The sequence below is a fragment of the Rhipicephalus sanguineus genome, chromosome 6, assembly GCF_013339695.2.
Source record: "Rhipicephalus sanguineus isolate Rsan-2018 chromosome 6, BIME_Rsan_1.4, whole genome shotgun sequence".
Taxonomy (NCBI): Eukaryota; Metazoa; Arthropoda; class Arachnida; order Ixodida; family Ixodidae; genus Rhipicephalus; species Rhipicephalus sanguineus.
The window spans coordinates 35,229,557-35,301,645 of NC_051181.1; the positions used below are offsets into that span (position 1 = coordinate 35,229,557).

The window sequence follows — 72,089 nt, forward strand, 5'->3', positions numbered from 1 at the left end:
ATTTCCTGCTAAAGGGGACCATGAGGCGACGCGAAGCCGGAGCACTTGCACGATCGCGTTCCGTTGGCGTTCGCTGGGCATGCTACCGACCTCGCGTCGTGGAACGCGAAGAGGAACACTACGCGCGTCGTGTCTTCCCTCTAGCCTGGCCGTTAATTCTCACAGGGCGAGTGGGGAACGCGGTCGACAGGGGGGGGGGGAGGTGATTCTTAAAAGGAAGAAGGAAATGAAAATGGAAATTGGGTGTGGAGTGCACGATAACTGTCTCTCAAGTGAGGACACCTCAACCGATACACTCACGGGGGATTAGGGATTAAAGGGACAGTGAGAGTGAAAAGAGTATGGTAAAAGAAGAAAAAGAAAGGTATGAGTGGAAAAAAAAAAACCAGTGAGGGGGTGGGGGGGGCAGGAGAACGGGCGTCCGAGTCACCGTGGTGAGCGGCTAGAAAATTCGTTCGACTAGGCCGGCATCCTCGAGAAAAACGAGTAGGGCCGCAAGAGCTGATCGGCGACGGTGCACGTGGCCGGTGGGATGGAGCAAGTCCTGTAGGGTCGCACACGGCAGTCCGACGAGGCGGTACTTCATGACGAGCCGCTTCCGCGCAGTGTTGAGAGAAGGACAGTAAAACAATAGGTGGCACAGGGTTTCGATCGCGCCGCAATCGGTGCAGTTCGGTGCAGCGGCGCCGCGAAGACGATGCCTGCGTTCCGCGGGCCACACAGAACCGGTCCTCAGGGCAAGAAGAAGCGCGCGCTCGCGGCAAGTGAAACCAGTGGCTGGGATGGGAGGAGGGGGGTGTCCGGAGGCGACCCGTGCGTCAGGATGCTCGCGCACTAGCTCCCGGCGAAGGTTGTTGCGTGCCGAGTCGAACGAGCTGGCGTAATCCGTCAGCGAAGTCTCGGCGGAGTGTGCTCGTTTTGCGAGTTCGTCTGCAGCCTCGTTGCCCGCGATGCCGACGTGTGAAGGGAGCCACTGAAGGACCACATCACAGCCTCGTTCCTGGAGGACCAGCAGGCTGAGAGCGGCACGCTGAGCAAGAAGGGGGCCTCATTCCTCCCTCGCGAGCTGGCGGAGGGCAGGTTTCGAGTGGCAGAAGATTGCTGCGCTCGTGACGGCCGGCGAATTGCGCAGGAGGTCTGCAGCCAGCTGGAGCCCGACTAGCTCAGCTGTTGTTGAGGATGCACAGTATCGCAAGCGGCACTGTCGTTCCGAGCTGAGCTGAGGGGCTATGCAGGCGGCCGCGGCTGAGCGATCCTGCAGGACGGACCCATCGGTGAACACCTGCGTCCTCCCGGCCAGGTCCTCATACATCCGCGCCGCGGCCTCTTGAGCAATGGCACTGATGGGGGTGTGGCGTTTGGATCGAATGCCCGGCAGGTGCAAGTTCACTCGAAGGGGCACTCGACGGTGAGGGGGTGGCCAGCGCGAAAGGCGTGCGGGGTCGTCAGCCACAACACCGTCGTACACGTCGATAAGTTGGCCGACACGTGAGTTTGGCACAGCACGAGAGGAGGGGACCTGCATCAGGCGCTCGGTGGAGACGCTGCAAGTGGCACAATGCGCGCAGGTCCGCCGTGAGCGACGCAGGCCACGCACGAGCCTCCGCGAGGGTCTCGGCCACACGAGAGCCACGAGGCATTCCGTGACACATGCGGATGACTCGGCGGTGGTCCTGGTCGATCAGTCGCCACTGTGGCGCCTGGAGTTTGCAGATCGGCAGTGCGTAGTGGATGGCAGACAGAGCCATCGCCTCGTAGATGGTGCAGGCGAAGGCAGCGGGGCAGCCGTTGCCGCCTGCGAGTAGTTGGCGCACGGCCGATTCCTCGCGACGCGTCGTCTGTCGTACACGTCGCACCGCCGGGAACCATCGGAGGCGATTGTCTATCGTCAGGCCGAGGTAGCGGACGTTGCTACTCCAAACTATTGGTGCACCATCCAGCTGAAGGCACGGAAGACGTCGTCGGGCTTCAGCACGAGGGTGGACGACGAGGGCCTCGGTTTTCGGCGCCGAGATCGTGAGGCCGATGTTTCTCACGAAGGCGGCCACACATTGGAGGGCCTCTTGCATGCAAGCGCGCACCACCGAGCACTTTCGGGTCGGTCCACGCACATACAATGCGACGTCATCAGCGTACACCACTGCGCGAACAGGGAACACAGCCGTTTCTGGTAGGCACTTGACGAGCGGCGCGAGTACCAGATTAAACAAAAACGGGCGCGCGAGAGAGAGGCAGCATAGGAGAGGAGAGAGAGGGGGAGGGGACGCGCATGCGCTGGCCCTAATCGCGGCGCTGCGCAGGAGAGAATTTCGGCATGTCGAGCCCACATTTCGGAGGAGCCAACAGAGGCAAGCGCTGGACTGAACACGCGCAGCGCTCTACCACTTGAAGGAGAGGAGACCAGAGGAGGAGAGTAGCGTATGCTCTGTGAGAGCAGAAGCGAGAATGCAGGAGGGGGGAAGCGCAAGCAGGTGCTGGGAGAGAAGTGGAGAGAGTAACGCACAGCTGTTGGAGAGAGGGAAGGAGGAGAGTCACGCATGCATAGTGTGAGTGCGGACCACAACGCTGCATGCGGATGACCATGCCGCGTTACATACCCCCGAGCAAGAGATACTTCGCATCTAAAAGGTAAATGCAGAGAGTAGAGGGAAGCGGGATTGTATGATCAAGCACCGGGAAAAATTTGCCAATTGCAGTCGAGGCGTTGTGTATTGTATCCCTTTAACATGTGAACGCATATACATCGGCCAGACTGGGAGGTGTGTGAACCAAAGACTTAGGGAACACCAATACAATGTAGAAAAAGCTGTATCTGGTCATCTTGGAATTCACTGTCAGAGGTGTGGTTGTGCCCAAATGTTTCAAAATACCCGTATTCTCGATAGGGCCCGCAGCAGAACCACGTGGATAATAGTTGAAGCCTACGAAATCGACAAAAGGAAAGAAAAATGTGCGAGTGTGCCTTCTTTAGCTTTGTCAGCTAAAGAAAAGATGTATCTGGAATCATTGCTTTGAACGTTGGCGGGTGCAGATTGTTGTCATTAGTGATGACACGTGCAGGCTTTGTGCTGTATCTTTACATGTTGTTCTCTCGGTTTTATCCATCCACTGTTATTGTATAAAAGGCATGTGTGATAGCAAATAAAACCATAAGTTGCAAGTTAGCGCAGTGTGTGTGCGTCCCTGTCGTGGTGCACTGTGCCATACGAATTATGATTCCCAACCAACTAGCCCGGCAATGTGCCTTAGCAAACCCTTTGGACCACTTGGATGGCCTTAGGACAGTCCACATCGCCACATACATTGACATATCTCCTCAGCACATTCAGCAGTGACAGTTCTGACAGTTATGTGTGATAACTTTGACACTTCAAGCATTGCATTGTGAAGGGATTCGGTGTGTCATAGAGCAGTCCGCCTCCTCCACAATCCACTTTTTTCTGAAAGGTGATGTTATAAAGGATCCAAGGAGGTCCATTTCAGCTTGTTGGAATGGAGCTTTTGGTGTATCTATTGGCTGGAGAAGTTCTTACAAATAGGGTTTTGTGCCTTTGAGAACAAGTCTTCATGTAATGCCGCACATACGCTTATTTACTAACATTGGGGAGTAGCAGCTCAGACAAATTCTGACAAACATGCTGCTCGCATCCAGGTGTCCAGAAGGCACGACAAGTGAAAGGTTTTGCGTGTTGTGCTGTAAAAGAAAAGACGCTTTCCGTGAACAAAACAAGCAGAGCAGTCCGGAGAAACTGCGCAGGACTTTTAAATGTTGACTGCCTTCAGGTGCTCTATGAGCAGCAGCTGATGCAGGTTGTCTCGTTCAGTGATTAGAGACCTGCAAGTGGCACAGACTTGGTGTCGTGCATGCGTTCGGTGTGAAGCATTCGTGTGCTTCCTTCAGGAAGGTACAGCTATTGCTTTTGGTAATGTTGATGTGATTGGATTTAAGGCCGCTTTTGCATCATGCATTTGTAACACTTTATGCCTCGTGATCTGATGCTTGTCCAGAGTGAACCGTGTGCAGCTAAACACATTTCACTAAATGAAAAGGCTTTGAAACAGGGCACAAAGGTAGGACAATAGTTGACAACAAAATTGGATTTGTGTTTTACAGGGGCCACCAATGAGCATTTTCCACACAGCTGTGTGAACGTAATGTAGGATGGTTGAAAGCTTGCTGCTATGTACAAGGAAGAGTTTTATACATTAAATAATGTGTGTAGTGCTTGCTTGGACATGAGTTCAGATGATCCAGATTGACGAGGACAAGATTAACGAAGATTTTGCTAAACTCTATGATTGTCACAAATTATTTGCATATTCTTTCAGGAAAAGCATTTGGTAGATCACATGGCAACAGTCAGTTGTGTAATCTCAAAAAATGTAGAATGTGTGACCAAACTTTCACGTGAAGGTAATGCGTTTGATCAGGAATGTAGCCAGAAATTTTTTTCTATGGTGGTCCGACCCCCCTTTATGTATGCTTGGGCATGTGTTTGTATGTGTGCCTGTTACACTTGCAAAATGTAAAAAACATCGGGGGGGGGGGGGGTGTTTGAATCCCCCGAACCACCCCCCTGGCTATGCCTCTGCCTTTGATCCTTACATGCTGCTCCAAGTGGGAACTCAGTGTGGTGCACTGTACTTTTATACACAGGATGTGTGGGGATTTGGGACATGGATGATACTAGTTTGACTGCTCTCATAGCTGGTGCATTGTCTGCACTGCACAGGTCTGGTCAAAGGAGTTTGCCAGCTGCTACGCTCGGACAAGCAGGATGTGGTGGAGCTCAGCAGTGCACTGTACCAGCTAATAATATCTGGTTTTTACCAGGATGACACCACCCTTGAAACGGTCCTCGAAACACTGTCTGGTTCTTTTGGCAAGACCAGGTACTGCTGAGGCCTTTTTCTTTCTTTTTTGCTTCTTGTTGGCAGTGTTTCTTCTTGAAAACCCTTCAGCTTGGAGAATTAAGACTCTGAAAATAAGTGTACTCCATGAAAACTAGTATTTATGGTGACTTTAAGAGTGCACCATTTGAGCATATTAATCTCAACATTTTCACTGTGCAGCAGTATAACAGTATATGGTTGTCATTACAGTCACATGTCAACAGTCAGCAATGTCAAATAACTTGTACAACGGGGCACTGCATCAGCATAGAAGAGCTGGTGGGTCGTTGGCTCATGCAGAGACAATTGTTTCTGCTTTTGAGAACTGGGCTTTAAGTGTGTGCCCAGAGGAAACCATAGAAAGACGTCGCTATTGGAGTACCTTGACTCACTGATCTTGTGCAGCAAACTATTTTTGAACCCCTTAGTATAGTTCAAGGCGCTGCCTCGAACTACGCCTAACCAAGTATCACAGACACTGCATTGGTGTGTTATAGTATTTTATCTTGAAGGCCATTGCTCTTGATGAGGAACTCGCAATAGTATGTAAGGTAGGCGATTTTTTCCTCATGCCTCTCTGTTGTAAAGTGCATGCCAACCATATGGTGGTTGTTTTAGGCACAGTGCTCTGTAGACTGTTTCTTCATGCAAACGAAGTGTCAAATGTTCAAAAGTTAGTTTCCTCGTCTAAAAAAAAAGTTACACGCCATTCGCACCACAGAATGGCCTTGATATACTGATCGCAAGGCTAAGCCTGAATGCTTGTGTAGCCCTGCAGCCAGAAGCGCTGCCTTTCACACGTGTTGACGCACTTGTCATATATTTTGACTACAAAATCGAAGTACTGTGTTGGCAAGCCAGTGTGTGCTGGAACTGCCCCATGTGAAAACGTGCACCGTAAGCCACAAACATTCGAGGAACCTGACCCCGTGTGTCTGCTACAAAATTCCATTTAAACAGTTAATATTGTCACCCTTTAGCAACAATTGTACACTATTAGGCAGGCAAGTGGCTCTTGGTTTTCAGAATTTCTGATTTGATTGCTGTGCACATGTTGCAGGCTGTGTTCGTGAGCATAATTTAAAAGTGCTCAGTGCGTGCCACCGCCGTGGGCCCGCAAATCACACAAATTTTAAGGCACACATACAATGAGTTTGAAGGCCACTGCTATGTGAGTCTCCTGCTGCTCCCAGACTCTCAGTGGGTGGATGCAGCGGGCAATGTTTTTGTTAAACCCAAAATGCAATACCAGTTTCCTTCTGCAAATCAATAAATTGGAACTCCAACACCAAAAACAAACACGTGTTTCTGAAATTATTGTTCTAAAAGGGACCTCAGGCTGGTGTTCTCGCAAGGTGCTTTCACAAGGTGTGTGATGAACCAACGAAGGTGAGAGCCCGTACTGTGGATCTGCTCAGGAAGCTTTCGCTTGATAGATTAGCAAATGGTGTTAAGCAAAACAAAGGTCTGTTGATGGAAGTGTTTTTCACTGCAGAAACACACAAGCCTGAAATCCCTTTTAGAACAATAGTTTCAGACAGGAACACTTGGTTGTTTCTGGTTCAGGGTTGCTTCAGCAACACTTAAATTCTTTGCATGTGAATGATTTCGTTTTCCATTTCTTGTTCTACTTATGTTGTTGTTATTTTTGTACCAAGAGAATTCTGTGGGTTGTGGTGCTTTCAGTATCGATGTCGAGGATTGGTATTATTCCATGTCACAAGACGCTTTGATGCAGAGCATAAGAGAATGTATTTGTGAAGAAAATGATGAGGTGGCTTTCATGACTAGGTATGGTGTTTCAGTGGAAAGTTTCTTAGAATGGTGAACCTTTTTGTGGTTTTGCGGGGAGGAAGTGTGGTAACTGACGCCACCAGGGGGCGCTATGTACAGTGATTCCACTCCTGCACCAACTGCGCCAAAGTGCGCCAAATTGTATTTACTGCGCCATCCTGATAATATCGACGAAAATTGCACCAAACTGCGCCAAAGTCTCGGGTTTGGGGTCGTCTATCACCGGCAATCGCACGGCCGGCGCGTCAGAACATGTGCAGCTTGATCTTGGGGCTGCCAAAGTCGCAACCATGGACCAAGAATTATTCCGCTGAATAAATAGCGCTCGCGCGTGCGTCCCGAATAAGCCACGATGCCATGCACGGTGCCGACGCAGCTTCTGTTCTGCAAGTCGGCTCGACAGCAAAACGCGCTCTCCGCAGAAACTCGTGACGTCTAGGCCTCTCGGTAGCGAGAAAGTGCGACGGCGATTCATCGGCGGGCATCGTCTGTTCTAGAAACGCTGCTGATAGCTCGTTTCAAGCGTCGCACGGCACGTAAGGAAAGCAATGTTCAGTAATAACTACATGTGTGCTGCTAAAATGTCTGTCACTTCTGTTTACGGACATCGCGGAATGTAATCTGGGATCGCTAGCAGTATATATATATGGAACAATATCGAATTTTCCTTGATTCACGTTGATGGAAGAGCACGCGAATGGTGGAAACGCGTTCACCCTTTTCTTCAGATATACTTTATCCATGGATCTTCATTCGGAAGAGCTTTTTCGTAATTGCTTATACCAGCACGTCCGAGTTTAATCACTCTACGATAAATACCCCCTAAAAGGCCCTGCCCTTTCGAGCTCATGTGCTAGGCTTCCAATTCGAATTTTTTGCTTGCTTTTTAAAAATGTCATCTCATTAATAAAAGCATATATCCTGGTCGGAGCAGCCGCAAATACGCAGCTGTCAGTAGCGGGCCCGTCGCTGACGGCCCACAGTGAAGCGGCTACCCTATGTTACACGTCCGCCCCTCGCTTTCGGGAGTCAATAGCTGACGGGTAAAAAAACTCAGTTTCGCTTAAGGGCGAAGCAATGAATGCGATACCAACAAATTGTATTGTTAAACGAAGTAAGGCTAGCAGCTAACTCTTTTCGATTCGATCTCGCGTAACTCAACAAAACACTGGTTTAAGGGAATATGGCCGCTCCAGGAACCGAAGCGTTTTCTTGCTCTGAGTTCTCTAAACACGAAGTAAGCGTTGAGAGCACAGCAAGTTTACGAGCCGTCTCCTCTGATGTCTTGAGCCCTCCCCCCCCCCCCACTCCCCTGGCGTCCTTTCATGCTCCTTACGAAAGACGGGCGGGGCGTTTCCTCTCTGATGAGCAATCGACGGCAGGCCCGCACACGGGAAGATGTTATCTCATGCACTGTCCGTGTGACGGAGACAGACAGCCACCTAGCTTAATCTCCGCTTCAGCCGCGTTCGTCGCCAGCGCTCGTGGGCTTTTACCCGCGGCTAGAATGCGCGTGGTGATGTTATTAATTTGGTCTTTATACAGAAAATTACGGCAATGGCGACGGCAAAAATCCGCGGAGAGCGTCCATATAATTGTTATCACAATAAACGTTTAAAAATAGTTGAGGAGCCATTTCACTCTGTGAAGTGGATGATAAGCGAAGCTGTTTCGCGCATGGCAAGGAGGTGACATGGCGGAGGACAGTTTGGTATGTAAGGCCAGGTTATTAACGTTGAATACGCAATATTAATGCGAAAGCATCAGATGCTTTATCAAACACGAAAATTGACCGTCCGCGGCGTCAGTCGATTGATGCAAAAAATAATCATGTGGTGGCGTCATCATCACGTCATAGACCGTCAAAACGTGTGACGTCATCATGGCGTCATATATCGTGATGTCACGTGATGACGCCATCACGACATCGTCGCTTTACACTGCTTCCTTAATCGGTGCGCCGATCATGGAGCTAGCGCAAAACCAGGTGAGGTGGAGAAAGCTTGCAGAGAAGGAGGGGGAGGATCAACCCGTCGATCGAGAAGAAAAAGAATTTGGCTTTAGCCTTGGAGTTTTCTTAGGGGAATTCATTAGGGACAGTGTGGCTCTTTGGCATTGAGGCATTATGTACATCACGGCGTTTGTGTACAATGTCTGCTGATAACCACATAGATGTATTTAGAGTGTTATTTCATAAAGTGCAATTTTATTGATCTGGTATTCTGTTTATTTGCTAGTGTCGAAAATAATCGCCGAAGAGGTTAATTCAGAACACTCAACTGCATGAGCCCTTATTTTTTCATTAGCGAGTGAAGTATGGAGTTCTCCGGAGATGATTTTTTCCATGAGATTTGCAATGAATCGAAATATTTCTAGCCTTCATAAGAGCCCCATAGTAATATTCCGGTGCTTGAATGTTATTGCAATATGCTTCTGTAGTGCACTCCAGGATGTAAAATTTGCTGCTCGAGAGTGCTCCCAGATGCAAAATTATCTGCTCCAAAGAGCTCCAAGATGAAAATTTTGCTGCTCCAAAGTGCTCCAAAACGGAAATTTTGCTGCTCCAAAAATTGCTCCAAATCAGAAGTCCTCGGTAGCATCACTGTATGTATAATAAAAAGCAGAGCACATGACCCATGGGGTCAGTGTGCCTACGCCCCTCACAGCGGCTACTGTGTTTTCACTACTGCGCGCTATGACCGCGGGTCCGGTCACCACACTTTTACCTCCACTCTATAGTTGTTTCCTGGTAAGGGTGTGTTAATGCACAACGGTCTGGTGTTTGTGTAGGTTCACAAGTGGTGCCTGCCTTAAGTCAAATTTTTTTGGCTAAGGTGAACAGAGCCATTGACAGTTGGCTGTGTGGTTTAGCTCACAGAACCATGAGGTATGTGGATGACATCCTGATTTTCGTTCAGGCAATAAATTTCGATCACAAGGTAGTTGATGTGCCTAAGGTGTTTAGAGAGCAAGGCCAGGGCTCGAGGATTTCATTTGAGACACCTAAAGATCAAAAGATCCACATTCTAGACTTGCAGGTTGCGCTGGGCGGGTTTGCATGTGTGCTGGCAGTACATGCCTCGTTCGGTAAAAGTCGTTCTCAGCTTCAGTTCCTGTCATTCAAGACTCGTTAAGCATGCATCGCTTTTTCCTGCATTTTCTCGGCAGCAGCGACATCTTGCCAACATTTAATCACACGGAGTGTTGCAAAGCTGGATATCCAGAAGCTGTTACAACTGCTAGCCACAAGTGCCAAAAGGCTGTCAAGGCAGGAGCAGCGCATGCCATAACGGAACAGGTGGAAAACTGTAACCAGACTGCGGTTATTCCCTACATTCATGGGCTTTCTCATCGTGTAAAATGGTGGCATCACACCTTGACGCTGATGTCGTTTTCACAAAGAAATACAAGTTGGGCACGATTTGTTGAGTTCTACAGAGGCACTCGTACGAGAAGGGAAACAAAAACTGGCTCAGTGTGCCATTAGACACGGCATTTGTTTTGTCCCTCGCACTTGTAAAGTAGTATATTGCATGCCTTTTTCTTCTGGGCAAAAGTACATTGGGGCAGACTGGCCACTGCTTCAGCATCAGACTCCGAGAACATCTCAGCAGTCTGAAAGGATCACCGTATTCTCATCTTGCCTTACATTGTCAGCTATGTGGTTGGGAAACCCTTTTGAAAAATGCATCAGTGTTGTACTGGAACCGCAATAAGTTGATGAGAGAAGTAGAGGGTTTCTACATTCAAAAGAACAGCCCCACATGTGTCAGTCAGCTTTCCTTGAGCCTTGACCCCTGTGAATCAGCTTTTCTTGCAGATAACTTCCCACCTTTTGCATTCTCATGAACCTGAGCATGCGTGACATAATCTCAAGCTTTCAGCGTTTAGCATTTTTTAACTTCATCACATCTTATTCTTCAATTTTTGTTTTGGGGGCCAGTTGAGGTGTTCTTGCACGTTGATGTACTTTTTGGGATGTGAGTTGATTGATAAATAGGTGTGAATTTCTGAGGACAGAGTTTAGCTTGAAGTTAGCACTCATCCAGTCCTTTTGATCCTTCTTGTGTCATTGTTTTATTGCACTCCTTGTTCAAGGATGCTATATATGTTTACTGAACTGACCCACTTGCTGTCCACTTAGTCTTAGTTCACCACACAACATCAAAATTTGTTGTATGCCACATAAACAAAGCAGCTTCATCCTGAAATCGCATGAGAGCAAGGTGACAACCTGAATTACAGCACCTCAGTTTCTGGTAGCCATGTTTTTTGTTTTGTGATATTACACGCACCTGTGTCCGAGGAATCTAGCAAGAAGTGTTATGGTGATGCCAAATTTGGTTGCCGCAATGCATTGGTTAAACAGAAGTCTTGTAAGTTAGCTTTATCACAGAACAACCTCATAAATTTATGGAGCTTGGAATAATGTAGGAAGTAACTGTAAACAGCTCCAAACAAATTGGTTGGCTCCTCGGTTAGCAGTTCTTTCATTGAAAAAAGTAAAAAAAAAGAGATACATTTTTATATGTGCTAAAAGTGCCTGTTGGTTCTGATTGCTTTCACTTAGAATTTGTCTTATTTGTCAGAAAGTTGAGCATATCTCCTTTTGAGCTTGCCATCGTGGAAAGGGAGATTTGTGATATCTTGAAACAAGCAGCGACATCTTTTTCGTTGATCGAGATCACTTGCAAGGTGCCGACCTTGTCAGTGACATCTGTTTTCTGAATGATCGCATTCGCTTGCAAGCTACTTAGCTTTCTGCGTTTAGTCTATCACTTCTATGGTTAGCGATGCTTGTCACTCGACACGCGGCAATAACAAAAACGCCACATCAGGTGCTGAAGCATGGCACACACCTCACATCAGGCGCAAGCTCTCCTGCTGCCCTGAAGGGGAGGAGAGCATTGAGGTGCATCTTTGCACCCTCTCAGCTGCCAAAATAGCCTATTTTGCTTTGGCTGCAGCTTTCTGTCCTGCAGCTTATGATTTTAAAAGTGTGTTCGCAAAAACCACATGAAACTCCATCGTATGACCACAGGCACCAGCAGAAGTTTCAGTTTATTGCCTCGGTCTTCCTCTGCGGCAGCAGTGAAACTTCGTTAATGGAAGTTGCATTTAAACACACCTTGTTATAATGAGGTTAAAAATATATGGTGTTCTATGGACACGAAGTTATAGAAAGTTAAATACTTTTTTGTATTGTAAACTTCGTTATATTGAAGTTTACTATATTGGAGGTTTAACTGTATTGAGGTTCGTTATACAGAACATCTCACCATCAATGGCACATGCATCGTGTTATGCTGTTAGCCCATTTTGCAATGCAGGGATACTGGCACAGCCAGCCAAGTGGTTCTGCAGCTGTCCATCTTGGTGGAAGTGGGCCGTCGGCTCGGGGGCAGGAGGCATCGACTGCTCTGTGACCTGGGGCAGCCCCTGGTGCGCACCCTGCTGCGCCTTTGCACTTGGAATTCTCTGCAGATCAAGGCAAGGCTTGTGAACATTACTAGTACAGCTAAACATTATTATTGTGGAGTTGTTGTAATAGACAATTTACTTTAGTTATGTCAAGACATTGTTATACAGTTGAACCCATTTATAACGAACTCGAAAGTGTCGCGAAAAGTGGTCGTTATATCAGTAGTTCGTTGTATATAGACTCGCCCTTAAAAACGTGCACTTAGCGGCCAAGCCGTTTTTTTTTTTATTTGCACTTCTATTAAAGGGCTAACAACCCCTTCGGTGACAAGCTAAGCCTTTTCGCGTCGTGAAGCGAAGCCCGCTGCGTGCTTACGAGTGAATTAACCGCCTTTGCAATGAGCTGACACCATTTCACCGAAGCGTGGTACCGCGACGTGGAGCCGATCATCCCTAGCTAGTTGCGTGCAGCACGTCGCCTACTCGGCTTGCGGAGTCACTGCCGGGCCGCTTGCTGTATGCTGTATGCGCGCGTTTGTACGTTCTTAGTGCTTGCTTCACTCTTGATCGCGCACGTGTGCGGCGACTGGCCTTTTCGTTCAACGCGGCGAAAACAAGCATTTTGCAAGCAACGCGCACTCGACGTCTCCGCGATGCTCTCGCGGCCCTGCACGACGATGCGCGGCGCACTTGGTTTGTCACCTAGTCAAACACACAGTATACGCTCGCTGTCAGTGCATCGACGTTTCTCGGTGCCTGCGCCGCTCAACAACAGCGAGCTACTTTCGTTTCTACAAAGCGACGCGCACTTTAAAGCGGTCTTGCACGACGCGGCGAACTTGTGAACGGCAGCATGGCGCGCTCGTACCGCCGTCAATCCGCAGTGTACGGCGTACGCCACACGCGCGCAGCCGAGCAGATATCTACAGATGACTGTGATAAGGTTGCCGGCTATAAGTCATAATGGCACGTTCATCGACGGCCGCCACCTCGCCTTCGCTCTTTTCTGGTGCTTATCCGCGAAAGCATCGCCACAATCGCGCGGAAGTCGTAATCACCGATCGACCGGTCTCTGCCGTTACCGAAAAGACGGACGACCTTTTGCGGCACATTGTGGCGTCGACGAGTTTAGGGACGCAGTGAACCTTTTTGCGATGGAAAGTTATCGCGGTTATCCCTTCTTGCATTTATGCCTTCTTGCGTTCCAAGGCATTGTTCGGTTCATCGCAGGCGGTCGTAGCTGCAGAGAACGGCGTCAGGAAAGGTTACCGTGCGAAAGCTGACCGCAAGGCTTCATGCTGCCTACTATATTTTTTTTTTCCTCACTGCCATTCTGCCACTGAAGAAACGCCTGGAAAGTGAGCGACCTCGCTCGCAGCGTCCGAAATCTGCATGCGGTGCTCGCCGATCTGGGATATCTTAGTCGCGAGCACCGTGGTCGCAAGTAAACTGGAGCGGGGCACGCGCGAGCGCGCGCCCCTGTCACGCTTTAGAAGGAATGTTTTAACTTTTTTTCGCTTCGTATGCGCCATATTTTTACCGCGACCGTGTCTGAAGTGTTTGTTGTAAAAGTAGGAGGCTTTGAAAAATGTTCGCTATATGTGGACGCAGCTTCAATGGTTAGCATAAGAAAATCATAAGCGCACCCAAATATGGTCGTTATAACCGATAGATCGTTATATGTGGGATCGTTATAAGTGGGTTCGACTATATTGAAATTCAATGTGATATGCAAAATAAGTTCGTCAGTGCGTTTATTTTTGCATGAAAAGTTCGACTAAAATGTTCAAATGGTATGTCGACGAAAAAAAAACACACACACAAAAAAAAGAGGAGGAGAATATTGTACAGTAAAACCTTATTTCACCTTCGTTCTTCCAAACATGCAGCGCCGTACTTTCTCCTGGTGGCGAAGTTTGGCAAAAGAGTGTGCCGGGCAGCAAACTACCATTAAAATGGGAAGGCATCGTGTGGAATTGCATCTTTTTCAAAACTTTCCGCCTGTCTTTCGCGGTGATCGCTTGGGACGTGTTAACGTGTATGCTGTTGAACTTTCGGCAAGCATATCACAAGGATTACAGTCTTCAGCCTACGACAGGAGCTGCAAAAAGGTGGCCGACGAGTATGCTATCACAAAGATCATGCTTCACTGCCATGTGAACTCGAAAACAAGCATAGCTCTCAAATTCAGCACGATGATCACAGACCAAAATAATTGAGTTGCCTTTTTCTCTTTAAATAGTAAGAGAGTTAACTATTATTGAAACAGGGCATAAGTTCAGGAAAGATGGAAGCCTGAAGAGGTGTTCACTGTTCAAGAATTTTTCATCTTTTTTTTTTTTTTGAGAATCAAATTTTTTCGCAAGATACACTCCAAAAATCTGTATTTTTTTATTGCTGAATTAAATTCTTCAGATGATTCTATTTTAGCAACAGGTTGTCTAAAATATTTTTGCGTCACCGTAAAGTGACAAAAAAATTGTTTGTGTTGTTACATGCACGTGGTTTATTAGTGAGTAACATCAAGCAAAATCCTAAAAAAAAGCACACATGATTTTTTATAGATAAAAATTCGGCGTTGTATTAAACATAGCTCACAGACATACAAAAATAAACACACCGGAGTACTTTTCCGGTAAAAAATGTTCGTGCTCTAACAGTAAAAATTGTCGCGCACGCTTTCGAGATGTCACTCCTTCATCGTCATCAGAGTCTGAACTCGTAAGTAAATCCTCGTCTGACGAACTGACATCTAATGAATCAGATTCTGATTCGGCACTCGGGGAATAGTCCACGTCGGAAGAATCGCTGCTCGACTCACTAGCAGCAGAGAAACCGGCGCGCACTTCCATAGCATAAGTGAACTGCCTGAGTGAGTGCGCGAAAGAAAACTGTATGGTTGTGCGCCCGTCCAGAAGGCAAAACGAGTGAAAAAGCTATAATAATATATAAGACGGAGTTTTGTATAGGGGAGCGCAGATTTGGTTAGAAAGAAAGACAACATGACAGAAAGGAGGCTCACTTGCAACTGAGTTTATTCTAAAAAAACTTCTCACCAAGAAAGCTTATGCGCAAGCGCATTCACAACAGCCACTGTCATACACAAAAATTCCCGAATCACTGACACATGCGGTAACAATCTAAGAACACTTACCGCATGTGTCAGTGATTCGGGAATTTTTGTGTATGACAGTGGCTGTTGTGAATGCGCTTGCGCATAAGCTTTCTTTGTGAGAAGTTCTTTTAGAATAAACTCAGTTGCAAGTGAGCGTCCTTTCTGTCGTGTTGTCTTTCTTTCTAACCAAATTTGCGCTCCCCTATGCAAGACATGTTTAACCAACTAGCCCAACAATTGACCATTTTGAAGACGGAGTTAGTTTTTCCGAGTTTCCAAAACAGGAAACGCAACCACGGCGGCATCGTTTGTGTAATTTAACGCTGCACGGAAACAGATGTAGTCACCCCCCCGAGTAGCAATAAACGAGAGAGTCACAAGCAGCCACCCTTTGAGAGATTAGAAACCAGACTGCCGTCAGCTTTGCAGGTGCGAGAAGCGATAACCACCCGAAGGACAAAACCAAAGCCAGCCGCACCGTGCGCGCGCGCTCGGATGTGCAAGCAAAAGACGGCGCCCCGCTTTGGAAAGAAAAAAAAAAAGACGATAACAACGGAGATACATCGGCGCATGAAGAAAATTCCACGTATTTCTAAAGGGTGGCACATGCCAAGCGAGAGATATCGAAAAAGGCACATGTTTTAAACATACAGGCAATGCCGTACATGTACGGCGTAAACCCTCAAAGGGTTATAATGTTACATTGAATTACTCAAATCATAATAGGTAGATTTGATGTAAATTTTGTTTTTTCAAATGTTTGTGCATTTGCATGGAGTTAAGTATTGCCTTCGAGATTAGCATTCAGAAACTGGTTGGGGTTGTTTGCAAGAAAGTTCATAAATGCTTCATGATGCTTGCATCTGTCACGACAGCTATTAAAATACATGATGATAGCAGACGATAGCAAAACTGCCGCACTTTCATCCGGGCTCTTCGGCTGGCTGTTGATAGGGGGGTCACATGACTTTGGATGGAAGTCCATTGGATAACTGTGACTTGTTCTCTAATCCTAGCAATCATATGCTCACTGGTGATCCAACTGCACATTACTACAACTCTGATTGTCTGCACCTTGCAGTCCCCACGCAAGTGCAACCTATGCGAACTGCTCCAAAGTTTTCGGTCTTTGCTTGCTTACACAGCAATGGATCTGTTTTGATCTGGAATGTTTATCTTGGGCTGGTACCAAGCACACCAACAGCTTTTCCAGATTTCCATGGAACCCCCTCCTATTCCCAATTGCTGTGCTTTTTCTCTTTAAAGCTTCAAAGCATACAGTCTGGATTGGTCTAACCAATGTATCACCACCACGTCTGCGTGTGGCCTCCGTTGTTACAGTTCAGTATGCTCTCTTCAGACTGGAGGGTCATTGTTCTTGATTAGACTAACTTTTATTTTTTTTTTCAAGCCACTATGCACATCAATTGTAATGTAGCATGGGACAGCCATATGGCTACCACTTTAGGCATGGTGTATTGTAAACAGTGCCTTCGCACAACTGATGTGCCAGACATGCAAACAGTTATTTCGTTTTCGTAAATGAGAATGTTGTATTATTGCGATAGCAATTATATGGACAGTCTCGACGGGTTTTTGCCATTGCCGTCGGCGTCATGTCCCGTATAAAGTCCAAGCTGAAAAGATCCCCCCACGCATCGTATGTTCTACCGCGGGTAAAAGCGTGCGAGCGGGAGCGATGTACGTGGCCGAAGCAGAGATCAAGCAAGCCGGCCCATTTCCATTGCTCGGAGGGTGCATGCGATAACATTACCCCGCTCGGGAGGCCCAGCATCGAAGCAGACAAGAAACGCCCCGCCATTTTGAGCGAGCATGAAAAGATGCGAGAGGGGGGTTGTCGCTCAAGCAGCAACTTTGAACTTTGATTCTAAGGCGCGCGATAACGGATGGATCTATTCACTTTTTATTCATTGGCAGTAGATTTGGAGACAGTGGATTGTTGGTTGCACAAGGTGGCTGGAAACCCCTGCCTCTTGATGACCTCTCTGGCCCACTCAATGGTTATGGGAAAATTTAAACATTGCTTTCTGGTATGGGAGCTTGCATGTTGTCATTTTCATGGTGCCGATTAGGGAACTTGCATAGATAGTGCCATGCCCCCTTCATGTCTTATTTTGATGTATTTGGGTTTGACCAGCAAGGACGGTTAGCAACGCTCGGCGCTGATCGTGCCGTAGTGTTCGAGAAGCTTCGCGATTGTAGTAGATCATTTTGTCAAGATTGCCTGCAGGACGCGAATAGTCTAGATTATTCCGGAGCTTGCGTGACCACCAGCGATAAGACTGGAAAGTCGATGCGTGATGTATAAAAGACGGCGTGTCCAAGCCATGAGCAGTTGATCGACGGTCGACGCTCTGTTTGCCGCTATCAGTGTATTGCTGTAGTTCAACTCTCAGTTTCCCGGCCACAAGTTCGGCCAAATAAAGTTTCATCTCGGACGTGCTGACTGCTGCCTTCGTTGACGTCACGACCACGTGACATCTGGTGATCTACTACAATCGCGAAGCTTCCCGAACACTACAGCACGGTCAGCGCCGAGCGTTGCTAACCGTCCTTGCTGGTCAAACCCGAATACATCAAAATAAGACATGAAGGGGGCGTGGCAATAGTGGTGGCAGATATCTCTCTAGGTAATATTGCATAAAACTCTGTGGCCAAGAAGGTAGAACAGAGAATCAAGAATCGGCTCAGGGAATCACAGTCCACAGAGTGTGGATGGTTACTGTTTTATCGCATAATATTGTGGGATGCTCCCTGCAGTATTAAGTTGGTAACTGTAATTGATGTGTGCAGAATGAAAGACTTCCTTTTGCACTTGCATCTGTCACTTGGTGGCTTTTATATTTACGGGTGAAAACTTGCCAACGATGTGGCTGTTTGCGGACCTGACCTTGGAAGCCACTGCCAACAAGCACATCTGGTGAGAGGAGTGAACAGCTTTAGGTCATGCCTTTCCTAGGCTTAGTTTGGAGCCAGGGTAGATAAATAGATGACGCCTGCGTGGCACCTATATCAAGCCGCTCACAACGGCTGTAATGTGTGCAGGTGCTGGCCCTGGAGTTCCTTGCTCTGCAGCTGAGCCTGCACAGGAGCGACACAGACCAGGGCGTGTGGCAGTGCCTTCTCGGAGATTGGCACGAGCTGCTGATGCAGCAGCTGCAGGAGCGGGCCATCTCTGGGCTCAACCAGTGAGTGCTCGTACAATGATTTGTCGAGTGGTCTCTCAAAGAATGTTCTCTCAGGCAGGAGGAGCGCATAAGGAGCGCCCAGGTGTGGCTGGCTGCTGAGATACTGCACCAGCTGGAGGCGTGGGGCACCGCGGTTGCTGCATTGTTGGCCACCAAGCCCGGCTGCCGAGAAGTGATGTCCAGGTGGGTGGACATTGTTTGGGAAGAATTGATGACAACACATTATGGCAGATGACACTGAAGCCAGAAAAATCTGCATGTATGTCCATAATGAGAAAAAAAAAAATAAACGTAAACTTCGTGACAAAAGCTGCAAAATTCATGACACTGCAATAAAGGCAACTGAGCATGAACATTCAATAGGAGCACATAGATATGGTATGCAATAAAGCAAGTACAGTGAAACCTCGTTAAATACGCACCTTTCGGGAATGCAGTATAATATGGTAGTAAGAAATGACAGTACGCAGTAACCACCAAGTACAAAATTGTAGGCCTGTGCAAATACATAGTAAATTTTAGGTTCGAAGTGAATCTGAAGCGAATAGTGATTTGGTCGAATAATTTCAAATCGAATTCGAGTAGTATATATCACATATTATAAAGAAAAATGAGCATATTTATCATGACCCAACTAACCTGCACAATATTTTTTAAAATTGAAATAAGGCATGTGCAAATGTAATTCTTTTTGGTTCAAAGGGAAGTGGTAGCAACTTTGAACAGTAGCAGGATTTGACTTTCAGTAGAATGCAAGTGATAACCTGTAAAATACATTACGTCTTAAAATTTGCTATAATTAGAGCATATAAGTTGGTATAACAAGCTTTTAAACTTAGAAAGTGATGAATCGATGTGAAGGTAATTTGTTCATTTTACCTTGAAGTGGGGCTTCGCGGAAGTGCGGATTTCGCCGAGATAAGTGTTTTCATGGCATAGCACTCCTGTGCTGCAGTGAAACCACCTTTACAGGGGGTTACAAGCGGTTTATATGTCTATTCGTTCATTTCGAATACTTCGGAATTTTGTGTAATTTAAATTCATTACGAAGCGAATTGCAATGCTGTAATATTCACTTGAATATTCTAACTGCTCGAATATTCGCCCAAGCCTACAAATTTGCATCTCCTGAAGTGCACCATATCACTGCCAGTGAAGAAATAAATGCGGTGCCACAGCAAATATTGCCTAAAGTACCCACCACAAATCCGTTTCTTTCTTTTTGCCAAAGGGCAAAAAAGGTTCTGTTACTCTCGTTTCATCGTCCAACAGAGCGCGTGTTGGCGGCGCCAAGGAGAACTTCAAAACTATTACAGGGTCGGGCATATGCAGCCACTGACATAGCGACAGAACGGGCAGTATTGGCTTTTAGTGATACATGTGTATGCGGCTGTGCAGTGATTTGCTACTATCGTAAAATGCCGAGCAAGCGCCCCCGCCCGAGCAAGCGCTCCCCTCCCTTTTTTGGGAGATTTGAAATAAGCGCCAGTGATCGAGCAAGCGCCCCTCCCCCAAGCCCACCTCCCCTGCGGCCACTTTTTTTTCAAGACGAGCATCGCTTGTGTAATCAGAACCACAAGAATGAGTACACTGAATGCGTATCTAATGTTGTTTATGAAATTCCGTTGTCATGTGGCCGGTCATATATTGGTCATCGTTCACCGGGTGGGGCATATCTAATGCATCAGGTGGTTCGGAGGATGGTGCGCTGCACGCCAGGCTCTCCGGTGTCAGCCATGTACCACCACAGGTCTCTGCAGGCCGAGTGCGCGGACACAACTTTTGCGTCCGACTTTGAGGAGTCGTTTGATGAGTTTGATAGTGATGAGGGGGAATAAAACAGTAAATAAATAAAGCATTTCATTTGAAACATGGATAGGCATCTTGGAGCGGCTCTCCCGCCGCCATCTTGAATTTTGGTCCGGGACTGAGCAAGCGCCCCCCTCCCAAATCTGGTCACATTATCCTTCACCTTATGGGGGCACTTCCTCGGCATTTTACGGTTGGTGAAAAGTGACACAGTTTCATTGAAATGCACATGGAGCTGATCGTCCCCTGGCTAGTTGCGTGCAGCGGGTCGCCTACTCAGCTCATGCCATCACTGCCGGGCCGCTTGCTGTACTGTGTGCGCACATTTTCCATGGGAGTGTTCTTCGTACCCACTCTGCTCCAGACCATGCACAGATGTGGCAATTAGCTTGTTGGGTTAACGTGGCGATGAGCTTCCTGCAGGCGATGCGCACTCTGCGATGCTCCAGTGGTCCTGGCAGTGGACAGAGGCGCATTTGTGTTGTCGCCTAATAAAAGTGTGCAGTATGGTTACAACAGTTCCACGCTTGCTGTACTGTATGCGTCGTTGCGTTTAATGTGGTAGTGTCAATGCAGTGAGGTTTCTCTGCGCTGGCGACCCACAACGCTCAACTAGGCAACAGTGAGCTGCTTTTGTTTCTACAAAGTGGGGCACACTTGGAACATGGTCACACACAATGAGGCAGCAGCAATTGGCAGCCCAGCGTGTTCAGCGCCTATTAAAAGCGTGCAGTAGGCTTAAAGTTGTGCTATGCCATACGCGTGCCCGAGCAGATAGTTGAAGATGCTTATTGTGATAAGGTTGTCGGCAATAAGTCATACTAGCACATTCGTCTGTGGCCGCCTTCCCTCGCCTTTGTTCTTTCCCGATGCTTACCTGCAGAGGCTTCGTCAAAGTCGCACGAAGTCAGAATCATTGATTCTGACTTCGCACTTCTCGAAAAGACAGAAAACCTTGTGCGGCACATCGGTGTGTTGGCAAGTTCAGTGGCACAGTCAACTTCTATGGCACAAAAAGTTATTGCAATACGCAGGATATGCACTAAGCAGTAGGCGTAGGACAAACCACTATGGCTTAAGCAGTCAGTGAATGCGTTAGGCTCTATGAGACTCGATTGAAGCTCGTTGCAACTATGTTGTAAACATTAGTACGTTTAAAGCGGGTATGTATTAATGAGGTTTGACTGTGGAGTATAGGAAGGCCTCAGACAACCTGTAAAGTGATACTTGCGAAAAAAAAAAAAATCTTGCCATATAGGTTTTCAATAAGACCTGCTATGAATATGCTAATGTAGTGTCACAGTGGCGCAGATATGGTGGTCTCCGAGACTCTGCCCAGCCATATCAGCATCCCTTGGTTGCCTCAGTAAAAGAATATTAATGAGAACTAACAGACAATAATGCCAAAGAAAGTATAGGAGGTGTTATTTGTAGTAATTAGGATATAAATGTGCAGAAAGTAAAGTGGACGAAAAGGTAACTTGCCACCAGCTGGGACCGAACCTGTGACCTTCAAATAACACGTCCGATGCTCTACCACTGAGCTACGGCAGCGGTCATCCTCTTGTCCACTTTATGGGCTATATATGTGCATTTAAACCTAGGAGTGTTAGTCATCGTTGATCGCAGCCATGGCAGCGAGTGTGGAACACTCTTTTTCTGCCTGTTGGCGTCACGTAGCACGTGATCATTTTACGAGCCGGCAGCTAAAGAAAAAACTCACCTTCTTTCCTTCATTCATAGCGAGGGTTTCATTCTGGCAGACTTGATGCCTTCAGGTAGTATGCGAGGGATTATTGGTATGCTGCCGGCTCGTAAAAAGATAACGTGTTACGTGACGTCAACAGGCAGAAAAAGAGTGTTCCACACTCGCTGCCATGGCTGCAATCGGTGCTGACTAACACTTGTAGGTTTAAATGCACATACCGTATTTACTCACGTAATGAACCCACTCGCATAATGAACCCACCCCCCACTTTGGTCCTCGGAAAAAAAAAAGGTTTTTTTATTGTGTGTTTATGCTGATTTGATTTTGGTTTGATTGATAATGTCGTTGAAGACCGAAACAACGTTAAATCACGCCATTATATCTCAAAATGATGACGCCACAAAAGTAAAAAACATCGCTTAACAACAAGTTGCAAGCAGCACGAACGCAGACAAGAGTCAAAATTTGAAAGCCGCGCCTTTTTTGCGGCCGAGTGCCATCTGTCGAACGCACAAGAAACCTTATTGCTTATAGCGCCACGCAGGCACAGCGGCATGCAAACAAAGCAGCAACCATGCATTCGCAACGTGGTTCTGTCAGTAAGCCTGATCGCGGTGATCCCCGGTGGCCTGACGTCCGTGTTGCAGCCCCTTGACGTTTCCATTAATAAGCCTTTTAAAGACAACGTGCGGCGGCTGTACACAGAGTGGATGGCCGACGGAAACCACGACCCGACTCCTGCCGGTTAAATATGGAGGCCGTCCATTGAGATGCTGTGCCGCTGGATTCTGGAGGCGCAGAGCCAGATTCCGAGCGATATGATAGTCCGGAGCTTCAAGAATACTGGGATATCCAATAGCCTGGACAGTACAGAAGACAATGCGCTGTGGTCTGGCGATGACGAGGCGGCAGCAGCAAGCGACATAAGCGAGGAAGACACTGACGGCGATGGAAGCGAGTAGGAGCACCAGAAAGTGGCCCGGTTGGCGTCATCAATACAGCTTTTTTTTTTCGCGTACATTGCGTGCAAACACTTACTTTTTTAGACTGAGGTATAATTGTCGAATTTCTGAACACCGTCATGCGAAATTTCAACTTTCATACCTACCACAATTTTTTTTCCCGCGTAATGAACCCTCCCTCAAAATTTGCATCAACATTTCTGAAAAAAAAAGTGGGTTCATTACGCGAGTGTATACGGTATATAGCCCATGAAGTGGACGAGAGGATGAACGCCGCCGTAGTTCAGTGGTAGAGCATCAGACGCGTTATTCGAAGGTCGCAGGTTCGGTCCCTGCCGGCGGCAAGTTATCTTTTCGTCCACTTTACTTTCCTCACATTTATATCCTAATTACTACAAATAACACCCCCTATACTTTCCTCGGCATTATTGTCTGTTAGTTCCCATTAATATTGTGTCTAACAAAGAAAAATGAGCCCTTAAAAGTCACCTTCTTTCCTTCAGTAAAAGAAGTCATTCTCGTTGCCACATGCAAACAGCAGGTCACCATCACACTTCTTATCACAGTTATCTCTCTGATAATGGACGCAGCACCGCGCACATCCTACAAGGGGTGTTAAAATGAAAAGGTACAAAACGTCATAACAACATAACCGTTAACATAGATGCCTATGCTTCTATGGGAGAATGTAGCCAAACATATAGGGTTGCGATTGCACTCTCCGCCGTGGATTAGAGCATGCGGGGACACCCGCACGCGCAGGAGAGAGCAGAGGCTCTCATAAAGAGCGCCGTCCAATTGACGCGGCAGTGCGTATGAGGATGTGATGGCGTTCACTTTTGCAAACTTCGACGATTGAGGGGCAGCGAGGTGTTATCCCATTTCTGACAGCGGAAGGTGTTAAACTGGCCACCATGCATTGCCGTATAGGGAAGGTATACGGGGAAGACTGCATGTCCAACAAGTCCACGAGAAAATGAGAAGCGCTTCAACTTGGACGACGAACTCAAGGACGCTGTCGAGCACTTGGTTTCGTCACGACCACAGGAATTCTGGGAACAAGGAATCCTTCGGCACGTTCATCAAAGGGATTGTTGTGCTCAGGCCTATGGTGTATGTTTTCAATAAAGTCTTAATTTATACGCAGAGTGTCGTTTCGTACCTTTTCATTTGAACACCCCTTGTATGGGATTGCAATGTGCATGGAGGAAGCCACTTAGCCGCTGCTTGTGCACCATGGAAAGGAGACGCGACGTGGGGCTTGTGTTTGGTTTTCTTTCATGTGATAGAACGTGTAAGCACAACTTCACTAGAACGTAGAAAGGAACAGACACGTTTTCTCTGACCTTGTGAAGTCATGCTTATCCATTCAACTATGCATTCTAACCAACTAGTCCACCAACGTGTATTAGTGAAGTCTTTTCTTGTGTTGTCTTTTCAAATTAATGATGTTGTTATGATATGCCCCAATTATCCAGTCATGGCATTCTGCGGAGAGCAGAAAGGCTGTATCCTGTCTCCTTTTTGAAACAGCACAAAAGACGAAAGACACAGAAGAAGACTTACCAACATGAGCGCTGTTCTGTTCTTTTTCTTCACTTTCTGCCGCTTGTGGGAGCTCTCCAGAGTTCTGCCGCACGACCTCTGTTTTTTAGCACAGCAATTCTCGCATAAGAAAGATAGCTGAAGCATTCGCTATCTGCAAAAATGGCGACATGTGTGTTAGCACACCGTCCATTGCGTTGCTTGAATGCGAGTCAACTTACTTGGTTAATACCTAATGATGCTGCAAGCCTGTAGTCTTTTTGTCGTGTGCATAGGTCGAGCGCGTATGTTCTGTTCTTTTTCATCTCTTTCTCAGCGTTCGTGTTGTCAAGTCTTCTTCTGTGTCTTTCATCTTTTGCGCTGTTTTAAAATGTACCCAAACCAACTAGCCCAACTCTCCCCTTTTGCTCCTGTCTCCTTTCTTGTGTTTTCTTTTTGCTGTAGAAGAGTCATGCCACCCTTCTTGGTGGCATTAGCCTCACTGGACAGGTAATCGAGTCAAAATGCTCCTACAGTGATGCTCTCAGTAGTGGCTGCTGCAGTGGCCACTAGGGAATGCTATGAAATTCCGTTTGCGCAGGCTGGAGATCGTCGCATGCTACTTGTGGAAGTACCCGGAAAGCGCCAGTCACGCGTGCCTTCAAAAGCTGCTGGAATTTCTCACCCAGTGCTACTCGTCCTGTAAGCTGTGAGTGACTTTGCTTGAGAAGGTTGGAGATTGAGCCTTTGGCAAAGAGAGATACTATAAAGAATTTGTGAAATTTAAAGCAGGGTGCTTAGTTTGCCTCATAATGCAGCATAGGTGCTATGTGCTGACTCTCGGCATTCCAGATTATAACATTTAGTTTGTGTGTGTGTGTGCCTTCAATTGCGACTGTGCTCTACGAGCCCATCATTTATACAGTGTCCAGTCTGCCCTGCACAGGACTTGTCAGAGATGTGAAGCAATTGCTACACTGCACATCACGATGCATCACTATTGGGGTCAGTCAAAAATATTATCTGTCACTTTTTCGACGGTAATTGGTGGAAAGGGGAATCGAGCGGTTTAATGGCAACGGCAGTTCCATTCTGATGCTGCATCTGGCAAAAAAAAAAAGAACGATCAATCTTTGCGTGAGTGATTTGTGGACCTCTGGTGGCTTCGTTAAACACCACATGCAATGCAAGATTTCACTTCTCAATTATTAAATTGTGTGAGTTAATGGGGGAAGACAAAATCATGTTGGTTGCATTCGTTCTGGCCATCCGGGGAACCATAAAATGTCCTTACAGAAACCCCTGGTATCGCAGAACCCAGTTTGAGATCCCTTGATGTAACACCGATTATGCAGGTTGGTGTGCTGCAACATGTATGTCTGCCACTATTTCAGAGGTGCTTTCATTTTTATCAATAACAAGAATAGGGATGGGCAAATATTCGAGTGCTTCGAATATTCAGGTGAATATTTCAGTATTCGAATTAATTCACTTCGACACGAATGTATATTATTAGAAATTTCGAAGTATTCGAAATGAACGAATAGATGTATATTAGACCGCATGTGACCCGCCTGATAAGGTGATTTCACTGCGGCGCGGGGCTGCTATGCCGTGAAACCACCTGTCCACTATCCAGGGAAAATCTGCACTGCAGCGAAGCCACACGTCAAGGTCAAATGTACATATCACCTGCACCTCGATTAACTATTTTTTTTTAGTTTAAAACCGTGTTATGCAGGCTCGCATGGGCTAAGTATAGCAAATTTTAAAACGTAACATATATTAAAGCTTATAACTTGCACCCTATTACTATTCAAATCCTTCCGCTATTTTAATTACCTTCCACTTTGAAACAAAAAAAAGGACATTCGCACACACCTAGTTACAATTATTAAAAATATTGTGCAAAATGCTCATTTTTCTTTATAATATGTGATATATACTATTTGAACTATTCGATTCGAAATTATTCGACAAAATCACTATTTGCTTCGAACCTTAAATTTACTGTTTGCCCATCCCTAAACAAGAATACTCTTCTTAAATTGACAGTCAAAAGCTGCAAATGTTTTGGAATGCCAGTTGCGTGTCCATAGCATCCATGCTACATCAGCAGAAGCACCCCGTTTTGCAGCTGTCTCTCCCTGCCGTGTTGTTTCAGTTGTGTATTCGCGGACTCGTGTGCAGGCTGGACGTGAAACGTTGTGTCCTTCTCTGCTACTATGGGGTGGCCCATGCAATTGGGCCTGGCCAGAGACCGTGGCCCCTGTGGAATGCAGTCTGGGAGCAGACAGTCAAGTAAGTGCCTACAGACTTGTATTGGAACGCGTCTATACAACAAGGGGCGTGTCTGCAGGACCGTCTTCCTGAACCAGTGTGTGGAGGAGGGCCACTTGGTGCTGCAGGAGCTTCTGCGGAAGCAGCTGGCATCCTGCTCTGACCTGGCATCCCTGTTTTGCCCAGGTACAGTCAGTACGGTGGAGCTTATTAACATATTGCCGCAAAGACTGCTTTCAATATGCTTTCCAACAAGAGGACCAGCGAGCCGCTATGTAAGCGTCTACAATGTCTCGCGCCTGCGCGCGCTTCTTGTGGCACCGCGGCGCTCCTCGTGCACGGGCTCGAGACAGTGCGGCTGATCTGCGAGGCGACGAAGAAGTGTGTTCGGGAAGAGACACTTGTGTGGAACGCTTTAGCGGACTCTCATTTATTTCACCTACTTGTCTGGGCACAAGTTCGCCCATAATAAAACCAGTGTTTGTGTGACCCCTCTTGCAATACGTTACATTCTGGTGGAGGTGCGGGGTATGATTGGAAGTCCCCTTGGCGCAAGAGAACGGAGCCCTGATCCTCAACGATTGGAATCTGGCGAACTGACTCCAGTACACCAGCGTTCAAGCCGCCGCCTCGAGGAGACCCGCCTGAATTCGGACCGCTCCCCACTGCTCCAGCAACACAGGCAGCGTTCGCCGTCAACTCCAGAGCGATGGCCAGCCCGGTGGCATCATCTGAACTCATCGTGTCCCCACCGTGCATGCCTGAACCCTTCCACGGCGATGCGTTCGAAGATGTAGAAGACTGGTTGGAGCATTTCGAGCGGGTCGCAAAGATCAACGGCTGGGACGAGGCAAGGAAACTGGGCCGCGTGTACTTCGCGTTGGAAGATGCGGCGAGGGTATGGTTTGAGAATCACGAAGCAGGTGATAGCAACATGGGAAGATTTTCGACGACACTTGCTCGCTGCGTATGCCAGCACCGATCGCCGAGAGAAGGCAGAAAACGCTCTCCAATCCAGGAACCAGCGCACGAACGAGAGCGTCAGCATGTATATCGAAGACATGTCCCGGCTCTTCAAACGCGCCGATGCGAACATGACGGAAGAGAAGAAACTGCGCCACCTGATGCGTGGAGTCAAGCAGGACTTGTTTGCAGGGTTGGTGCGCAACCCCCCACGCACCGTTGCCGAGTTCCGTGCTGAAGCCACGACCATAGAGAGGGCGCTACAGCAGCGTGCCCGTCACTACAACCGTGATGCCAGTAATGCACCAGTGGACGTCCTTTCGGTGAGCCAAGGCAGCAACAGTGAAGCGCTGAGGGAACTGGTGCGATCCATCGTAAAGGAAGAGCTTCAGAAGCTTCTGCAGCCACAAGTCACGCCCACAGTTTCTACCCTCGCCACCGTCATTCGTGATGAAGTTCGGCACGCACTTCTTCAACCGGAACCTGAGGCGCAACCTATCCGGCTCGAACAACCGCTGCAGGAACGTCGTGTACCAACGTACGCGGACGCTCTACGCCAACCCGCCGTGCACAATGCTTCGTTCGCAGCCCCCAGTAGCCACCCATCGGCTTCGCACGGCTCGCCCTTTCTAGGAGAACTGAGGCCACGAAAAAGCGACGTGTGGCGCACACCTGACAGGACGCCGCTCTGTTTTCATTGCGGAGAAGCTGGACATCTTTACCGAATGTGCCCATATCGAAGAGTCGGTCTGCGTGGGTTTTCTGTAAATGCGCCTTGCCCGCGTAATGGTGAAAGACCCATTGAAATACAAGATTACCTGTCGAGGCATCAATTCCCAACGGCTAGTTTTCAGCACCAGCCAAGGTCACCAGCACCTACTCGGTATCGATCGCCAAGCCCCCGGCGTTCAAGTTCCCCATCTTCAAGTTCACCAAGGCGTCGTTCAATGAGCCCGCGGCAGGAAAACTAAAGCCAGCGACCTGGGGAGGCAAGGCCGCTGATGTTCGACAAAGCGAAGATCCTCCGTCAAGGCCCCAACGCAGCAGCGACGAGCAGAAAACGACGCCCACGATAAGTAAAGAAAAATTTCTTCAGACTTGCGCGTTACGGTGGACGGGCGTGAATTGAGCGTTTTGGTAGATACTGGTGCCGATTATTCAGTCATAAGCTATGCGTTCGCAAGGGATCTAAAGAAAGTTTTGACGCCACGGAGTGGACCACAAATACGTACGGCTGGGGGCCACCTTATAACACCTCTGGGAAGATGCACTGCGAGAATCGGAATTCAGGGTGCTACTTACGTCGCTGATTTCATCGTGCTTCCAGAATGCTCGAGAGAAGTAATACTCGGGATGGATTTCCTGCTAGCGAACGGTGCCATAATCAACCTTCAGAATTCTAGCGTTTCTTTCTCGACGAAACTGGCGATAGACAAGAAGGAGGTAGAGAGCACTGCATTGCGGGTTATCGATAGGGACGTAACCGTGCCACCACGATGCAGTGTGCTGGTTGGCGTAAGAAATGACGCATTCGTCGATTCCGAAGGTATAGCGGATGGCAACGTCGAACTACTGCTAAAGAAAGGCATTTGCATAGCTCGGGGCATTATTCACTTACGTGGTGGGTGTGCCAATGTTTTGCTCACAAATTTCGGAAATGAAATTCAGCATGTTGCAAAAGGCACTGCCATCGCCTTTCTACACAGTTTTACTGCAGCGACAGATTTATGTAGCCTGGCGTCAGCGCCACATACTTCGGAAACTACGCATGATGTTGGAGCAGCAGTTTCGATCAGCCGAAATCTATCGCCAGCCGAAAGGAAAGTCATAGAAGACCTTATAAGAAATTTCTCACAGTGTTTCTCCACCTCGTCAAAAGTACGTCGCACGCAGATCGTTAAGCACCGAATAATAACGGACGACGCAACAAGGCCAGTATATCAACACCCGTACAGAGTTTCACCAAAAGAACGAGAGGTCATAAAGGGTCAAGTGCAAGAGATGCTGGAGGACGATGTCATTCAGCCGTCCAACAGTCCGTGGGCATCACCAGTAGTTCTTGTCAGGAAAAAGGACAACACGTTGAGATTCTGTGTTGATTACCGGAAACTGAACAGCGTGACCAAGCGGGATGTATACCCTTTGCCGCGTATTGATGACACATTAGATCGGCTACGGCACGCCAGATATTTTTCGTCATTGGATTTAAAAAGCGGGTATTGGCAAATTGAGGTGGATGAAAGAGACCGTGAAAAGACTGCTTTCGTAACCCCGGACGGCCTGTATGAATTTAAAGCACTCCCATTCGGCCTCTGTTGTGCGCCGGCGACATTCCAGCGCATGATGGACAGTGTCCTCTCGGGCCTCAAATGGCAGTCATGCTTAGTCTACTTAGACGATGTTGTAGTATTTTCTGCAACGTTTGACCAGCACGTAGAGAGACTACGTTTAGTGCTTCAGGCTATCCAATCGGCCGGCTTGACTATTAAACCGGAAAAGTGCCAGTTTGGATTTGAAAAGCTGCTTTTCCTGGGTCATGTAATCAGTGCTGAAGGTGTCGGTCCGGACCCCGACAAGACTGCGGCCGTCGCACAATTCCCAAGCCGAGAGACAAGAAGGAGGTGCGTCGATTTCTGGGCCTATGCGCTTACTACAGGCGATTCGTGGAAAATTTTTCGAAAATTGCCGAACCTCTAACCAGACTCACAAAAGAGGAGCAACCATTCATTTGGCATACGGAACAAGAAGCAGCTTTCAATGAATTAAAGGAACGTTTACAAGCGCCGCCGATCCTCGCTCACTTCGACGAGACCGCGGATACCGAAGTCCATACAGATGCAAGCAATCTTGGTCTCGGCGCGGTGTTGGTTCAATGGCAAAATGGAGAAGAGAAAGTAATAGCTTATGCCAGCCGCACCCTCTCAAAAGCTGAAAAAAACTACTCCGTGACAGAAAAGGTGTGCTTGGCAGTAATATGGGCCATCAGCAAGTTCAGGCCATACCTCTACGGAAGGCCGTTCCGCGCCGTCAGCGACCACCACTCACTTTGCTGGCTGGCAAGCTTAAAAGACCCGTCGGGGCGACTTGCGAGATGGAGCCTCAGGCTCCAAGAGTACGACATTACCGTTGTATACAGGTCTGGAAGGAAGCATAACGATGCTGACTGCTTATCACGCTCGCCACTGGACTCTACTCCTTCAGAAGAGGACGACTTCCCATTCCTTTGTCTGGTGGAAGATTCGGATATCGCCGAGCATCAACGAGCTGACACAGAACTGCTCCCATTGATAAAGTACCTCGAAGGGCATGACTCCCAAGTTCCAAGTGTATTTAAGAGGGCATTATCCTCATTCTGTCTCCGTGATAATGTACTCTACAAAAGGAACTTCGGACACAACAAGGAAAAGTTCTTACTCGTTGTGCCGTTAGCCATGAGGCATGAAATATTAGAAGCTTGCCATGATGAACCGTCGTCGGGCCACTTGGGCGTCAGCCGGACATTCGCCAGAATTCAGCCTGAAATATTACTGGCCCAAGCTGTTAGCATCGGTGCAGCATTATGTGAAGACATGTCGCGAATGTCAAAGGCGCAAAACACCACCTCTAAAGACGGCCGGCCTTCTCCAGCCCATAGACCCACCCGAGGCTCCATTTCGGCAAATTGGAATGGATCTTCTTGGGCCGTTTCCAATGACATCCTCAGGGAAGAGGTGGATTGTCGTCGCGACCGACTATTTAACACGGTATGCTGAAACTGGTTGCCTTGAGAGAGGAACGGCAGCAGAAGTTGCCAAGTTCTTCGTTCACAACATAGTTCTCCGACATGGCGCCCCAACGGTAGTCATTACCGATCGAGGAGCAGCCTTCACATCTGAGTTGATGCAGTGCTTGATGATGATGACTAACACCAGTCATAGAAAAAGCACTGCATACCACCCCCAAACGAACGGGTTGACGGAACGTCTAAACCGCACCATTGCTGACATGTTATCGATGTACGTGGACATGGAGCATAAGACGTGGGACGAAATCCTGCCTTACACAACTTTCGCCTACAATACGGCCCTACAGGAGACCACCCGCGTCACACCATTTCAGCTGGTCTATGGCCGTACGGTCACTACAACACTCGACGCCATGCTACCAGTCGACAACGACAATTATGAGCCATCCGACATTGACGACTTCCTACAAAGAGCTGAAGAAGCACGCCAGTTGGCGCGTCACCGAATACGTCAACAACAATCCAAGGACGCGAGCTACTACAACCTGCGCCGCAGAGAAGTGAAGTACCAGCCAGGCGATCAAGTATGAGTATGGACACCAATACGACGCCGCGGGCTGTCAGAAAAACTCCTTCGACGCTACTTTGGTCCATATAAGGTTCTCCGCCGACTAAGTGACTTAACTTATCAAGTAATCCCCGAAGGACAAGGGCGCTCAAGACGGCAAAACCATGCAGAAGTCGTACACGTTGTCCGCATGAAGCCCTATTACGAGAGATAATGAAACATAGCCCCCCCCCCCCCCCGCTCCCCCCCCCCTTTGGTTACCACCCTCAATCGCGCATCGGGACGATGCGTATTTCGGAGGGGGACTAATGCCGCAAAGACTGCTTTCAATATGCTTTCCAACAAGAGGACCAGCGAGCCGCTATGTAAGCGTCTACAATGTCTCGCGCCTGCGCGCGCTTCTTGTGGGTGGCACCGCGGCGCTCCTCGTGCACGGGCTCGAGACAGTGCGGCTGATCTGCGAGGCGACGAAGAAGTGTGTTCGGGAAGAGACACTTGTGTGGAACGCTTTAGCGGACTCTCATTTATTTCACCTACTTGTCTGGGCACAAGTTCGCCCATAATAAAACCAGTGTTTGTGTGACCCCTCTTGCAATACGTTACAATATTGCAGCAGACTGGACAACTGGACAACACATGGGTGGAAGGGCGTTTCTTAAAGCTTGTGTCTTGATGTGTAACATTGCATAAAAATCTCATGATGTTTTCACAATAGAAATGTTGATAGTTTTCACTATGTGTGTTTCTGTGTTCTTTCCCCTGTCTGTGACTTTTGCCCGCAACATTAAGTACCAGTCATAGTGATGTAATGCCCATTTTTCACTTTGATCAAAATTGGTGCAGAAGCTGCAATAGCTGTCATTTAGTGAGTGATCAGCACTTGCAATTGCGTGGTCGTTGCGACTTCCTTCACAGTCCAGCTGCAACACAAGACCTGTGTTTTTTTTTCTAAAAAGACAGGGCGTGCAAACACGGACACAAGAAAGAAGTCAGGACACCACAAACGCCGACTAACAACTGAAGAGACGCACAACGGCTGAAAAGAAAGAAGGCACGAAAACTTATCTGCGCATGCCCATGCAACAGGCGAACCTATCAATCCGGTACGCGTGGTGGTCTACGTGGAAGATAACTGTTAAGGCATTTGATTTCATCTTTATGCAAGTTAATCGACGATTGGCTCACGCATGCACTACCACTATTCTCGATATGCCATGCTTCAATCATCAGGCGCGTTCTTCATTTCTATGACGGTACAACACTGCGCATTCATCGAATTTTGGCGTGCACTTGCAATCTCGACAATGTAAAGATAGATTAGAAGGCGAGCCTCCTGTTAGCGATCTCTTATGTTCCAACAATCTCTGGTTAATGCATCGGCCCGTTTGTCCTACGTAGAAGCGACCGCAGCTGAAAGGGACCTTATACACCACACTCGTACGGCAATCAGTGAATTTGTTGGTGTGTTTTACGAAACAGATATCGGTCCACTTCTTGTCTTTTACTAGCTCATTCTTCCTCTGCACAGCGGCACAAATCTTACCTAGCTTATTGGCAGCCGTGAAAACAACATTAACGCCATATCTAGTTCCTACTTTCTTTAGCCTGTGAGATACGCGATGAATGTACGGTATACCTACGACACGTTTCTTCCGATCGCTTTCTGCAACCATGCTTGGACTTAACACAATAGACTTCTTTAAACGTTCAGCGACCGTGGCCACTGCATCACGAGGATACCCTACATCTAAAAGACGTGTAACCTGTGCGTTAAAGCTATCACTCATTTTGTGCTCGCACGACTTGGTGAGGGCTGACTTAAGGCAAGACATGGCGATGCCGTTTTTTACAACTTTCGAGCGCTTCGACGAAAAATTTAACAGCGGTTTCGAAGATCTGGGAGAATACAGCCAACACACGTGGTTCTTCTGGAACGTTAAGGAAATGTCTAGAAATTGTATTCCATTATTCTGAGGCACCTCTTTAGTAAAGCTTAGTCCTCCTCCATTTAATTCAAATTTTTTGCTCACGGAAGTTACCACCTTTTCAAAGTCCTCACCACTACAAAAAATCAAGTAATCGTCCACATAACGAAAAACCTTAATAACCGAATTACCTAAGGCGCCTTCCAAAAGATTGTCAATCTTCTAAGGTATAAATCACTAAGAACCGGAGCAACTTTAGAACCAATACATATCCCTGATTTCTGCACATAAACGCCTTCCTTCCAACCTACCAGCGTCGACTTTAAATACATGGAAAGGATTTCTAGAAATGCACCGGTAGAAACACGACATTTTTCGGTAAAAACCGTCTGGTGCTCTTGTTCGTTAATACACTCATTAACACATTTTAACAAGTCATCATGCGGCAAAGAATAATACAGGTCTTCAATATCCATACTAAAAGCTTTACAACAGCCGGGGTTCTCCTCTGAGAGGAACTGAACTAGCGCCTGAGAATTACGCATACGAAAAGGGTCTGAAAAACTCAAAGAGGTTAAGCAGTTCTGCAAATAACTAGATACAGCGACTTGCCAGGTGCCTTGCTCTGAAACGATTGCTCGAAACGGAATGTAGTTCTTATGTGTTTTGGCTGAAAAAAACAATTCTAAAGTAAGTGATTTGACCTTCTTGACATTAGTGAAAGCTCGTTAATTCACACCTCATTCATTCGAAATTTTGGATAATTCGAAATGGTCGCCGCAGTCCGGTCCGCAGTGCATAGGAGACCATGTGTAAAACGATTCGTTAATTCGAACAGAAATTGCCGCCTCTACAGATAATTCGAAGCGCGCGCCGCCGAGCGTCATGATCGTCAAACACTCGTGGAAGCTTTTACGGCTGAACGATAGGTGGCACGACCGGTTTTTTCGAGCTTCAAGTGGCCTCCGAGCAAAGGGCGAGCAAAGTATGGCCTCCGAAATCCAGGGAGCAATTTTTTTTTTTCCGTAGCCCTCCCGCTATCTCAGCGCCTGGCGCCACTTGTATACGCGGGACCCGCGGGACGCTGAGGAGTCGGCGGAGTAGTCCTAGCAGTCCTAGGCCGCACCCGGCAGCGTCACTTTGTTCGTCGAGCACGTTGTTCGTTCACGCCGTCAAGCCGTCTTATTCCGCATCGAAGTTGCAAGATGCCGCGGGGAAACTACTGCGTGAAGACTGTCAAGGAGAAGGTGGAGATATTGCGAGAGGTTGACCAAGGGAACTCGAGCAAATACGAAATTGCGAGGAAGCACGGCATACCTCCGAGCACGTTGTCAACCTACATACGCAACAGGACGGCCATTGAAAACGCCTATGAAGCCGAGGATTTTGGCGCCAGTCGAAAAAGGCTAAGGACAGCGAAATTCCCGGAACTGGAGTCAGCTTTGATTATCTGGGTTAAAGAAATGAGAGCCCAGAGTATCGCGTTGAGCGGCCCTATCATCATGGCCAAGGCAGCCGATTTCGCCCTGCGCTTGGACATTGAAGACTTTGTCGCCTCCGAGGGATGGTTTCATCGTTTCAGGGACCGGCACAATCTCGTATTCCGCACGTTATCCTGCGAGGCAAAGGAAGTGGACGCCGAAACATGCGCTACTTGGAGAAGCGACACCCTGCAGCAGTACTTGGAGAGCTACTCACCACAGGATGTGTTTAACGCTGACGAGACAGCGTTATTTTTCAAGTTGCAGCCAGACAAGACGATCACCTACAAGGGAGACAGCTGTGCCGGCGGCAAGCGCAGCAAAGAGCGTGTCACTGTTCTGGTCGCCGCAAATATGACCGGTACGGAAAAGGTCCCCCTTTTTGTGATTGGCAAAGCACTCAAGCCACGGTGCTTCAAAAACATTCGGTCACTGCCGACGGAGTACGCCGCAAACAAGAAAGCCTGGATGACAGGTGACCTATTCAGGAAGTGGCTACTGAAATTCGACAGGCGAATGGAACTGGGCGGCAGACGCGTTCTTCTTGTCGTCGACAACTGTTCGGCGCACAAAGTCGACGTTGAGCTGAGAGCAACAAAGTTAGTGTTCCTTCCAGCAAATACGACTGCGGCCCTACAGCCAATGGACCAGGGTGTGATAAGGAACATCAAGTGCTTTTATAGGCGTCACATGCTGGAGAGAATGATTTTGTGCGCGGGCGACAGGAAGGACTTCGGCATTACGCTGCTCACTGCCATGCACATGTTGGTGCGCGCATGGGAACAGGTGACCGCGACCACAATCGCAAACTGTTTCCGCCACAGTGGATTTGCAGCTGGAAGTGCGCAGGATAGTTGTGACGTCGACGTGGACGGGGCTGAGGAGCTCATGCCAGTGGCATTGCGCGACACTCTTCGGGGCGTACGTTTTGCCGATTTTGTTGAAGTTGACACCGGTGCATTGGTGTGTGGTGCCCTGACTGATGAGGACATTATCGCTCAAGTAGCCGGTGCGCAGCCTGTTGCTGAAGAGCCAGAAGGTGAGGAAGACGAAGATGACAAAGCGCCTGTGCGCCCGTCAGCTTCTGCGGTGATGGAGACACTTAATGTGGCGCGTCTCTTCTTCAGCTTTGAAGAGGGTGAAGAGGATTCCCTGCGCCGCGTCCGTGCGCTGGAACAGAGAGCCGCAGCTGTGGCATTCAGAGAAAAGAAGCAGATGGTCATCACCGACTTTTTTGGCCAATAAATATTTTTCGTGCCCCCACCCCCGAAATCCACCCATTTTTGCTCACTTTCATTATTTCGAATTTTGTTTAATTCGAAATTGCTCAGCGTTGCCGTGGAATTCGAATTAACGAGCTGTTACTGTACAAGCTATTCTCTCAAGATTATGTCTTAACAAAAGGTCGACAGCACGTTGCCTAACTACGGATGGCTTAAGTTTTACCGTCCTAAAATTCTTTTCTATGGCTGTTAATGCTTTTTCTGAGAACAAACTGTCCGGCATAATTACAAAATACCCTTCCTTATCTGAAACTACTGGCCTGAGTTTCTTCTCGACAGAGTAATTAACCAAAGGCCGGATACGATCAGAACACTTGAGATGCATATTAGAACCCTTGATGCTAGCAACGCAGTCTGAAATGCAGTGGGAACGCTTTTCTTCAGGAACAAGTCTAGTGATTGTACGCGGCAAACTTAAAATGTCTATTGGTTTCAGGTTCGGCTTAAAACAGTATTTAGGACCTAAGGCTAGGGTTTTGCAGTGACTGTCATCTAAGGCAGCTCCTCCAAGGACTAGCAAGTTATTTTGCGGTGAAACAGTAGAAATAATCTTCCTCTTACATGGTTGAAGTTCTCGAAGTTTTACCCTCCATATGAATTCCGCATGCTGGTTAGCTACCCTCATCCAGTCGGCGTACATCTGCTTCTAGCGGCGATCGTCACGCGAAGTCGAGCAACGGACCTTGAGGCATTCCTGGTAAAATCTCACTTCACGCCATGATTCCGCGGTCAATATGGCACATATCCTCCTGGCATGTCCGGTAGATAGTTGCAGAAAGCCGCACAAAAGTTGAACTTCAACTGGGCAAACTCTATTTTTTGAAAACCATGAAAAAGTTCTAGCACGGACCAAGCAAATAGCAATTAAAGAAGCCAAAGAGGCAGGATTGTTCAGATAAGTAGGGGAACACGGAAAAGGGCTCAGAGTGCTAGAAATGAAGCTTAGAATAACAGAGAGCTGAGCTAGTTGGTAAGTATTCATTCTAAAAAGACAGGGCGTGCAAACACGGACACAAGAAAAAAGTCAGGACACCACAAATGCCGACTAACAACTGAAGAGACGCACAACGGCTGCCTTCATTCTTCTTTCTTGGATGAGGGTAGCCAACCAGCATGCGGAATTCATATGAAGGGTAAAACTTCGAGAACTTCAACCATGTAAGAGGAAGATTATTTCTACTGGTTTACCGCAAAATAACTTGCTAGTCCTTGGAGGAGCTGCCTTAGATGATAGTCACTGCAAAACCCTAGCCTTAGGTCCTAAATACTGTTTTAAGCCAAACCTGAAACCAATAGACGTTTTAAGTTTGCCGCGTGCAATCACTAGACTTGTTCCTGAAGAAGAGCGTTCCCACTGCATTTCAGACTGCGTTGCTAGCATCAAGGGTTCTAATATGCATCTCAAGTGTTCTGATCGTATCCGGCCTTTGGTTAATTACTGTGTCGAGAAGAAACTCAGGCCAGTAGTTTCAGATAAGGAAGGGTATTTTGTAATTATGCCGGACAGTTTGTTCTCAGAAAAAGCATTAACAGCCATAGAAAAGAATTTTAGGACGGTAAAACTTAAGCCATCGGTAGTTAGGCAACGTGCTGTCGACCTTTTGTTAAGACATAATCTTGAGAGAATAGCTTGTAATGTCAAGAAGGCCAAATCACTTACTTTAGAATTGTTTTTTTCAGCCAAAACACATAAGAACGACATTCCATTTCGAGCAATCGTTTCAGAGCAAGGCACCTGGCAAGTCGCTGTATCTAGTTATTTGCAGAACTGCTTAACCTCTTTGAGTTTTTCAGACCCTTTTCGTATGCGTAATTCTCAGGCGCTAGTTCAGTTCCTCTCAGAGGAGAACCCCGGCTGTTGTAAAGCTTTTAGTATGGATATTGAAGACCTGTATTATTCTTTGCCACATGAGGAGTTGTTAAACTGTGTTAATGAATGTATTAACGAACAAGCGCACCAGACGGTTTTCACCGATAAATGAGGTGTTTCTACCGGGGCATTTCTAGAAATCCTTTCCATGTATTTAAAGTCGACGCTGGTAGGTTGGAAGGAAGGCATTTATGTGCAGAAATCAGGGATATGTATTGGTTCTAAAGTTGCTCCGGTTCTTAGTGATTTATACCTTAGCAAGATTGACAATCTTTTGGAAGGCGCCTTAGGTAATTCGGTTATTAAGGTTTTTCGTTATGTGGACGATTACTTGATTTTTTGTAGTGGTGAGGACTTTGAAAAGGTGGTAACTTCCGTGAGCAAAAAATTTGAATTAAATGGAGGAGGACTACGCTTTACTAAAGAGGTGCCTCAGAATAATGGAATACAATTTCTAGACATTTCTTTAACGTTCCAGAAGAACCACGTGTGTTGGCTGTATTCTCCCAGATCTTCGAAACCGCTGTTAAATTTTTCGTCAAAGCACTCGAAAGTTGTAAAAAACGGCATCGCCATGTCTTGCCTTAAGTCAGCCCTCACCAAGTCGTGCGAGCACAAAATGAGTGATAGCTTTAACGCACAGGTTACACGTCTTTTAGATGTAGGGTATCCTCGTGATGCAGTGGCCACGGTTGCTGAACGTTTAAAGAAGTCTATTGTGTTAAGTCCAAGCATGGTTGCAGAAAGCGATCGGAAGAAACGTGTCGTAGGTGTGCCGTACATTCATCGCGTATCTCACAGGCTAAAGAAAGTAGGAACTAGATGCGGCGTTAATGTTGTTTTCACGGCTGCCAATAAGCTAGGTAAGATTTGTGCCGCTGTGCAGAGGAAGAATGAGCTAGTAAAAGACAAGAAGCGGACCGATATCTGTTTCGTAAAACACACCAACAAATTCACTGATTGCCGTACGAGTGTGGTGTATAAGGTCCCTTTCAGCTGCGGTCGCTTCTACGTAGGACAAACGGGCCGATGCATTAACCAGAGATTGTTGCAACATAAGAGATCGCTAACAGGAGGCTCGCCTTCTAATCTATCTTTACATTGTCGAGATTGTAAGTGCACGCCAAAATTCGATGAACGCGCAGTGTTGTACCGTCATAGAAATGAAGAAACGCGCCTGATGATTGAAGCATGGCATATCGAGAATAGTGGTAGTGCATGCGTGAGCCAATCGTCGATTAACTTGCATAAAGATGAAATCAAATGCCTTAACAGTTATCTTCCACGTAGACCACCACGCGTACCGGATTGATAGGTTCGCCTGTTGCATGGGCATGCGCAGATAAGTTTTCGTGCCTTCTTTCTTTTCAGCCGTTGTGCGTCTCTTCAGTTGTTAGTCAGCGTTTGTGGTGTCCTGACTTCTTTCTTGTGTCCTTGTTTGCACGCCCTGTCTTTTTAGAATCATTTCTGGTGGCGTATTTCTGGCATGTATGATGCACATAGAAAACGGAAGCAAGGGCATTTGTGTTTCTAGCATTGGCAGTGTAGTTGGCAATCTTTGCAACCACAAGGCCACCTGTTCAGACTCCTTTTTACATAACTAGGTGGCGGGAGGCAGGGCTTGCTGGTGTTGCGTGCACACACAGTTGCTAATAATTGGCTCCTCAGGCGTGCATTTCAAAGGGGTCAATCAGTGCGGTGGGCGGGATATCGAAAGCGGTGAACCAGGGATATGAAGTGGAGTGCTAGGCAGCATTTCCACCACCATCCACTGAGGGGAGAACACGAAGGTAGTACAAGATAAAACACAAGTGCCAAGCTTGAATGAGTGTAATGCAAAAAGATTCCTCCGCAGGCCGTCCGCTGGAGCCTTCGGCCCTACGCAGCCTGTGTGTGGTGCTGCACCAGGCTACCTACCTGGACGTGGCTGCCGTAGTGCCCGACAAGCACAGGTGTATTTACGATGCTGACATAAAATGTGATAGCTTGGGTCGTTGTGTAGCACGTGTGTTCTAAAATGCAGCACAATGACATGCAAATTCTCGGCAGCAAGTATTCAGTGTGCCTGCTGCAAATTCATTGTAGACGGAATGAAAGAAAAGGAGCCGCAGACCGCAGAATTGCAAATATGTCTTTTTGGAACCTTTACAGATTCCCTGTCTACAAAAGGCGGGCAAAACACCATCATTTATTCATAAGCCAATGTTTGCCACAAAGAATGCAAATAAACCGGGGGCATATTTTTCTCTGTCCTCATTTTGGCTGAATCAAAAGGGATTCCAAGAGAAGCCAAGTAGATAGCTTCTATTCTTTGGAAGCCTTTGTGATGATCAGGTGTGTTCATGTGGCCTACAATGCACTAGACTGACATTTCCTGTTTCTTAAATCTCACTGGTGCTCTTTACCTAGAGCTTAACGACACGAGTGGTAAGAAATAATACTAGGGGTGTGCGAATATTTGAAATTTCGAATATTTTTCCGAATATTTTCGGAAAATTTCGAATATTTTTCGAATAGTGTTTGCTATTCAATTCGATTCGCACTGGAATTTTACTATTCGAACTATTCGAACTGCCCCAAAACAAATACGGTCAATGTCCGATTGAAAGTGATACCTTCAGATTTTCAATATGCTTCACCTCATTACACTCTCGTATTGCGGCAAAGCTGCCTTTCAAGCTCCATTACGGTCGAACTTTGCCAAGACACAGTCAACATCTGATTGGAAGTGGTCCCGAGATTTTTAATATGCTTCACCTCATCACACCCCGGCATTGCGGCAAAGCTGCCTTTCAAGCTTCGTTACGGTCGAACTTTGCCAAGACAAGTCAACGTCCGATTGGAAGTGGTGCCTAGATTTTCAATATGCTTCACTTCATCACACCTCGGTATTGCGGCAAAGCTGCCTTTCAAACTCCGTTACGGTCGAACTTTGCCAAGAGACAGTCAACGTCAGATTGGAAGTGGTCCCTAGATTTTCAATATGCTTCACTTCATCACACCCCGGTATTGCGGAAAAGCTGCCTTTCAAGCTCTGCTACGGTCGGAAATGTGCTAACTCCAAGAAAACGCTGGTTCCAACATGGAGATATAAGATGTGGCAGGGGTGGGGGCTCAATTAATGCTATATTTGGACCTGAAATTCGGGCAGGAAGTCTGAAAAATCGGAAGCCGAAACTTTTTAGCATCCAACATTTCAGATGTTCTTGTATATCGACGTCTACTAGGCAGATTTGGAACTCCGGACTTGAAGGGAGCACACCCTTGTCCCTTGATTTTGCGGTCCCCGGGAGTCTGAAAAATCGGACATTGATTGTATTTATCTTTTAGAAGTTCGAATACTTCGAAGAGTGAAAATTCCAGTGCAAATTGAATTGAGTAGCAAATACTATTAGAAAAGTATTCTCGAGTTCAAATATTCGCACACCCCTAATTATTATGCATCCGACATAATGATGTTGTCAAAGATGACTGTCAAAAAGCTAGAAAGCTGTCAGTGTTTGCCGCATCTCTAACTGAATTTTAGTAAGTGCTGTTGCGCACTGCATATATACATTATTGCTCTATATTAATTACAAACACACAATATATAAAGTGATGTAGGTTCTTGTAGCATATTTGAAAACCCATTTGGCATGTGTAACGTTATTCATGTTTCCTAATCAGCCCAGGTTTAGAGTTCATATGTTGAGTTTGTGAGCAGGTGGCGACTATGGCTGCTGGAGTTTGTGCTGCCGGCCACTGTCCAGCTGGGATCTGCGCCGGTGCTTGTGGGTGAGCTGCTTGCGGCCTTGTGCTTGAGGCGGCCGGCCACTGCTTTGTCACACAGCACAGACAACAGACAACACGGAGATCGGGCATACAAGAGATCGCACTCGCGAGTTAAACCGAGGGCATCACGCATGAAACAAAGTTTCGGTTTGCGGTCGGCAGAACAGCTGCTCGGCAACTATCCTGAAAAAGTCTTTCAAGCTTGTAAGTCCGCCTGTTGGCAGCAAAGGCAAAAGCTCAGTCGCGTCTCAAAGCATTGCTACTTGCGGGGGAATCGAGGTTGCACGCGCGATATCTGCGCTCTACGACGAAGCAACTATTTTTTCGACGGAGACAAACAGCGGTAACGCGCTCTTGATGCGGACGCGGGCGCCCGTACGTAACGGAGCATGCATGTCAAGCGGCCGAAGTAAAGGAGGCAAAGGCTTCTCCGTCGGCCACGCAACTGCTCCCCCTCCTCACACCACGCACCCGCGCCGGGCTGCTGCCTCCCACTGCCATCCCCATTTTTTTTTCTCCCCCCGCTCCTTGTTCGTTCGTTCGTTCCGCGTCCCCTCCTCCTTCGTAACGCCGTCACCACTCTCTCCCCCGCCGGCACATCTCTGCTGAGAAGCACGCTCGCTCCCTTGCATCTCTGAGAACGTTCTGGCAGCCGCATTATAACCGGTCTTTCATCTCGGGGGACTGCACAGTAAGCGGTATGCGTATACATGGAGTTCTATGGGAGGGTAAATGGGAGTCAGAAAAAACCGCATTATAGCCGGTACTGCACTGTAAGCGGTTACGTTATAAGTGGTCTGAGCTGTATTCAAAGTTGCTTCCACTTCCTTTCAACCAAAAAAAGGACGTTTCCACATGACTTGTTTCAATTAAAAAAAAATATTGTGCAGGTTTGTTGGGTCATGACAATAATGCTCATTTTTCTTTATAATATGTAGAATATACTCTTCGAATTCGATTTGAAATTATTTGACCAAATCACTATTCGCTTCAAACCTAAAATTTACTATTTGCACAAGCCTAGGAGGAAGCCATTACAAAAGGCTCAGCCATAATTCTTCACCGTCATCAGGCATGGCATCAGCAAAAAGCACATAATTCCTTACAGATGTGTAGCAGGTACCATGGTTCTCTGCAGAATAACGAAAAATGGCATAGTGGCTGCTTCTCTACTTCGCAAAAATTATGTGTAGCTAGTGGGTACTGTGCAAGTGTACTTGTGTTAGTTGCCAAGAAAGCCCATAAGGCCCCCATGATCCATTTCCTCAGGGCCTCAATAAAGTTCTTTCCCTCTCTCTCTCTCTCTTTCTCACGTCGACATATGTTATATAGGATTGTAGGGGAGTGAAATAATGGCCGGCCGTCAAACAATGCGAATTACGTAACTAGTGGGTCGTTGAAAGCTCTCAACCCATTACAAAGGGCTCAGCCATAAATCTTCGTCGTTAGCCACCGCATCAATAAAATGCACATAATGCCTTACAGATGTGTAGCGGGTACCACAGTTCTCTGCAGAATGACGAAAAATGGCATAGTGGCTGCTTCCCTACTTCGCAAAAATTATGATTTATAGCGTAGTGGGTACCTTGTAAGTGTACTTGTATTAGTAGCCCCAAGAGAGGTTGCAACGGGCTCTAGAAATGCTGCTCTTTCAGATTTCGCTGTGACTATGCTGTGCTTTCTGTGCAGGCCTGGCGTTTTTTTTTTTATTGCTATTGCCAAGTTGTGGCTCGTAGAAATTTCAAGCACTGGGGCTCGGTTTGAGAGTGTTCTGAAGCATAGCAGTAAGAAACATAGCAGGGTCTCTTATGCATTTGCCTAAGAATACTCGAAGGTGAAAGCCATGCAGTGTGGTTATTTTACTGTGCTGTTTATGTCGCTGCCCATTGTTCACTAATTAACTCACTTCTCACTTAATTTGCTTTGATTACCATCATATACGTACAGGGTTGCTTTCGCTCCCCTAGACATCAGTAAGTGGAGTCACACGAATGCCACCTTTTTTATGCTCTCCGAGCGGCCATCGCCGCTCTGCAAAGCTTTCCATGACGTATGCTGTGTCAGGGGATTGTATACTTTTTCTTCTTTATCGCCTTGGTGTCACGCTTTTGCAAATTAGAAGTGAGAATCACGTGAACACCATTTTTTATTTTTATTTTTTAAAATCACGATTGCCTTTTTTTTTTTAAGAATCGCGCAAGCACCGCTTAAAAAAAAAATACTTTTTAGTAATGCGAACACCGACAAAGTGACAACTGGTGCGCGGTTGCTTTTTTTGTGATTCATGTCTGTTTTGTTGCACATGCCGGCTTTTGTCACGTGACCCTTTACATGAGGTATATAAGGTGGCAACCTGCTGCGTGGCTTTTGTAGGAAAATGGCATTACAGGTAGAGGTTCACCTGAGGGTTTAGTGGATGCTGGCCCTAAAGAGGGAATGGTGCTCGAGTGTTTTTGAGCGGCCTGATGCCCATACTGGCCTCAGCTGTTAGGGGTGGGCCATTGTTATTAAAAGAAATGTTGTTTAGTTTATCATTTCACCAGTAGACTGCAACGCCAGGGATGGTGTTTTTAGTGAAGCTGCTGTGGCACTCCTGTTCTCATGCAGACATTGCCAGCGTGCCTCTGTTCTGGAGTTATGGCCGCCATCTTACTGACACGCATGTGGCGAATACAAGTGAAGCAAGACTTGTTTGAGAGCCCTCTCATCGAGAAACTACAGGTAAACACCCCGATAAAATGCACTGCAATAGTGTGAAAAAGCCGGGATACGATGGGCACTGTTGTCCCGGCTGCTGTATCCCTATACGTCTCTCTGTAAGTGAAAGTTCTATTAAGTGGAGCATATTCTCCCAGTTCCTTTGGGTTCTGTTTATCGAGATGCTACTGTAGCGAAATTTTGTCGTAGCGAAATTTTGTCATAGCAAAGCAAAGAGCCAGTTTTACCAACTTCATTATGTTAAGGTTAACTGTTGTGAAAGGGAAGATTGCCATTCAAATTCTTACTTTTTTCTTACTACTGCAAAAATTCTTACTTCAAAAATTTGTTTGAGAGTCTGCAGAACTGACGTGTGGTTTAATTGTATTTTGTGTTTCTTGGAATTAGAATATGCCTGATGCCTCCTTTGTATGCAAGCACCTTTGACGACACCAGTCTAATGAAGCTAATGCCTTGCTTTCTTTTATCCTTACGGCAGAAGAAGTCAACTTGTTTCTTGAGAGCTTGCACTTATTGGAAGAACAAAAGAAGGGGAACTGATCAAGGTGCTTGTTTCTTTGTTCGACACAACCTAATGAAACCAGTGGACAGGGAAATTATTAGCAGTTTCTTTAAACGGTAATGTAGCAATTATGACATACATGGAAAGGAATCCACCTTTTTCATCTTCCTCTTCTGCCCTCTGCCGTTTTGGTAGAGTTTTGATTGGGGCGGGGACAACACCAGAACGAAAGGCTCCGAGATGAAGGGGCGTTTCGCGACTTTTCCGCTAGCGGAAGAGCACATGTGCACATGTGCCGTGGCATTGTGAAAGAGGCGGATTAAAGTGGATAAAAAGACAACTTGCTTTTGGTGGGCAGGGTGCGCACAGCTCCTTGAAACCCTTGAATACCCTTGAAAATAGAAAGTCTGTTTCCAAGGCCCTTAAAAACCTTGAATTTGTTGAATGCTCAATTTGAATTCGTATTTGTCATCATGAAAACGGTTTTCGTTGCTAAACTTTTGTCGTTTGTTTGAGTTCTGAAATGTGGCCAAGAAACCGTAACAATTTTTATACCTATTTAGCCAACTCTCGTTAGACAGCTGGCAACGTTGGACTTGGTGAAATCTCGGAGGCAGCGTTCACTGTAGACGTCGTGTCAGTGACTTAAAACGTCACCACCAGTGCTGGCGGAAGTAGTATCGGCTGCGAGCGCAGTCGCCCCATAGCTATCGCATGTCTATTGTCTCCGTCCAAGTAGTCCCACCTAGTGGAGATCAGTGAGTCCCACGCGGCATCCGCGTTTGTGCGTGGGCTTTAACCTAGTCGTGTCGTTGTGCTACCAGCACATTTTGTAATGAGTGTGCCTTCTATGTGTTAGTGCAAGGGGTGCAAGTGATGTGTTGATATGTGAAACAATGCCCGGAAAGCAAGTTTCTGACTATGTGGCTCCACCATGACGACTATGTACAGTAAAACCTCGTTAATTCAAAGTCACTGGGACTGTGAAAAACTTTCGAATTAAGCGGGTTTTCGAATTAATGAAACATACAAAAAGTGGGATGCAAGGAGCTTTGAATTACTGAAAGTAATCAGAGGGGGTCGTTTGGCCTTCTAGTTTGCGGCTCCAAGGGTTGTTTTCCAGCAATACCCGGTCCCATTTTTGCCGCAAACCCGGGAAAACGGCGGGCCTCACTGCTGTTAGGGAAGAAAAGGAAAAAAATTGGCCGCGTATCTGCGTGCTTCGCTGCAAATGTCGTCTAAAGACGATAGAAGAGGCGCTGCGTGAGATATGAACGCCATCTGGCAATACGTTGGGAAACGTGAATGCTGTGTTGCGGGCTGGTAGTCCCGGCGCAGCAGCAGGCAAGACCGGCGGTGACCAATGCGACCGGCGGGGACGCCAGCCAGCCCGAACACGCGGTTTGGCGCGAAGCGCCGAAGCAGAAGAAACGTCCGCACTCAATGAGTACTCTCCACACACTCTTTTATATTCACGTCGCCTGGGTAAAGCAGGAATGCCAGAGCGGCGCCCCATGGCACTCGTACAGTGCAATACTGAACTGAAACCGAAACACAACAATGAGCTCACGCAGTGGGCACGGAAGAAGCCAAGTTTCGGCGCAGTCGCATTTTCAGCGCAGCTTAAGAAACTAGGGTCTCTAGAATTACGTATCTATGTATTTTCTATTAAAGGAACACACCACCTAATACTTACCTAGTGATGTTGCGCCTCAGATATGCGTAATGTTTGCTTTTTGATCAACCATGTACACAAGTATGGACCTAGTGAGCCGTTCACGATGGCTGGCCCTTGTGCAAGTGGTTCAACTTTGGCCGAGTGGCTGAATCGAGGGACGTGCCGACAAACAGAAAGACAGACCGACAGAAAGACAGACCAAAATTTCTGCGTTTAAGTTCCCCAAGAAAGACTATCGTCTTTAAAAAAGTCTCGTGGTCAGCTGAAATGCGTGCCTGCGGAAAAGAAGGTGTGCTTCACTGCAGCCAGTGGTGACACGCGGGCAGCATGTCACCTGCTCCTCGCAGCGTCAGCGCGTCACGATGCGACCATTCGCCCATTCTTTCTTGTAAAATAAAGAATATGATAATGGCCAGTGTGACAGGATCTGCGATCTGTTCTGGTTGGAAAACATGGTCTGAAGTTTTCGAAGTAGGCGTTACAGGCAAGAACTTTGCCAGCAGTGCAAAGTGCGCAAATTGCCGGAGCAACCGCTAATCGGAGGTTCGCATACATCATGAATTCCGTCAGACCGTCCTTTATTATCTTTTCTTTTCCTAAAAAGAATGGGTAAATCATGGCGCGCTGACGTTGCGAGACGCATGCGACATGCTGCCCGCGTGTCACCGCTGTATTGCAGTGAAGCACGTCTTCTTTTCCGCAGGCGCACGTTTTAGCTGACCACAAGGCCGTGTTTTCTTTTTTTTTTTTTTTGCGCTAGCAGCAGCGAGGCCGGGTCGCTTCAACTGTCAAACATTAATATCGCTACACTGCATTTCCCTGTGGCTCCTAGGGGCCGTCGCTTCCGCGGATTTGCGGCGAAATCGGGATTGGGAATTGGCACATGGCACCCAAAGTTTTCGAATTAACCGGGCTGGCGCTGACCGCCGCTTGAAATTATCCACTCAGATTTACATTGCAAAATACGGGACCACAGAAACCCTTCGAATTAAGCGGGATTTCGAAATAACCGAGTTCGAATTAATGAAGTTTTGCTGTACAAGCACTTGATTGCACCTGACACGACAAATCCACATCGGGCTAAGTGCAAGCTTTGCGGCAAAACTTTTGATGTGACTGCCATGGGTGAATCCGCTTTATGAAGTCACTCACATTAAAAGTGCCAAGCATATTGGCGCAATCAAGATGGGGCAAGGGCTGCGTTAAAAACCTACCTGACGCCTGTTGCGACAGAGCAGTGCACTACAGCGTCTCCGTTGCAGTCGCCAAACTTAAATGATGCTTCTAAAACGCACGAGCTTGTCACTGACGCAGAACTTCCTTGGACTTTGAAAGTCGTCACATCCCACTTCTTGTACCGGTCGATTTGTATTGGGACGTATTTTTCTTTGTGCAATAAATGTCAGACCTTTTGAGAGCACTGTTTCAAGATTTTCGACATGGGAAACAAAATTACCTCTCGAAGAGGGCCTTGAAAATCCTCCTATAGGGCCTTGAAAGTCCTTGAATATCCTTGAATTTTCTCATTTGAAACCTGTACGAACACTGGGTGGGGGCCTAACCCACAGCCCTCAAGTTACACGTTAGATGATGTACCAATTGATGTGCAAAGAAACTCTTGGAGGCAAGCCATGTATGTGTTGCAGAGCTGCCTGCGAGACTGCACAGAGAAGCTAGTGCAGCCCTGGGAAGCCATGCCAGCCTGGCTCGGCCTGCTGGAGACTCTGCTGTCGTACGTGGAGGGAGGACCGTTGCCGGCCTGTGAGTGGGTGCTGCCTGCTCTGCCACAGGAGCTGGATGCCTGCCTGCTCTCCACCCTTCCACTGGTGAGCATGATGCTGTTGTTTGGTGTTGCTGTTTGTAGGGCAGTTGTGCTGCTTGCCCAAGGAGTCCTTCGGAATAAAAAGCAGCTTTGGATGATCATACATTGTGTAGTCTCCAGGTTTCTGCTCCGTAGGTAAGTACCGGTAAGATGCAGCTGTTATATACCTTCCTCTTGAGAGATAGTGGTAGACTACCATTCATGATTTGATAATGCTTGCCGAATGAGCCCCATCCCATCCTTATTCTTCTAGTTATTTCACTCTCATGGTTCGGCTCCGCGGTTACTACCTGTCCTAAGTAGACGTACTCCTTTACAACTTCCAGTGTCTCGCCACCTATCGCGAAGCGCTGTTCTCTGCCAAGATTGTTCCACATTACTTTAGTTTTATGCATATTAATTTTCAGACCTACTCTTCTACTTTCCATATCCAGTTCAGTAATCATGAGCTGTAATTCGTCTCCCGCGTTACTCATCAATGCAATGTCATCAGCGAAGCGCAGGTTACTGAGATACTCTCCATTAACTCTTATCCCTAATTCTTCCCAATCTAGGGCCCTGAAAACCTCCTGTAAACACGTGGTGAATAGCATTGGAGAGATCGTGTCTCCCTGTCGTACGCCCTTTATTGGGATTCTGTCGCTTTCTTTATGAAGGACTATAGTGGCTGTGGATGCGCTGTAGATTTCTTCCATTATGTTTATATAGGCTTCGTCGATGCCCTGATTCCGCAGTGCTTGCATGACTGCTGATGTCTCCACCGAATCAAATGCCTTCTCGTAATCTATGAAGGCTATTATAGGGGTTGGTTGTATTCCGCGCATTTCTCTATCACCTGATTGATAGTATGGATATGGTCTATTGTTGAGAAGCCTGTACGAAATCCTGCCTGGTCCCTTGGTTGATTAAACTCTAATGTCGTATTAATTCTGTTAGCAATTACTTTTGTGAATAGCTTGTAGACAACGGACAGTAAGCTGATGGGCCTGTAATTTTTCAGGTCCTTGACGTCCCCTTTCTTATGGATCAAGATGATGTTGGCATTCTTCCAACTGGAGACTTACAAAGAGGGTTCAACTTAAATTGAGGACGACGCAGCGAGCGATGGAAAGGAAAATGATAGGTGTAACCTTAAGAGACAGGAAGAGAGCAGAGTGGGTCAGGGAACAAACGGGGGTTAAGGATATCATAGTTGAAATCAAGAAGAAGAAATGGATATGGGCCGGGCACGTAGCACGTCGGCAGGATAACCGGTGGTCATTAAGGGTAACTGACTGGATTCCAAGAGAGGGCAAACGCGTAAGGGGAAGACAGAAAATTAGGTGGGTAGATGAGATTAAGAAGTTTGTAGGTATAACGTGGCAACAGAAAGCACAGGACCGGGTTGATTGGCGGAACATGGGAGAGGCCTTTGCCCTGCAGTGGGCGTAGACAGGCTGATGATGATGATGATGACATTGTGTAGCATAGCTGTTGACTTCACAAATACCTTGTAATGCACGTACCATATTTTTCGGTGTATAAGACGCACCTTTTTTCCGATATTTTCTCTGGTGCGTCTTATATGTGCAAAAAGTCATGCGATTCTGCGAGACCAATATGTCCATATTTAATTCATGAGCACTGTGATGTTGTGTTTGGGTTCAGGATTCGCTCCAGAAAGAATGACGCAGCGCACAGGTGGACAAGCACACGTAAGACATCTTTACACACACGAATGGACTCAACGAATAGTGAAAGTTACATTGACATAATGGCTGCTACGAGAAATAGTCAACCAGTGGCGTACAGTTTGTTGTCGGGGCCGATGGGGTTGCCGAGTCGAAGGCGTCGTGCGTAGACCATCTGTCGATGCCGTAGCTCGGTGCTTCGTCTGCGCGCGTGAAGTCACGGAGGTCTACTCCGCAGCCGTAGATGCCGGAACTCTGCGCCCAAGGGACCCGCTCCACGGTTGACACCCTCGGCTCATGCGTGCTCGTGGGCCGAACCCTGAGGGTGCCCGCCTGCACACGGTGTCGACGCTTGGCCCGGCCTCGTATACGGTCCCTGGCTCGATCTTCCCATAGCGGAACAGGCGGGAGCGCTCTGGTAAGTCGAGGCAGCAGGAGGTAGGGCTGTGGTTTCTCCCATGGACCGGACACCCAGCGAAGGAGATCCCAGCCTTGGAATTCGACTCTCGCGCACGGCCCGCGCACTGGTCACACTGTCTCGAGGCATGCCGCGCACACGATCGTCGTCCTCTTTGCCAACGCACGGCACGTATGCAATTCGCCCCCGCACGGCGCACACCTTCAAAGGGCCACAAAAGTCGTAACACAAGTCGCCACCGCACGGCGCACTGTTTTGTTTTTGGCTATTTGAAACCCGCGCGCACCATATATTATTACAATACCCCCTTTTTCAAGAAAGTTGTTTACAACTATTCTAAGATAGAAGCGCGGGAATAAACAGTTAGTGGACAGCACGCTTTCGAGTTTGTGCGGTTCAGGTTGTTGCAACATGTCAAGAACGACTCATGTAGTCTGCTCCTACGTTGTCACAGCCTTTTATGTGCTCAACATAAAAGGAATATTCTTGCAAAAGGAGACTCCATCTCAACACTCTATTGTTGAGGTGTTTGGCAGAATTCAAGTACTGTAAGGGCTGGTGGTCTGACTGCACAATGAACGACTTTCCATACAAGTAAATATGGAACTTCTGTATGGCCCATACAAGTGCGAGGCATTCCCGCTCGATTGTATAATAGCGGGTCTCCCTGGGCAATAGGTTACGACTAGCGTAAGCGACAGGGTGTAGCACTTGATCGTTTCCCATCTGAAGCAATACCACACCCAGACTCGTATTTGAGGCGTCTGTGCGAAGCACAAACTCCTTCGAAAGGTCGGGAGCGACGAGGATTGGCGCATCACCAAGCTTCTCCTTCAGGGCTGCAAATGCTTCTTCTTGAGCTGGGCCTCACGATACATTGTGACTTTGTCCCTTTCTTGTGAGGTCTGTCAATGGCTTTGTTAGTTCGGCGTAGTTCGGTATGAACTTGCGGTAATAGCCAGTCAAGCCCAGGAATGACTGTACTGCCTTCTTGCTTGTAGGACGTTTAGCTGCCAGACTCTTCTCCAGGATTTTGAGAAGGGGTTCGACTGTAGCCTTCCCGATGCTATGTCCCAGAAACACTGTGCTGCTTTCTCCTATTTCGCATTTCGTTGGCTTGATCGTGAGATTGGCTTGTTTGATTCGATCAAACACTTTTCTGAGGGTGTCTACGTGTTCTTGCCATGTGTCGGTAGCAATGACAACATCGTCGAAGTAATGATGAACATTTTCGACACCACCCAGTACATTTCTCATCAGGCGCGCAAATACGGCCGGCGCCGTCTTGATACCAAAAGGCATGTAAATAAAGTGGTAGAGACCAGACATGCTGGAGAAAGCAGTTTTCTCACGGCTCTCTCTTGACATCGGTACTTGCCAATATCCTTTCGTAAAGTCAAATTTGGAAAAAATCCGCTTTCGACCAACAAGCGCAAGCACGACATCAATGCGTGGGATTGGCTCACAATCTGGAATGAGTATCTTGTTTAGCTCCCTGAAATCGATGCAGAGCCGGAGCGTGTTGTCTGGTTTCTTCACCACAACAATGGGTGCGTGGTACGGCGACTTAGACTTCTCAATGATACCCAACTTCAGCATCTCTTGCACTTCGTTTTCGACCTTTTCTTGCAAGGCAAATGGTATAGGGTACTGAGGGACGTGCACCGGTTTATCGGATGTAAGACGAAGAGAGCACTCTACGAGAGCAGTCTTTCCAGGCAGGTCTGAAAAAATGTCGGCATACTCTTCCAATAAGCATTCCACTTCTTCAACCTGCTCAGCAGTAAGGTCTGTGGATAGGTTGACATTGGTGCAAAATTGCGTGCGATGCAGGTTCAGTACTGGCATAGGATTCACTTCGTCGTCTTGTCCTTCGGTGGTGTTCTCGGTAACCTCTGTGACAACTGACACCTGTTGGGGCTCGCTAGGCTCCCGTTCTTCGTATTTCTTGACCATATTTATATGGAATACCGTATAAACGCGTGTAAGGGCCGCACTTTCTTTTTCAAGAAATGAGGGCCAATTTTCAGGGTGCGGCCCATACACGCGATTTTTTTTTTAAGTAAAAACGCACCAGTTAGCGAACGAAGAGCGTTTATTGCAGTATACGGCATTTCTTGCGACATACGTGCTCAATCGTCGTCACTCGGCGAGTCCTCAGACTTGGAGTCCGAGATGAGATGGTGTGCTGCGAAGCGCCGTCACCCCACAAGCAGTCATCTTCCGTGCCATCCAAGCTGTTAGATATCCCGGCGACTTTAAAACTTCAGGACAAAATGTCCGTCGACACCGAGCTCCACGCAGATAGGATCCACCCAAGTACGGTCGCCAAGGCTAGTCCCTTCACACGCAGCATGTCCGTTGCGAGTGCAAGACCATCATTCCGCACTTCAGTCACATAGTGGAGCAAGTCTTCTTCCAAATCGGGAAACTTGCACTGCTCTCCTCGGAAAGCGCGCTTAGTGCTGTTGGTGTTTCGCAAGGCTTCTTTTTGAGCACACCAACGTCGAACACACTTCTCGTCAACGTCGAATTTTCTGCCGGCGGCACGTTTCCCATGCTCGAGAGCATACTCGATCACCTTCAACTTACAGCCAGCAGTGTAGCTATTCAGATACTTGCCCATCTTGCCAAAACGTGAACGCCGTGTAGATAGCATGATGGTCATCGAACAGTGCAGAAAACTACAGCAAATGGCTGGCTGAACTGCACAAACCGCACAAACCGAACAATGTGAACGCATGGAGGAAGGAAAAACTAAGGAGAGGCCCTATCGTATCCCAATGCATTGCGAAAAGTGTGGCGGAAGTGACGTCAGATTTATGGGGCAAACAAACCGGTATGGGGCAAACAAAACAGCAGACGCCCCGCGGCGTGCTCTCCGCGGTGGTTCGCTTCTGCTCGGATTTGTAGTCCCGGCGTAAACTTAGCGCGTATTGTGCGCTTCGCACGCAGTAAAATGTTGCACATGTTGCAAGCAGACGTTTACCAGGCTGTTCGTGCGTGGCAGGCCCGAGCGCTGCGTGCTGATATTCTTCGCGGAGCGTTTTTGTGCAACAGTACAGAAAGTACCGGTACGTGCCGTAATCAAAAACATTCAGCCTCTGCCTCATCGTATTCGAACTCACCTCGCAGTGACTTACGCGTTCTGCTGGGCGTTAGGCCTTTCTTTTCCTTTCTCGTAGCCCGATTTCCAGATCTATTGCCTGATTAGCGGTTCTTTGTTCGTGTATATGGAGTGAGCGCAGTAGCTATTCGGCACAACGCCAACTATAGTTGACGTAACTTCACGTCGAAAAGAAGACACCGCTGTATTGTATACGCGATCGTGCACGTAAAGTTTGTAATTCCAGTGCGCACACAACACAAGCACGCAGCGAGCGCACACCGCACAATACATACATCACGTAGTCCGATAACAACAACAAAAGTTTATTGCCCTTTCGTTTGAACGACACAGCCTCTAAAACGTACGATGCCTTCAGCGCATGGTATGTACGGCGCGTCAGACGCCAAAAACAAAATTTCACGTGTGTTCCGAGTTGACACAAGGAGTAAGAAGCAACAGAGCGCACATCCGAGAGCTCCGCATGCAAATACCATGCCTTAGTGATCAGTACTGAAGCGAACGTATACGTACACATGAAAAGTGACACCCGGTACTGCCCGCAGTGCACGCGATTTGGGCATTGCGTAGCTTTCCTAACGAACACACAGAAGGAGCAGCACGCGTGAATCGACTACTCGACTACGCCGCTTGCACGGCGAAAAACAAACAAAAAAAGGCTGCAAAGTTTCGCGATGCACGCATGCGCTTGCAAACCAACGTTTCTAGAACCAGGTCAGTTTCGCAGCTCCCCATAGACGCTTGCTCTCCGAAATGGACGCGGCGGCCGACGCAAGAACTAGCGGCGCTGCCGTTCCATCTTGCATCATGCCTCACGCGCCGTCTGCTACAACACCCATGTTACCTATCATTGCTGCAGCTTTCGACCGGCCGTGACAGCCGAGATTCCGACATTTAAACTTTTGCAATAACCTCGACTGTGTTAAAAAGCGATCATTTCACAAGCTATACTCCATAAACCTCAAAACGATAATCAAACGTGACCTATAATAATGTTACAATCTCACACGTCTAGCTGTCTTCTCGCACGAATATTGAATTGCCGTCAACCTGTGTTTAGCCGCCACGCTGGAACAGTGGTTACCGTGCTCAACTGCTGACCCGAAGGTTGCGATCGATCACGACCACGACGGTCGCATTACTTCTACGGAGGCAAAAATGACAATGGCTCATGTACTTAGATTTGTCATCCTAAGCAAGCCGTTAAACAGAGGACCGTTGTTAATTTTCGGGCGAATTAATTCCAATTTCTTGCGAAAGGCGTACAATCGGAACTACGGTTGATCAAGGTACCTGATTTGTATTCCCTGAGCTCTGATAGGCAACTTGTGGCGAAGTTAGTATTCACGATTCTGGTGCGATGGGTTCTCAGAAAATACTTCTCGCAAGTCCCTGCCCTGATTCGGAGAAGTGATGAGCGGTGTTCGTTTCAGAGCCTCTCGTGCAACACGCCCATCAAGATGGCATTCTTCAGCTTTGTCCCTTTCACAGACGCTCAATCAAAAGAACTGCTTCCCAAGCGATCACCGTTCGCAAACAATCACGCACGGAGTACGGTGAAAGCGAGCGCAGAGAAACGCGCAACGCGTCGCATGCGGCTACTCCTCGCGCGTCTGAGGTCGCTGCGGCAGATGCGTCGCCTCCGCGATTAGCTTCAAGAACGCGCCATTGAAAGCAACGCTGCGTTGTCGTATCCGATCCCGGAGGCCACGGTAAGTGAAGCAAAATGGAACAGCAGCGCTGTTAGTTCACGCGTCACCCGCGTGTGCCGGAACGCGATCGGAGCTGCGAAACTGACCTGGTTCTAGAAACGTTGCTTGCAAACGTCGCGACGGAAATCGCGAAATGTTTCGCTGCGCCTTCGCTAGGAGGCGATGCGGGTGTTTGCGATGTGGAGGCTTCACGAATGTGACGTCAGGGCCTCTCCTTAGTATTCCTTCCTCCATGTGTGAACGCCATGCCCATGGCCATGCCAAAGTTGGTGATGCTAATGCCGATATGGATAGCACCGATAGCGCGTTTGTATAGAGATGTGAGAAGCTAAAGATAAAATCCTGGTTTAACCTTTAGTTGGCGGGTCTATGAATACTAATAAAAAAGTTAAAATTTTTAGCCCACTTCACGAACATCTTAACACGAATAAAATCCAAAAATATATCTATATATACTCTGGTGACGATGATGATGATGGTTGCGTTTCCTTGCGCCATCTATCGACTACGCCTAGAAGCTTACGCGCGTGCGCATTTTGAATACGTATTGGTTGAGGAAAGTGTGGGTGCGGCCCTTACGCGGATTTTTTTTTTTTTTTAGAATATGCACTTTAAAAAAACGGGGTGCAGCCCTTACACGGGTGCGGCCCTTAGACGCGTTTATACGGTATCTTGTTTTTCCCAAAGACGTCAATGAGGTAATCCACGTCATTTCTTCGCTCAATTACTGGGAATGGTCCTTCCCATTGCATTAGAAGTTTATTGGAATCAGTAGGCAATAATATGAGAACTTTGTCACCTGAACACAGTTTTCTAGGACGACTCTTCCTGTCGTAGTATGTTCTTTGCTTGGCGCGAGCTTTCTCTAATTGTTCGTGCGCGATCTTGCACGTCTCCTCCAGCCGATTCCGCAAGTCAAAGACATACGTGTAGGTTGTCCGTGTTTCACCGTCGAGGTCCTCATTCGTCCACAGTTCCCTTAGTACTGTCAGTGGTCCTCGGACATGACGGCCGTAGATAAGTTGAAAGGGAGAGAACCCGAGGCTTGTCTGTGGTACTTCTCGGTACGCAAAAAGCAGCGGTGCGAGGTACCTGTCCCATGATCGTGGTTTCTCTTGGCACATTCTTCTTAACATCATCTTCAGGGTGCCATTGAATTTCTCGACGAGGCCATTCGCCATGGCATGGTATGGCGTCGTCTTGAGGAGCTTCACAGAGAGAAGCCGACTGACCTCTTTCATTAAGTCGGAGGTAAAGCTCGCTCCCTGGTCGGTGACTATTTCTTTGGGCAAACCAATGCGGGAAAACATTTCGATGAGCGCTTCGGCAACATGAACGGCATCAATTGCAGGAAGTGCTACAGCATCCGGATACCTAGTTGCAAAATCAACTAAGGTCAGAACGTATCGGTTTCCCCGGTCTAACATTGGTGAAAAGGGGCCGATCAGATCCACTGCCACTCTTTCAAACGGTGTGCGGACCAGAGGCATGTTGCCCAATGGAGCGACTCCTATTTTTCCTTTAGGTGTTGTTCGTTGACATATGTCACAGGACTTCACGAAGCGTTTTACGTCTCCGTGTAAATCAGGCCAGTAGAATTCTTGCAAAATATGATCAGTTGTTCTTTTTATTCCCTGATGCCCAGCCATGATGTTTTCATGGGCAACTTCTAAAATATTTCGTCGGAACACCTTTAGAACTACCACCTGCCTAAATGATCTACCTGTCGCAAGGCGATAACGTCGGTAGAGCAATCCATTTTCTTCCACGAATTCAAAGCTGTGGCCTTTTCCAGATTTAAATTCTCTGTTCACCTTGGCAAAAAGCGATTTCAACTTGGGGTCCTTCTGCTGTCCTTCAATCAGTTGCGCTTTGGTAATGTCACTCGACATAACTTCTGGGACGCACAAGGGACGCATCTTGCTGTGTTTTGGTTGCTGAGCTTTGGCTTTAGCCATGCTTGAAGCCTGTGGAGGGTTTCTGTTTACACAACTCCTCCTCTTCCTCAGTCGCAACTGTTCGCTCCCAGTCAGAATCAGGATCGTATGGTCCTCTGACTCCTGGAAGGTTTCCTAAAACCACGTCGTACAGTGGGTGGTTCATACAAGCCACTTTTATGTTGCCTGAAAAGTAAGGCGTTTTCACTTGTACGATGGCTTCGGGGAGGCGACTACTTGAACCATTAAGCAAAACGACATTGCTTGTTTTGCCCGTCAAGCACTCCTCAGGAATTAACTCTCGCCTGACAATTGCTGTATTGCAGCCTGTGTCCCGAAGCACGCAAACCTTTCGTCCTAGCAATCGCCCTTCAACGACTGGCATCCCGTCCCTTAGGAAAGGTACAGCGTTTTTCCTGTTCTCGTCGGAGTTACTTGAGCGGCTAGTTTGCTTTTGTGGGCACTTTGATGTTTTGCCCTGACGAGGTCCAATAGGTTGTGCTTCTGTGAATGCACAGGACGAAGTCGGTTTGTTGTCTGCACGCTGACCTCTGCAATTTTCAGCTGTGTGTCCCGGTTTGCCGCACAATTTGCACTTTACCATTTGTTTAGGTTGGCTGCGACAGTTGGGAGCCGAATGGCCGAAACGATTGCAGAGCATGCACTTAACTTGCGGTTTTCGGGGCGCTTCATTAGGTTTCTCACCGAAATCCTTCCCGGTGTCGGGACGTTTTCCAATGTTTGGCAAATTCTGTGCTTCGAGGAAGCAATCAGTTAGCTTAGCAAGCTCGTCAAGTGATTTGCCCTCTTGCTCCTTCAAGAAGATAACTAGTTTCGGTTGGCAACAGCGTAGGAATTGCTCGGAGATTATATGATCACGTAGCCCTTCATACGTTTTCGACACGTTGGCCATGTCGATCCAATGATCAAAATAACTCGCAATTCTCACGGCTAACTGCGTTCCAGTTTCGCCATCCGCAGCTCTTGCCTTGCGAAACTTGTCTTGGTAACCCTGCGCCGTAAATTGGAACCTCTGCAGCAAGGCTTTCTTCACCTTCTGGTAGTCCAATGAATCGGCGGCAGTCATCCTACCGATAACAGTTAAAGCGTCGCCAGTGAGGCACATGCTCACAGCAAGGGCCCATTTCTCTTGCGGCCAGTCCTGACCGGTTGCTACTCGCTCAAATCTCTGCAAGTACGCGTGCAAGTCGTCGCGTTTTTCATCGAAGAGAGGAAGTAGTTTCTGTGGGTTAAGCGGTGATGAAGTGCTGGGTACAGGCAGAACGTCATTAGCTGTGGCAGGTACATTCCGAGCTCCTTCCTGAAGCTGTAACTTTAGCTGGAGGATCTCACGCTGCCTCTCATCAGCTAAGCGCGCTATCTCCGCAGCTTCTCTCAGTGCCTCTCGTTCCGCAGCTCTCTCATCCCTTTGCTTTGCCTGGTGGGCCTCGATCCACCTGCTCAGTTCTGCGCCTGTCAGCCCGAGTTGAATACCTACAGCGGTAAGCTTCTCTAAGTCCATGTTCAAGTCCGAACGGGTGCTGGTACACGAGCGAAGCTGCTTTCTTTCACTGTTACTGAGCGAATCCTGGCAGGCTTGCCAGTTTGTGATGTTGTGTTTGGGCTCAGGATTCGCTCCAGAAAGAATGACGCAGCGCACAGGTGGACAAGCACACGTAAGACATCTTTACACACACGAATGGACTCAACGAATAGTGAAAGTTACATTGACATAATGGCTGCTACGAGAAATAGTCAACCAGTGGCGTACAGTTTGTTGTCGGGGCCGATGGGGTTGCCGAGTCGAAGGCGTCGTGCGTAGACCATCTGTCGATGCCGTAGCTCGGTGCTTCGTCTGCGCGCGTGAAGTCACGGAGGTCTACTCCGCGGCCGTTGATGCCGGAACTCTGCGCCCAAGGGACCCGCTCCACGGTTGACGCCCTCGGCTCATGCGTGCTCGTGGGCCGAACCCTGAGGGTGCCCGCCTGCACACGGTGTCGACGCTTGGCCCGGCCTCGTACACGGTCCCTGGCTCGATCTTCCCGTAGTGGAACAGGCGGGAGCGCTCTGGTAAGTCGAGGCAGCAGGAGGTAGGGCTGTGGTTTCTCCCATGGACCGGACGCCCAGCGAAGGAGATCCCGCCTTGGAATTCGACTCTCGCGCATGGCTCGCGCACTGGTCACACTGTCTCGAGGCACGCCGCGCACACGATCGCCGTCCTCTTTGCCACCGCACGGCACGTACGCAATTCGCCCCTGCACGGCGCACACATTCAAAGGGCCACAAAGTAACACAAGTCGCCACCGCACGGCGCACTGTTTTGTTTTTGGCTATTTGAAACCCGCGCGCGCCATATATTATTACAAGCACGATAAACTGAGTGTGAGAGCATTCGTAAAAATATATGTAATTTTTTTATAACAATGAAGCGGCTGTGGTCTTAGACGTCATCTACTTGCCGTTCAAGCAGAGCGGCGACCGCGGAGATTATGGCCGCAATAAAAGCCACCACTGTCGCGTGCTCCATTGTACTGTTTGAATTGTTTGTTCTTAAACGAAGCATTGAACCCACGGAACTGATGCAATAAATAAAAGAGGGCACCACAACGGTTCATTGTAACATTGTAGCACCCACAATATCGGTTACAAAAGCGAAAGTACCACTTCGTTATCGTCATCATCAGTTTCTGTGTGAGACGTCGCTGCAGTCGAGCAGTAGTCGCAGCATCCGGCTTCCGGTCGCCATTTACTTTTTATATGCGTGTGTGTAGGTGGTAACCGTGCAGTGCGTTCATTGTTTATGGGTTCCCGCCAAGCCTCGTAATGCCATAGAGGTATGGTAGCCACCATAGTAGGGGCAACGCCAACAATGTGTTTCAAGGTGCTTACAACGCCACGTAAAAGTCACTCAGAGGCCGACATCAGCAACCCAGCGACGCTGCCAACCGAGGCAGAAGAGCTTTTGACAGTGCGCCGGAGGATGTGGCTTCGAATTCAGTGGAATAAAGAGTGGTTTTCTGCGCCTTAAGACAGCATTATATACAAGTTTTATACTGCTGCTTACAGATATGCAGTGCTGTGCGTGACTACGCATTTCGCATTGAATGTATTCTGCGTGCGTCGTTGTGTTTTATCATGTTGACAGTTAAAAATAGATGCATTTTATACAAAGGTGTGTCTTATATATAATTCTTTCCCGCAAATGTTGTAAAAAGCAGGGGGTGCATCTTATACAAAGGCGCAACTTATACACTGGAGAATACGGTACTCAGCTACTGGCTAGGCAGAGTAAAAAAGAGAGGAAAAAGAACATGGAACTACGTTGCGTACAGTTGGTAGAGCAGCATGTGCACTGCGCAACACAAATCAACCGCCCCACCACAGTGGTCTAGTGGTTATGGCGCTCGACTGCTAAGCCAAAGGTCGTGGGATCGAATCCCGGCCACGGCGGCTGCATTTTCGATGGAGGCGAAAATGTTTGAGGCCCGTGTACTTAGATTTAGGTGCACGTTAAAGAACCCAAGGTGGTCGTAATTTCCGGAGACCTCCACTATGGCGTCTCTCATAATCATATCATGGTTTTTGGGACCTTAAACCCCAGATATTATTGTAACACAAATCAACCGCGTGCAATCTGTGCCGTTTTGAAGGCAAGGAGAGCACTGGAGTGCACCCTTTCCCTCAATGTTGCTGACAGAAAACACACTACGCTGCTTTAGTGGCTGCTCTTTGTCGTTCAACGTGAGGTTTGAAAAATGCGTTTGCAAAAACCGCAGGCAACTCCACAATACAACCTTTGGCATCAGCAGAAATTTCAACTTATCATGTCAATCTTCCTCTGAAGCAGTAGTGAAACTTTGTTTTATTGAAATCAAAGATAGATACCCAGCGTTATACAGTCGCTGACGAATTTTTGGACTCCGAAAATTCGAACTTGGTGGATATTTCGGACTTCATAAATGCACCGTCAAGGTTCCCATAGCACTAATACATTCTTGTGACCGATTTTTCAGATGAACTTATGCCCTAAAGTTCGATTTTTTGGACTAAATCGCTCGTTTTGAGCCACGCTGCTTGATTTTGAAAGCTGCCGTGTTGGATTTTCCGCTGGCTTGGTCAGAGGCTTGGTCAAGTTTGGCTTCCAGTGGCCAGTCGTGTTGCCTCCAAGATCGGAAGCATGCACAATATTGCAGTTTCGGAGGCCATGTCCACTCCTCCTTGGCTGGCAGAATGCTAAGGGGATGCAACTTTTTTTTTTCAGTCAGCCTTATCGTCATCATTAACACGCCGGTAGAGCTTTTTTTTTCTTTGCGTGTTTGCTTTTTCCAGTTGTCATTCCGCACGTGGTCATGTTGGTGGTGAGTCAAGCATATGTATCAAGTCTTTTTGAGCCGTTGTGTGCGTCACATGCTCTGTGCTGTTGCGGTTGCTCATTGATTACGGTGCTCGGCTACTGACTTGAAACACGCGGGTTCGATCGTGATGGTCGCGTTTCAATAGACGCGAAATGCTGGAGGCTCGCATACTGTGTGATGTCGGGGCGTGTTAAAGAACCCCAGATCGCGTCATTAAATCCCACCGACCAGACGAGATGTTGCATGAATCTTTTTGTGACCGGCACCAAATTTTGTTTGCTTAGTGGCATGCAGCCACCAACTGTGCCTCACGCGATGGTCGGCGGCAGCAATCGCCAATGCGCTGACGACGTTACTGTGGCCCACATACAACCAAATCTGTTCATCCCTAAGCGTAGCAGAAGCAGGGCATTATCGGAGATTTTTTTAAGCTGGTCTAATCCAAATAAACTTCGTTTTCGTGCCTTGACAACTTTTTCGAACTGTTTGATTTTTTGGTCTATTTTGCGATTCTTGGCAGGTCCGGAAAATCGGTCGGCGACTGTACTGAGGTAAAAAATCCACAGTATTCAATGGACGTGAAGCAACAAAAGAGTGAAAACTGCATTATATAAAGAATTTCATTATGTTGAAGTGTTCGGTATGGAGGCTTAACTGTACGTATAAGTGTGGTCAGAAATTTCCAGGTTGCGATTCTATCTAATTCTATGGCAGTGTGGCCTGGGAACTTTGGACCACCCCAGTACATTGGACAGAAGAGCCACTGCATAAACGACTGTTTTCAAGAGCAGCCTCATAAGTTTGGGAAAACGACTGACAACAATTTGGCTATTCATAGTGCTTGATGTGGCTGCAGAGCTTACTTCCACTAGACTTGCATCGCATGCAACTACCATGACACTGTGCACAGAAAATGCAGGAGGAAATTGCCATGCATCCCACAAAGCCTTCATTTGTCACTTCACCATTGCAAGTGACAAAGCATTAACCGACAAAGTTATGAATTGTCTGTGCAGCTTAAGTGATAAAGTCAAAGTGTATTAGACAGGATAGGACGCATGGCTTTAGTCCCCTTCACGTAATCGTGTGTATATTTATGCCCGCAAAAATAAATGCATTTGTTGGTAGTCAGCACCATGCTCTGTTTTTATTGTGAAGCTGTTTACCTCTAGCCTATGCATTCCAAGGGGTGGGGTATTTTGACGGGTTTGTGTCCCTATGTACATAGAGTTTCTTACAATACTTACTAGAGGGAACTCTGGCGCTAGTGTCTATGGAAGCTGCAACGCATGACACTTCAGCCAGCATGGGAATGATGGGTAGTACACAAATTTGTCTAAACTTCGTTCTTTCGGCTCCGTTTAACCATAGAGTTTCCTACAATACTTACTAGAGGGAACTCTGGCGCTAGTGTCTATGGGAGCTGCAACGCATGACGCTTCAGCGAGCATGGGAATGATGGGTAGTACACAAATTTGTCTAAACTTCGTTCTTTCGGCTCCGTTTAACCATAAAGTTTCCTACAATACTTACTAGAGGGAACTCTGGCGCTAGTGTCTATGGGAGCTGCAACGCATGACGCTTCAGCGAGCATGGGAATGATGGGTAGTACACAAATTTGTCTAAACTTCGTTCTTTCGGCTCCGTTTAACCATAGAGTTTCCTACAATACTTACTAGAGGGAACTCTGGCGCTAGTGTCTATGGGAGCTGCAACGCATGACGCTTCAGCCAGCATGGGAATGATGGGTAGTACACAAATTTGTCTAAACTTCGTTCTTTCGGCTCCGTTTAACCATAGAGTTTCCTACAATACTTACTAGAGGGAACTCTGGCGCTAGTGTCTATGGGAGCTGCAACGCATGACGCTTCAGCGAGCATGGGAATGATGGGTAGTACACAAATTTGTCTAAACTTCGTTCTTTCGGCTCCGTTTAACCATAAAGTTTCCTACAATACTTACTAGAGGGAACTCTGGCGCTAGTGTCTATGGGAGCTGCAACGCATGACGCTTCAGCGAGCATGGGAATGATGGGTAGTACACAAATTTGTCTAAACTTCGTTCTTTCGGCTCCGTTTAACCATAGAGTTTCCTACAATACTTACTAGAGGGAACTCTGGCGCTAGTGTCTATGGGAGCTGCAACGCATGACGCTTCAGCCAGCATGGGAATGATGGGTAGTACACAAATTTGTCTAAACTTCGTTCTTTCGGCTCCGTTTAACCATAGAGTTTCCTACAATACTTACTAGAGGGAACTCTGGCGCTAGTGTCTATGGGAGCTGCAACGCATGACGCTTCAGCGAGCATGGGAATGATGGGTAGTACACAAATTTGTCTAAACTTCGTTCTTTCGGCTCCGTTTAACCATAAAGTTTCCTACAATACTTACTAGAGGGAACTCTGGCGCTAGTGTCTATGGGAGCTGCAACGCATGACGCTTCAGCGAGCATGGGAATGATGGGTAGTACACAAATTTGTCTAAACTTCGTTCTTTCGGCTCCGTTTAACCATAGAGTTTCCTACAATACTTACTAGAGGGAACTCTGGCGCTAGTGTCTATGGGAGCTGCAACGCATGACGCTTCAGCCAGCATGGGAATGATGGGTAGTACACAAATTTGTCTAAACTTCGTTCTTTCGGCTCCGTTTAACCATAGAGTTTCCTACAATACTTACTAGAGGGAACTCTGGCGCTAGTGTCTATGGGAGCTGCAACGCATGACGCTTCAGCCAGCATGGGAATGATGGGTAGTACACAAATTTGTCTAAACTTCGTTCTTTCGGCTCCATTTAACCATAGAGTTTCCTACAATACTTACTAGAGGGAACTCTGGCGCTAGTGTCTATGGGAGCTGCAACGCATGACGCTTCAGCCAGCATGGGAATGATGGGTAGTACACAAATTTGTCTAAACTTCGTTCTTTCGGCTCCGTTTAACCATAAAGTTTCCTACAATACTTACTAGAGGGAACTCTGGCGCTAGTGTCTATGGGAGCTGCAACGCATGACGCTTCAGCCAGCATGGGAATGATGGGTAGTGCACAAATTTGTCTAAACTTCGTACTTTCGGCTCCGTTTGGCTCCGTGTCGGCTGCATCCGCTTTGTCGAAAAACAAAGTTCAGCAAAAGTCAGCAGTTTTACTTCGCCACTTTAACTTCTTTAGGCTCAGCAATTCAAACCTGGTCACAAAGTTCACAACGGTCTATTCTTTTATCTGAAACGAACGCCAAAACACAGCAATAAACAAAGCCACAAGTGCGTTCGAAGCCCGCAAGCACTAGGCAAATTCGTGTACTACCCATCGTTCCCATGGTGGCTGAACGATCGCAGCGCCAGAGTCCCCTCTAGTTAATTTTAGGAAACTCTATGCCTATGTAGACACCGTATGCAGACAAAAAGATATAAACAAAAAAAAAAGGAGATGGCAAAGCTGGCAGAGCGCACTCACATGCAGCGTTTGCCTCGGCGTTGTGTGGTGGCTCTGCTGTGGTATGACATCGAGCACTGCAAGAAGCTGGGGAAGGCAAGACAATGAGACGGTGCAGCACATTCATGTCGAAAAAAAAAAAAAGCCAGTGAAGCATGGAGGCATCAACAACAGAAACGCGAATGCTACCAGTGAAAGCAAGACCATGGAAAAGCAGAGAGTCCCAAGAAGAATGTCACCGTCTGCAGTAGCTCATGCCAGAGAAACGAGTGGACAGGCATTTACAGCAGAAATGCGTATACAGCTTCACTGGTAATCCATCCCCATATGAATGTTGCAGCCTCAGGAATGTTTTTTTTTTTTTGTTATCAGATATTTTCCCCACTGCTCCCCATAATGAAGAGTGCTATTCTATGCATCTGAAGGTGCTTGTTCTGGCATTTCCTGTAGATAAAGGGGGCACGATAATGCACACGAAATGAATAGCCTTTTATTCTAAATGCTTGATTTCCCAATACAATGTTTGTTTGCAGGACTGCACAGATGACATAGGTGCATCACGGCTACTGGGCACGACCAAGGGTAACCACGTGGAAATTGACAGAGAAGACCAGTGGGCCTGTGAAAACCTTTCATCACCCAGTTTGGCATCTTCTCAAAGCTCCTCAAGTGGTGATGAATTTGCCGAGCCCGTCTTCTCCAACACGGGTGAGCGTATTGTATAAAGAATCAATTTAAAGGGTTCCTGCTACATTTTTTGAATGTTGTCGGAAAGCATTTCTGATCAGTAGTCAAGGCTCCTGTCAACATGAGTTCGATTATTATTGCACTCCACGCAGCAGGGAATCTGCAATTTTGTTTCAGAAACTACAGCAAATCGTTCGCTCTCTCGGTACTGCAAGAGCTCGCAGAAGCAACAGAATGGATACCAAGGGAAGAGACAATAAGCCTAGAATGGCAGCAAGTTTGATGAACTGACAAAATTGGGAAATTAACAGGGATAAAATGGAATCAGCTTGCACAAGATAGCATAAATTGGACATCACTGAGATGTCCTGCAGTGGACACAAACCTAGGCTGAGTATGATGATGAAAGTACTGTCATGTGCCTAGAATAAAATGCAAACATCTATGGAATGTAGACATAATTTCTACCTCCTGCAAGAACAGCACGCACATTTCTAACACAATAAATCGTTAATTTCAGTAAAAATGTTGTGACACATTCTGGACAGGTGTGCAGTGCACATATGTTTAAGGATTGACAAAAGGATGCCTAGGGTGACAAAAGAAGCACTCATAGGTAGAATGCATAACTACAACTGCGTCCTTTTTTTTTCCAGATTATGGGAGGGGTGTGCATGAATTCAGGGTCAACTAATATACATCAACACAAAGGTTATTTTGTAGGGATGGGTGAATAGTGAATTTGAGGTTCGAAGCGAATTTGAAGCGAATAGTGATTTGGTCGAATAATTTTGAATCGAATAGTTTGAATAGTATTTACCGCATATTATTAAGAAAAATGAGCACTTTTGTCATGACCCTTGCACAATATTTTTAAGGATTGGAACTAGGTATGAGTGAATGTCACTTTTTTGGTTTGAAATGAAGTGGAAGCAGCCTTGAATAGTATCAAGATTTGAATAGCAGTAGGGTGCGAGTTATAAGTGGTGCAATACGTTACAATTTAAAGATGACTATACTTAGCGCCTGTATAACACTTTTTTAAACTTAAAAAAAATATGTAGTATATTTAACCTTGAAGTGTGGCTTCGCGGCAATGCAGACTTCTCCTGGGTGGGTTGTTTCACCGCACAGCAACCGGACGCTGCAGTGAAGCCACCTTTACAGGGGGTTATGTGCGGTCAAATGGATACATATAATCGTTCATTTCGAATACTTCGAAATTTCAAATAATCTAAATTAGTATCGAAGCGAATTCATATACTGTAATATTCGTTCGAATATTCGAAATGCCCGAATATTCGCCCATCCCTATTATTTTGAATGGAATGTGTTAAAAGACAAAAATTATTTGCAACTGAGGTAATAGAACTGAGTTTGGTCTTGTGACTGCTCTGAGAGTAAAGCGTAACTTTTTTTGTTATTGTTGTTGGACAGCTGGTGTTTCATGGAAAGTTGTTGCAGGACATAGCACGCCTTTGATACAGATTTGAATTTTCAGTAACCACCATAAAAAGCCTAGAGAGTAAGTGTTGTTAAAATCAAATGCGAAATCTTGCAACTTGCAGCTGCCACGGTGTTGTCACGCGAACGGCTCACCTTGGAGGAGACACAACAGCTGGCGGTGCTGCGCGCTGCCTTGTCTTACTTCTGCCTAAGCCGCCGTGCTGCCGGTCGCGGTGCATTTGACCAGCTGCTCCAAGTGCTGGAAAAAGCAGCTTGGCGGCTGACCGCATGGAACATCCAGGCGGTATGTGTTGCGTGTCAACGTTGAATTGGATTCAACACCTTGCTCACACAGGCACTGCTGGTGCTGCGGATGCTGCTCGAGCGGGCCAAGCTGCTGACCGAGGCCGAGCTGTTTTCACTGGTTGACGCCCTCAGGTGAGTTGTGTGCTCCCTGCAGGCTTCCTCTCCAAGAAGCACGTCTTGTCGTTTCAATCAGCACTGGAATGTGAGCACTGTTATGGCACAGTCACTTGGGGGATAGATCTTATTGGTTGCCCTCGGGACACAACTCCATCTTTATGGGGAACAAGTGCTGTTCTTAGTAGCAGGAACACCGTCTAATTTGTTGAAGAGAAAGAGACAATAACAATTTAACAGTGCAATAAAAAAAATGTGAACAGCTTGCACTAGTGGCGCAAGGCTAGAACTAACCAGCGTTTGACCTAGCTTCTAAGCTCTGCTAGTAATGCCAGGCTTTTGCTAGAAATGTTAAGGTTTCACTAGTAGTACTAAGTATAGCTAGGGTACCATGAATTGTTCTTCCTGCATTGTGGGCTGTCCAAAGGTCCCATTGCAGTCTTGTACTTTGGCACCCTCACCTATATACAGTCGAGCCCACATATAACGGCCCCACTTAAAACAAACTTTCGCCTAAAAGTAACGATGCCCGTGGGAATATACATTATCTCTATGGTGCAAAATCGCACTTACAACGAACGTCTCTGAGCCCTGCCGATCGGTTACAGCGAACGGAGTCTGCGCTCTGGCGACTTCCTGGGACACCACTTTCGACCGCCGATAAGCCATCGGCGAGGTGCCCATGATGAAAACATTCCTTTATTGAAATTTAAAGAAAACGGGGAGGGTCCCTATTCCGGGACTCCTATGGCAACCTCTGCGATAGCCCGGGCCCGCTGGACGAGCGCCCGACAGACCTCGGGGGCGCCTTCGCGAAGGATGCCTTCCCACTGCTCTGGGGTACGGGTGGACCGAAGGATTGGTGGGAGGGGAGGGAAGTAAGCAGCGGTGCACTCTACGGTGACGTGAAATGTTGTGGGGATGGCGCCACATCCTGGACAGGCGTTGGTATAGCGAGTCAGATATAATTTGTGCAGGAAGTGCAGATTTGGAAATGTTCGGGTCTGCAGTCGGCGAAGTGCGACAGCCTCCTCTCGTGTGAAGGGCACTGGTGGTGGTTGGTATCGCTGTCGTTGGCGTATGTAATGCTGTGTGACCTCGTGATAAGTGAGAAGTGGGGAACCTAGCTCTGTGTTGGCCGCCTCACTGCGCGGGGCTGCTCGGAGGGTGAGTTCTCGAGCGGCCGCATGAGCGCGTTCATTACCCGACAGTGAGGCATGACCAGGAGTCCAGAGCAGGTGTATTGTGTGGCTGATGTCTGATGCAACTTTGGATGTACGTAAAAGAATAGAATATGAGGTTTCGGGAATGCCGCGACCTGTTAGGAAAGCCCGACATGCCGCTTGCGAATCGGTGATTATGTAGTACGTTTCCGCAGGGAGGCTCAAGGTGTTGAAAGCAAATAGCGCGAAAAAACGTAAGACTAGACGAAGAAGGCTACAGCACAAGCGCTTGTGCGCTTGTGCGCTTGCGCTTGTGCTGTAGCCTTCTTCGTCTAGTCTTACGTTTTTTCGCGCTATTTGCTTTCATCATGAATTACCAACTCGCCCAACAATCAATCCTTCTAAGCTCAAGGTGTGTTGGATGGCCTGGGTAACCGCCAGAATCTCGCCCCAGTCGGTGGCTAAACATGGTGGGGAGATCGAGGCAGCACTTACAATCTCATGAGTGCCGCTAACCACCACTGCCGTGTGTGCGTTTGCCATGCAAGCCGCATCCGTGTAATAGACCCCATCCTCCTCAACCTCGCTGAGATTCCTATGGGCCTAGTGTGCTGCAGTTTTGACTGAACAAGTGGCGCCGCCCGCGGCACGGCGCGTTTCTAGTCAGTCGCGGCTGAGAGCGGGCGCCTACGGGCGGAACCATAGCAACTCGAAAGGACGAAGCTAATTCGCGGTGAAACAGGTGTGTAACTATGTATTGTGGCGTGTATCGCTGTCGCAACAGCTACAGAAACACTGTCGTTAAGCTGCCAGAAATAAAATTATATGGATTTCTATGGAAGGCTCACGAGAACGAGCGATGACAGCGTCTGATAAGGGCGGTGCGACGTGCGAGATAAACAGACGCTCTTAATTTTTTAATGCTTTCTTTGCTATTACTGCGCATATTTGCTCGTTGTGGTCATAAAGTCTGCCTTCTTTTTAGCCCCGATGGAGGTCTTAGGCAGCTCGTGAAGCACCGAAACCGCATATGCAGTGCCCACTTCTTGTGCAATGATGAGAGAAGCTCGAAAGCCCTGCATTCTGCCTGTGTGTTCCGACACGTTTTCCTGCGTGCTATGGGAAAGGTGACAGCGTGACCCTGCGACGAAGCGTTAAACATCCTCATATCTAGAAGGGGACGCGGCGATGGCCAGAGCCACGCGCATGACAGGTCTGTGCAGGATGTGTGCTCGCACTTGTTGACAAACATATACAAGGCGGCGACGAGCTTGCTTACACCATCTTCAGCGTCCACCCTTGCATCTGCACCTTGCTCCCACAATGTGCAATTGGGTCTATAGACGGCTGGGAAAATGTGCAGAAATCATCGAAAAGTCCGAAGGGAACGAGCCAGCGTAAAAAAAAAGTGAGAGGAACGAACGTTTTTTCTCTTGCTTACTTGCTTAGCCCAAACATCAACTAACACACGCAGACTGATTAATAGCGAGAAGCCCTGCTGAATAGCGAGAATGGATGGAAAAGTCAAATGTAGCTCTTCGCGTAATGGATGAGGGAAGAAAAAGCACGAGCCGAGCGTGCCGAGCGTTGGCGATGTTGCCGGATGGAGGCGCATCTTCGTCACAATGCCTTTAATTTAATGTAAATATTAGAAGACCGTGATAAAACTTTGATAACCTGAAGGCGGACGTCCTAGTCGACGCTCTTCACACACTTGCAACTGACTTCGAAGGGCCCCTTTGCTGACACAGTTTGCTCCCTGACGCCGCAAACATGGTTAGCGGCGTAAAGATCACTGCCGTGAAGAAGACTGCTTTTATTTTAAATAACTTTCTACGTATTCAGTTCCGCGGTATCGACACAATCACGAGCGCTGCTCGTTCCGCAATACCATTGCTCTGCTCCCACAGAGCGGCGTTCGCAGCATGCCGCAACGGGATCACGCGCGCGGCCGCTACTCACGGCGCTGACTGTCCTAGCGCCGCAGCGCCACCATACCAGCTGTCGAGGCCTATTGTTAAACGCCGACCATGCCTCCCCTGCTGTCTAGTTGTAGCTCTCTCTGACCGTTGTTTTGTTATGCACCCCTCCGTCCTTTGTCCCACATCCCCACTGACTTCGACAATTCGCGATTTGTTCCGCGTGCATGCTGACTGAGCGTGAACGGGCCCTAAATTTTCCTGACACGTGCACAGCCGGCGCAGGCTACTCTCCCAAGCAAGCTACCCGAACTACCCTCCCTCGCAGCTCCTTCGCCTGTCTCCACCGCTCCGCGACGCTGCCGCATCCGGCTTTTTTGGCTAGAAACGAGCCCAGAGAAGTTACACGCGGTGCTTGCTTGTCTTATCACACATGCGCGTCTTAGCTCACTGATGGTGTTTGCGTAGCGTGCGGTCAGAATTGTGGACGGTGGCACGAAGCGAAAAGCGCTGGACATCGCTACCAAGCGAGCCATTTTAACAGAGCTCTTGCAAGGTGTTAAAAACTGCGAGTTGGTTAAAAAGTACGGCGTGTGCAAGTCAACCATATCGATGATCCTGAAGAACAACGACAAGATCATCGGTGCCGATGCCAACTCGACTGACAGAAAGCGTCTGCGGAGGGCCACCTACGCGGACGTGGAGGACGCGCAGGCTCGAAGCATTCCGGTAAGCGGTCCTATGATGCTGGCCAAAGTGAAAGACTTCGCATTCCTGTTGGACTTT

The 72,089-nt window shown here is 47.6% G+C and overlaps 1 protein-coding gene across 1 annotated transcript; it reads left to right on the top strand.

The window, feature by feature from the left end:
• Positions 1–16,522: 16,522 nt before the first annotated feature.
• LOC125756134 (uncharacterized) lies at positions 16,523–50,688 on the top strand. Its single transcript, XM_049416482.1, has 11 exons — positions 16,523–16,543; positions 18,290–18,432; positions 18,487–18,615; positions 25,037–25,144; positions 26,626–26,736; positions 26,795–26,901; positions 40,385–40,481; positions 42,233–42,386; positions 44,908–45,021; positions 48,845–49,024; positions 50,668–50,688. The coding sequence occupies exons 1-11, from the start codon at positions 16,523–16,525 to the stop codon at positions 50,686–50,688; spliced, it is 1,185 nt and encodes a 394-aa protein (XP_049272439.1).
• Positions 50,689–72,089: the final 21,401 nt, after the last annotated feature.

Bases quoted from the DNA above. Each gene is read 5' to 3' on its own strand.
- LOC125756134 (XM_049416482.1), top strand. From the start codon at position 16,523: ATGTATCACCACCACGTCTGC. The intron at 16,544-18,289 runs GTGTGGCCTCCG...TAATGTGTGCAG, and splicing joins TGTATCACCACCACGTCTGC to GTGCTGGCCCTGGAGTTCCT. The intron at 18,433-18,486 runs GTGAGTGCTCGT...ATGTTCTCTCAG, and splicing joins GCCATCTCTGGGCTCAACCA to GCAGGAGGAGCGCATAAGGA.